At 53.1% G+C, this 69,414-nt stretch overlaps 4 protein-coding genes and 1 long non-coding RNA gene across 5 annotated transcripts; 2 read left to right on the top strand and 3 right to left on the bottom strand.

The window, feature by feature from the left end:
• The first annotated feature begins 20,823 nt into the window (after positions 1-20,823).
• ZNF837 (zinc finger protein 837) lies at positions 20,824-21,987 on the top strand. The gene is given in 3 exon segments (XM_061174029.1): positions 20,824-21,291; positions 21,293-21,829; positions 21,831-21,987. Coding segments are annotated over 3 exon segments (963 nt in total). The 5' UTR covers positions 20,824-21,022.
• A 294-nt stretch (positions 21,988-22,281) lies between these two features.
• On the top strand, positions 22,282-39,024 carry LOC133078867 (alpha-1B-glycoprotein-like). The gene is given in 9 exon segments (XM_061174027.1): positions 22,282-22,492; positions 34,883-34,963; positions 35,185-35,220; positions 35,306-35,584; positions 36,066-36,338; positions 36,615-36,658; positions 36,660-36,912; positions 37,537-37,833; positions 38,627-39,024. Coding segments are annotated over 9 exon segments (1,872 nt in total).
• LOC133078868 (alpha-1B-glycoprotein-like) lies at positions 28,278-32,241 on the bottom strand. The gene is made up of 7 exons (XM_061174028.1): positions 32,208-32,241; positions 32,084-32,119; positions 31,720-31,998; positions 30,966-31,238; positions 30,393-30,689; positions 29,472-29,768; positions 28,278-28,675 (listed from the first exon to the last, which is right to left on the bottom strand). Exons 1-7 carry the CDS (start codon positions 32,239-32,241, stop codon positions 28,278-28,280), a joined length of 1,614 nt encoding a protein of 537 aa, XP_061030011.1.
• Positions 39,025-43,371: 4,347 nt separating the features above from the next.
• Positions 43,372-55,674, bottom strand: ZSCAN22 (zinc finger and SCAN domain containing 22). Its single transcript, XM_061172751.1, has 4 exons — positions 55,578-55,674; positions 52,211-52,663; positions 47,596-48,515; positions 43,372-44,257 (listed from the first exon to the last, which is right to left on the bottom strand). The coding sequence occupies exons 2-4, from the start codon at positions 52,608-52,610 to the stop codon at positions 44,243-44,245; spliced, it is 1,335 nt and encodes a 444-aa protein (XP_061028734.1). The 5' UTR covers positions 52,611-52,663; positions 55,578-55,674; the 3' UTR covers positions 43,372-44,242.
• A 4,070-nt stretch (positions 55,675-59,744) lies between these two features.
• LOC133077955 (uncharacterized) lies at positions 59,745-67,843 on the bottom strand. Its single transcript, XR_009697825.1, has 3 exons — positions 67,785-67,843; positions 63,088-63,177; positions 59,745-60,613 (listed from the first exon to the last, which is right to left on the bottom strand). It is a non-coding gene; the product is annotated as an uncharacterized LOC133077955 (long non-coding RNA).
• Positions 67,844-69,414: the final 1,571 nt, after the last annotated feature.

Below are 69,414 nucleotides of genomic sequence, written 5' to 3'. Positions count from 1 at the left end.
AAATCCAGAAACACATTTTGAACATCCAAATATCCAGAATTAGTGGGTACAGGATCTCAAATCTTGGAGACCAGATGTATGAAATCAGAAGTCTCACAGATACAGATTCTGGTGGCTGCGATTTGGAGGTGCGAGGCACAAACTGGGAGAGAAACGGGGACCTGGACTTGAAGGGGAATACAAGGCCTTACCTGCAAGAGAAACAGAGACCTGGATTTGGGGGGGACTCAGAGGCAGGAATTGGGGGGAGAACCAGGCATCCGGATTGGGCGGAAGTAGAGGCGGGAACTTAAGTTACTGGTCACGGAGCGGGAGGACCCGGCCATGGGGATCTTGCGGGGGTCTAAGGACACGGCCTAAACCTTTGAGGGGACGCTCCGGCCTACCTCAGTCCTGCACTTGGAACCGACCGACAGCTTGGACCTAGACCGGAAGCCCCGCCCTTCCCTGGGAACGACCAATCACCGGAATCCAAGTGATAGCCTGCCTGGATGACGTAATGCGTCTCCAAGACGATGGCGAATCGCAGGAAGGCTCCAGCTTCACCCGGAAGCTGGAGTTCCCACCGCCCCCTGCGGAGGCGGAGGAATGGGGGGGTCGCCATGGTAACCCTAAGGCCCAGTCAAGCCTGGACAAGATCGCCGGTTCCCCTCTCGCCAGGTTCTCCGCCGCTGAACTACCCGGCAGAGTCTGGGGCGGACCCGGGGCAGAACCTCATTTTCTCAAGCCTCTCCGTACCGGCCTCCTCTGGTCACTTTTGAGAAAAGGGACCCTGACGCCGCGCCGGCCCGGAGAACCACGGAGATGGCAGTCTTCCGGGCGCCAAGAGCCGACCGATCAGGGCACCCCGAAGGACGAACGCCAGGACTCCTGCGCTTCCGGTCCGGGCGGGGCCGCGGCGGGGTCGGCTAGTTGGTTCCGGAGCTGAGGCGGTGCGGGCTCTACCTCGGGCTTGTGCGGAAGTCCGCGGCCTAGAGGGGCGACCGGCCTGAGCCTCCTGCCCCGTAGGAGCCTCAGGTCCGAGTAGAGGGCCGGCTAGAGCTCCTGAGGAGCCACCCATTTTCCGTGAAGGTGGGGGCGCCTGGATACCGCCCCCGGGGCCCTCCCTTCCGCCCTTCGGGGATGGAGGCGGGGTCACGATCCTCCCGCGGCTCGCGGGGCTGAGGTGAAGCGTTGGTGCAGGTCGAGCCCTGGACTGTGTCGTGGACGGTGGCTGCGAGTCCGGCTGCATGGGTTCTGCCCGGGATGCGCGGCTTTCCTATCTGGGCCTCAGTTTTCCCATCTGTAAAGTGGGGATGACACGTGCAACCACCTCATGGAGAGGTGTGAGCTCCAGTTTTTCCAGGTGGCCCCAGAACTGCATTTAAAGCCCTGAACTGGGCGCTAAAGTTTGGAGATTCCTGGAGATCTGAAGGCTAAGAATTTGGCCCACGCCTGGCTTTCTCTGTCTGAGCCCCCATTTCCCCATCTGTAAAATGGGTGGGGTACTGCCACCGCCTTTCTAGACTTGACATGAGGACTAAAGAATCAGTGTGTGTAACACTCTTAGCACAGGGCCAGGTGGTGCCTAGCGGGCACTCAGAATTGTGGCCGCTTTTAGCTTAGTAATAAATGGTTGATCCAGGGACTTCCCGGGCGGTCCAGTGGTTAGGACTGCGTGCGTTCACTGCTGAGGGGTTGGGTTCGATCCCTGGTCAGGGAACTAAGATCCCTCAAACCTCGCTGCACGGCCAAAAAATAAATAGAAATGGATTATCCATTCAGCAGACATTTATGAAACTCTGCTGTGCTACAGGCTCCTGATGCTCCAGCTTTTGGAGCTACATCCCCTGAGGATCTGGTTAGAATGGAGTTTTGCCGGAATCTCGATCTCCACACACAGCCTAATAAAGCACAGGTTTTCCCCGCTGGCCAAAAGTAGAGCGTTTCTATGAAACCTTTCCTAAGTCAAAATGGTGTACAGCGAAGAATCAATTACCTTAGGACACATCTTGCTAATAGATGCGCAAAATAAATAGAAATAAAGCACAGATGCTCAAAGACACAGTTCGAAGCTATGGCAGCTTGATGCTGAGGTGGTGAGAGTAGTTCTGGGGAAGGAGCTCCTTCGGCGATGCCTCTCCCCCTGATTGGGGTGTGTGCTTCCTCTATCACTCAGCTCACTGCGAAACAAATGCTGAACACTATTTTTGCTTTTTAACTTTTTTCTTCAAAGTGAAAATTTCTTTCACTTAGATAAAATAGGTACTAATGTAGGTCTTTCATAACAGCAAAGTGGCATAAAGCAAACTTTTGAAAAGCGGGGGATGCATATATTGGGGTGGTTTGTTACTCAACAGTAGATAACTCAGCCCAGGTGTCAGGACAAGTGGGCCGCTGAAATGTTGTAACAGCAAAAACGTGATGCCTTCCGATTACATAATACCTACTTACTGGACAAAATACAGGAAAGGTATGATCACAGGGGTATAAAGAGATGGCCCACAGTCCCAGACCCACCCAGAGGCAGCCACCGTGAGTGGAATGCCAGAAATACTTTCCCTGTGAGCTCGCTTTTGCATCCTTTGTTTCCACTTGGCAACTTCAGTGTGGAATCTTAGGTCCCTCAGGTGTCTGCAAGGAGGCTGAATGGTGAGGGAAAGACCGGAGGCCCCACCACCAGGTTATTAGTATGAAGACATGGGGCAGACAGATAGCAGACCCTGCCAAGTGAGTGGCCCCCTGACTCAGGTTGGGTGGCGCCAGGGGCAAGGCCATCTCCCGGGTTTCCAGGGAAGCGGGGGAATGGGGCTCTGACGTGGGTTGGGACATGTGAGGCTCCTTGTGTCTGGGAGTCAGGCATAGCCATGGGGTCTCAGACACTCCTCAACCCTGCAGAAAGTTAGAGGTTCGGGCTAGGACCCAAAGAGGAAAACATCCATTCTCACATGGCAACCAGAGGGAGCCTCTGAAAACCCAAGTCAGGTTTCATCCTTCCCCTGCTCAAAATCCTCCCTGTGTCACTCACGGGAAAAAACAATCCGCACAGTGGCCTGCTAGGCCCAGAGGATATGGCCCCTGTCACCCTCCACTCTCTTCTCCCCCTCAGCTCCGTCCCAGCCACACAGGCCTCCTCAGGGCCTTTGCACTTGCTGTTCCCTCACTGAACATGCTCTTCCCCAGGGAGCCTCATGGCTCACTCTGCCCCTGCCCCAAGGTCTTGTTTTTATTTTCTTTTTAAAAAAAAAATTTTTTTAAATGACTTTCACATGTCTTTTACTTATTTATTTTTATTTTTTGGCCACGCCACGTGGCATGTGGGATCTTAGTTCCCTGGCCAGGGATTGAACCCATGCCCACGGCAGTGGAAGCACGGAGTCTTAACAGCTGGACTGCCAGGGAAGTCCCCCCAGGTATTGTTTTGAATCCCACCTTCTCCATGAGGCCTTCACTGACTACTCTACTTACTGTAATTTTTTTGAGATATTAGTCATGTACCATAAAACTATTTCAAAGTGCACAATTGAGTGTTTTTAGTATCTTCACAAAGTCATGCAACCATCACCACTTTTGTAATTCCAGAACATTTTCATAACCCCAAAAAGAAACCCCATACCCATTATCAGTCACTCCCATTCCCCCCACCCTCCAGCCCCTGGCAGCCACTAGCTAACTTTCCGTATGGATCTGCCTATTCTAGACATCGTATAAAAGTGGAATCATGGAATACGTGGCCTTTCATGTCTGGCTTTTTCACTTAGCTCCAAGCCCAGCTCCACTTTGTCCAAGCGACCCTTTCCTCCAGCACGTGGCTCCTGTGCTTCATGGTTTTCTTTACACCAGGGTTTCTTCACCTCAGCACTACTGACGCCTTGTCCTGGGGGTGGGGGTGGGGCTGTGCCGAGCGTTACAGGGTCCCTGGCCTCCGCCCAGTGGATGTCACAGCACCCTCACCCCCAGTTGTGACAACCAAAACTGTCTTCAGACATTGCCAAGGGTCCTCCTGGGGGGCAAAACTCTCCCTGGTTGAGAACTGCTGATTTACATCAACTCACTTGTTTTTGCTTAGAAGGAAACCTGACGGCATCCACCAAAACATAAAAACAGCCAGAAAAAGACGGGAACTCGAAGTGTAAATTCCTGGACAGACTCCTTTGTCTGTGTCTTGATGATGCTGAAAGCAGAGGCCCCGGGCTTGAGGCCTGCCCTCGCTCTGACAAGAGAGAGAGGGGCCAGAGTGGAAATGTCAAAGACCTCCCAGTGCCTCATGGAGGTTTCCTGCTCGCTGCTGCTGCAGCAAATTACCACAAACTTAGCACACGTTTATTATCTTAAAGTTCTGGAGGTCAGAAGTCCAAAGTGAGTCTTAGGGGCTAAAATCAAGGTGTGGGCATGGCTGCGTTCCTCCTGAAGGCTCCTTGCCTTTTCCAGCTTCCAGAGGCGGCTCGAATTCCTCATTTCTGTGGCCGCACCACTCTCACCTGTTTCTGTCATCACACCTCCTCCTCCCCTGACTCTGGCTCTCCCTCTTATAAGGAGCATCGTGACCACATTTTGGGCCCACCTGGCTGATCCAGGACACTCTCCCTATCTCCTGGTCTCTCATCACATCCACAAAGTCCCTTCTGCCATACGAGGTGGCAAGTCCGCAGGCTCTGGGGATTGGGATGTGGACCTCTTTGGAGTCTGTTATTCCGTCGAGCACACATATACATTGCACTCTAATCCCTGGTCAGCAGCAGTTTCCATCGTGGGGCTGGCGCAGCCACCAAATGGCCAGCACTGGGTGAGTGCTGTCAGATGGGCAGTCCGGAAGTATGTGCAGGGCAGCTGGTGAAGGGGATGGTCTGAGGGAAGCAGAGGTCAGCCGGGGGCCAGTGGTCAGACAGGTGAGAGAGGACAGTGGAGGGGCGGGGCAGAGCCAAGCCTGGAGACGCAAAGAGTTACCCCTGACCACCTCACCCACTGAGCTGGCTGCTTAAGCTCCTGCTGAAACGCCTTTCTTTATGTTCTCCCGTTTTTACAGCTTTCAAGACTCTTGAGGAAGTTTGGCCAAGCCATCCGGGATGCCTCAGCCATGGGCGTTTGCTTTCATGGCTCCTGGCACCTTTTCCCCTCTTGGAAACTTCCAGCCTCTCTATTTCTCGGCTCTTCGGGCCAGTACACTGAGCAGGCTGATTCCCAATGAGCTGCCCTGGGATGTCAGGAGAGGCTGAGGTGGAGCCTAGGACCCCGGCAGAGGACAGTGCTGAGAGGCCCCCCGCTCAGGAGGGCAGCCTGCATGGAGGGGTGGTGGGCAGCAGGACAGCTACCCCAGGGCGCAGGCTCCCCGGGCTGTGGCCTTGGTATGAGCCCCAGTCCAGGACCTGACATTTCAAGGAACCTCGTGTGGGAGCCCCACTTCCTCTCCAGTGTCCTGTGTGACCAGGGGTCTTGCTCCTAATTCCCCCCCACCCCGCACCCCGTGAGTGTACTGAGGTGCTTTTCTGGTGCTGCTCCCAGCATAAGCCCTAGGGGAAGGGGGCTGGGGTAGGGGGAGAGCATCTTATGCAACAGGCTTCTGTAAAAGCAGACGCTGCAGCCGGCCCCCGTCCAGACAAGCCCCGCACACTGGCGCCCGCCTTCAGTCGGAGTTCCAGCCTCCAGGCCTGCCTGACAGCAATAAGGCCTTTGGTAGGCGGGCCTGTGGCAGCGCCAGATAATTCACTCGAGAGGGAGTGGCCCTTTCTGTGCACCCAGAGTGCGAGGTCCTTTCACAAGAGCTCCACGCTCTTCCAGCAGCAGTGCACCCACAGACATGAGAGGTCCCAATTTTGTAAGCCTCTTGAGCCCTGGGAGAGCCAGCAGTGAGAAGCCCCAGGGAGTGCACAAGGGCCTTCTGCCAGAGGTGGAAGCTGCCCACACGCCGGCACACCCGCGCACCCACACTTTTTCCTCTGCAGCAACCCTGGCCAAGCCTCCGTGTTCCATCAGGGTAGGCATGCAGGCGAGTGGCCCTCCGAGTGCCCTTCAGCCACCGCTCCAACCTCATTGAGCGTGGTAAGCCCCACCAACAGCTTCAACCAAGCCCTAACACTGCCCCTGGGCAGGGAGATAGACCTCACCGAGGCAGGGCGTTTGATGTGCAAACACCCATAGGATGGAGAAAGGGACATACAGTGGGAGCAGACCGTTGGGGCCATCACAGCCGGCTGCTGAGTGCCGTACGGGGGCCGCATCGGCTAACAATATCAGATGTGTCTGTATGGTTGTGGTGCAGGGGCCACGGGATAGGTGGGCACAAGATGCGGGTTGACATAGAGGGCGGGGGGGGGGGCGGGGCCTGACCAACGCATCCCGCCCAGGAGAGCAAGTCAGGCTCAGCGTCACCTTTGGGGCCCCGGGGGCCGCGGAATCTGCCCTGAAGCTTTCAAACCCAGATGCTCGAGCCCCACTCCCAGAGATTCTGATTTCAGCTCTGGCGAGCGACCCGCTCACCGGGACGTTTCAGAGCCGCCCAGGTGTTTCCCACCCGCGACCCTCCCACGCCTTTCCCTGTCCAGATCTCCCAGAAGTCTGACTGGGGGCAAGGGCTATCAACCACCGTCCTGGCCACTCACCCGCTTTTCCCCGGCCGGGTGGGCCGCACTGCCCCGTCCGGGACGCCATCTCCTTGGCGACGACGCAGGCTCACGCCTAGCTGGCCTCGGTTACCACGACAACCGGAGTCCTGGGGCTGACGGAGAGCCGGGGACCCGTGCCGGCAGCCCTCAGCGAGTAAGTGGCATCCTGCGCGTACCCACGACCCCAGCCAGCGAGGCGGGGCCTCGGGGCGCTCGGCGCGGCCGCCACCCCCGCACGCGGGGTCCCCGGCGGAGGCCTGACATGCGCACTTCCGGTCCGCATGCTCCGGGCCCGGGCTGGCCGCCGCACGTGGGTCCTTCAGGTCCGGGCGGGTCTGTCTTCTGTAGATCTGGCTCCCGCGTCCCCCATCCCGATCGTGGAGGCTGAGGCCCACGAGGGGAGGCACCACCGGGAGGACAGGCATAGAAGGGAGTTTAGCCCGCACTCAGAGGGTACTCCTTTCGCCCTACTGTGTGTCATGCTCTGCCTTCCCATTGGGTGTACGGTGTAGAATAGGACAGACGCGCTAGGATTTGCGTCCTCTGGGGCTGTCAGTGGGGGTGAGCTTGGCTTGTGATTCAGGGTGGTGGAGCCGTCCCGGCCTCGGCACGGAATCTGTGCCCTCCTCACCTCAAAGCTGCCTCTCTTGATTTCCCTGAAAAGCCTCTTATTAGCCTCAGTGGGCCATGTCCAGGTTCTGAGAACGTTCACCTTCACTAACCTCCTTTCCATGGGCTGTTGCCATGCGGTTCTGCAGGACTCGGCCTGGGTCATATTAACCTCTCAGCACCCCACCTCCCTGCCCAAAGGTGGCTGCCTCGTGTCCTATTCCCATACACCAGCAGCCCCGGGGACATTTAGAAAAGCTGGGCGAGCACTCAGAGTGGAGGTCATGGTTACCCAGGGCAGACGGGAGGTTACTGGTAGAACACCTGGAGCAGCTGCAGTTCAGGGCCAGGGACAGGCTCCTGGCAGCCCTTGCCGAGCTCAGTCACAGATCCTGGGTCCATGGCTGGAAGGTCATCCAGCTACAGGTAAGGGAGTTCGATGGTGCAGGCTAGGAGCAGGGCAGGAGAGGCAAAGAGACGCAGCCATGGTCTGCAGCTTCCCTCTGCTGAGTCCAGTGTTGGGAAGCAGTTGGGCAGAGGGGCCACGGTGGGAGCAGGGTGTCTGGGGACAGTTCTGGAGGTGCCCTGTGCACATGGCTAATGGGTGCCCTCAGCCCCTGCCTCCTGTGAGTTCAGGGTCCCTTCCTGTAAGACGGGGGCTGCTGCTTCCGGGTACCACCCAGTCTTCCTGATCCTCTGTCTAGGCACTGAGCAGTCATCTGACTCTGCATCACCAGGGATCAGGAGAGCCCCCTGTGCAACCCACCCATCCTGTCGAGGGTGCTGGGCTGGTCTCTGCATTGGTTTCCTGTAGCTACTACAAATTACAACCTACTGGGCATCTTAAAACAACAGAACTTTATTCTCTCAGTTCTATAGGCCAGAAGTCTGAAATCAAGGTGTTGGCAGGGCCATGCCCTCGGCAGGTTCTGAGGCAGAAACCATCCTGTACATCTGTCGTGGCTTCTGGTGCTTCCATGTGTTCCTTGGCTTGTGGCTGCCTCACTCCAATCTTGGTCATCTCTGTCTGCCTCCCTCTTATAAAGATTCTGTCATTGGATTTAGGGACCACCCCAGGAATTCAAGATGATCTCATCTCAAGATCCTTTTCTTTTTTTTTTTTCTGGCCGCACCTAGCGGCATGTGGAACTTCCCCAACCAAGGATCAAACAGGCACCCCCTGCAGTGGAAGCACAGAGTCTTTTTAAAAATTTTTATTTATTTATTTAATTTTTAAATTTAATTTTATTTATTTTTTTTATACAGCAGGTTCTTATTAGTTATCTATTTTATACATATTAGTGTATATATGTCAATCCCAATCTCCCAATTCATCCCACCACCACCACCACCCCGCCACTTTCCCCCTTGGTGTCCATACGTTTGTTCTCTACATCTGTGTCTCTATTTCTGCCCTGCAAACCGGTTCATCTGTACCATTTTTCTAGGTACCACATATACGCGTTAATATACGATATTTGTTTTTCTCTTTCTGACTTACTTCACTCGGTATGACAGTCTCTAGATCCATCCACGTCTCTACAAATGACCCAATTTTGTTCCTTTTTATGGCTGAGTAATATTCCATTGTATATATGTACCACATCTTCTTTATCCATTCATCTGTCAATGGGCATTTAGGTTGCTTCCATGACCTGGCCATTGTAAATAGGGAAGCACAGAGTCTTAACCACTGGACCACCAGGGAAGTCCTCAAGATTCTTAAGTACACCTGCAAATACCCCTTCCCCAAATAAGGTCACATTCACAGGTTCCAGGGATTAGGGTGTGGACATATCTTTTGGGGGTGGCGGTGCCATTCAATCCACTACAGCCTCCTTCAGTGGGACCTGCTCAGTCCTACGTGACCTCAGGTCCACTGATTCCACGGTGATTGGTTGTCCTGGGTTGGCCAGGCTGCCCTGGCGTCTTCTCTCATCCTGTGGGTCCTTGGCCTCTGGGTCCCTGGGGGTCCAGGAAGTCATACTCGGGGTGGCCTGAGGCCCTGGTCTGGCTGCCAGCTGTTGTGCAAACTGGGATGTGAGGCCAGCAGTCATGACCCCACGGGGGCAGCATTCACTGGAAGCCTTGGGGCAGGTCCCAGTGTCCTTCACACAGGTGACCTGGTGTTGTGTCAGAGGACCTGGAACCCGGCTGTGGGGCTTCCAGGATACACATTGTAGAAGTCTGGTCCCTCTCCTGAGCTGATGCACAGAAACCTGGGCGCCTGCCCTCCTGCTGCTCAGCACTCATGTGGCGTCCCCTCCTCTGTGTGAGGGGCTGGAGTTCACCCTGGGGTTATAGTTGTACAAGGAGAAGGGGTGGCAGGGTCCCTACATCAGCACTCGTGGCTGGGGAGCCCCCACTCTCTTGTGTGTGGGGACCTCAGATCCTAGCCTGGTACTGTCCCTGGACTGATCCCCGTTAGTAGAGGGTCCTGGTGGCAGCGCCAGCAGCTCTGCAGTTGGTCCCCCTGCAGGGTCAGCCTGGCTTCTCAGAGGCAGACCAAGGAAATCCGCAAAACCTGCAGCGCCCAGAGGCAGAGAGTCAGGGGTACAGGGGAAGCTGGGGTGATGGCAGCATGGGCCTGCCCTGCACAGCTCTCTGGCTGGCAGATACCTGCCAGAGGGTGAAGCCCACACCTGTGAGAGGCAGATGCTGAAAGCCGTGGGTGGTGGTAGGAGCCAGTGGGCCCCCTGGATGCGGAGACAGGGCTCCAGGGTCAGACAGACTCGGCATGAGCGCACGTGCTCCACGTCCTGCCCAAGTCTCGCTCTCGCTGAATCACAGCTTTCCATCTGTGAATTGGTGACAGCAGTGCCCTGGGGCTGGGGAAACCATAAGGCATCGCCCTGTGCCCAGCACACTACCCATTATTCCCAGCAGGTGTGTCCAGCTTCCCACAAAGCGTTTTCTTCTTGAAACGAGTGGATTAAGAGACACCCAATTGAAGAAAAGTCTGTGCCCTGTGGGAGAATGCTGTCAACCCGGCATTAAGCTTCTGATGTGAAAACTGCTTGGTGTGCAGTTAGCTTGGCCATGGGCAAGAAGTTGATGTTTTATTTTTACCTAACAATTTTGAAGACCTTGTTTTTCTAACTACAAGAGTATTGTTTAAACACACACACACACACACACACACACACACACAAACACACACCTCCTTTCCATGCAGTATTGTCCCTGTGGCCGGTGCTCAGATGACATCCCGGATGTGGCAGGGTGGGCTGGCCCAGGCGGCCTTGGGCAGACACACCGGCACGCCAAAGGCAGGAACACCTTGTGGCATGAGTGCATTCCATTTTTTTTTTTGGGGGGATACAATTCACATAACATAAATGAACCATTTTAAAGTGTACAATTCAGGTTGGTTTTTGGTATATTTTTTAGTTTATGTATTTTCTGTGTTGTGCAGTCATCATCACTAATTCCAGCACCCCAAAGTGAAACTCTATATTCATTAAGCAATTACTCCCCATTCTTCCTCCCCTCAGCCCCTGGCAACCACGAATCTACCCTTTGTCTCTGGATTTGCTTTTTCTGGATTTTTCATATAAATGGAATTATACACTATGTGGTCTTTTGGTGTCTGGCTTCTTTCACTGACCATGATATTTTCCGAGGTCCAACCGGGTGTCAGTACTTCATCCCTTTTTATTGCTGAGTAATATTCCATTGTATGGATAGACCACAATTTGTTTATCCATTCATCAGTTGATGGACATTTGGGTTGTTTCCACCTTTTGGCTGTTATGAAGAATGCTGCAGTGAACATTAGCATACCAGTTTTTGCTTGAACACCTGTCTTCATTTCTCTCGGGTAGATACATAGGAGTGGAGTTGTGGTGTCATGTTTAACCATCTGGGGCAGCTTCCAGGCTGCTGTCCACGGCGGCTGGCCGCGTCCTTTTCCATTGCCACCAGCCATGTGGGAGTGCGTTCGGCACTTGCCTTTTTCTGCCAGCTCTTCCTGCGCATCTGTCCTTGTCGGGGCAGACTCTGCCTGTGGAGAGCGCTGGATGAGTCTGAGCAGTTTACCTGGAGTGGGTGACGCACAGCAGGGCTTGCTGCCGGCAGCTCTGCCAGTCCTGGTGGACAAGTGATGCTCTTTGGGACCTGGACCCGCCAACTTGTCTACTTGATTTGCACAGCAGGCTCCACATTCTAGAGAAAGCACCTCCCTTGACCTCCCCCAGGCAGGGCCCCTCAGGAGCCACGGCCACGGAGCCCAGCTCCATCAGCCCTGAGCTGGTGTCCGCTGTAGGTTAGATTTGTCCCCACCTGCTGATGATCATGCTGGTGGGCAGGTGGGGCCCACAGCTGCCTGTTCCCCAGTGTGCCCATGTCACCCCCACCCATGTTCTCAGGAAGCTGCACAGTCAGTGTCTCAGGTGGAGAGGCAGGATTGCAGCCAGGCCACTTCCCACCTGGGAAGAATATCCTGGGACTCAAACCCACAGGTGTTTGGGAAAGAGATGTTTCTCTTTCATATCCTCCCATTTGTTCACGTGGTGATGGCTGGTGACTCTGTCAGGGTCCCGTGGGCAGTTTGGCATGGGGCGAGATGTGCCAGTGTTCATTGTCACCCAGGTGTCCTCACACTTGCTTGGAGAAGGGGCTCCGAGTACCCACCCTTTGGTCTCGAGATCCAGCTGGCTAACTTGTCAGGTGGAGAAACCAAGGTACAAAGTGGCAGTTGCCACAGTGCGGGGGAGGTGTTGGATTTCCGAGGAATTAGCCCTGATCGATGCCACCGGTGGGGGAAGGAGAGCCAGCAAGGGGGCGGTGTGGTGTCGGCTTCACCTGCCCAGGGTCAAAGGCCAGTCCCACACAGGCCCAGAAGGGATGGAAGCGTTGTGCAATTATCACATGTGTGATGAGTGAGGGCTGTTTGAGAAACCTCGGGTCCTGTCCTTCTTGTCATCCTTTTTTTTTTTTTTTAAATTTTATTTTTTATAACTTAGTTATATAGATAACTAACTTATTAGTTACCTATTTTACACATATTAGTGTATGTATGTCAATCCCAATCTCCCAGTTCATCCCCCCCAACCCCCCCTGCGACTTTCCCCCCCTTGGTGTCCATAGGTTTGCTCTCTACATCTGTGTCTCTGTTTCTGCCCTGCAAACCGGTTCATCTGTACCATTTTTCTAGGTTCCACATATATGCGTTAATATATGATATTTGCTTTTCTCTTTCTGACTTACTTCACTCTGTATGACAGTCTCTAGATCCATCCACGTCTCTACAAATGACCCAATTTTGTTCCTTTTTATGGCCGAGTAATATTCCAGTGTATATGTATATACCACATCTTCTTTATCCATTCGTCTGTCGATGGGCATTTAGGTTGCTTTCATGACCTGGCTATTGTAAATAGTGCTGCAGTGAACATTGGGGTGCATGTGTCTTTTTGAATTACGGTTTTCTCTGGGTATATGCCCAGTAGTGGGATTGCTGGATCATATGGTAATTCTATTTTTAGTTTTTTAAGGAACCTCCATACTGTTCTCCACAGTGACTGTATCAATTTATATTCCCACCAACAGTGCAAGAGAGTTTCCTTTTCTCCACACCCTCTCCAGCATTTGTTGTTTGTAGATTTTCTGATGATGCCCATTCTAACTGGTGTGAGGTGATACCTCATTGTAGCTTTGATTTGCATTTCTCTAATAATTAGTGATGTTGAGCAGCTTTTCATGTGCTTCTTGGCCATCTGTATGTCTTCCTTGGAGAAATGTCTATTTAGGTCTTCTGCCCATTTTTTTGATTGGGTTGTTTGTCTTTTTAATATTGAGCTGCATGAGCTGTTTATATATTTTGGAGATTAATCCTTTGTCCATTGATTCGTTTGCAAATATTTTCTCCCATTCTGAGGGTTGTCTTTTTGTCTCGTGTGTAGTTTCCTTTGCTGTGCAAAAGCTTTTAAGTTTCATTAGGTCCCATTTGTTTATTTTTGTTTTTATTTCCATTACTCTAGGAGGTGGATCAAAAAAGATCTTGCTGTGATTTATGTCAAAGAGTTTTCTTCCTATGTTTTCATCTAAGAGTTTTATAGTGTCCAGTCTTACATTTAGGTCTCTAATCCATTTTGAGTTTATTTTTGTGTATGGTGTTAGGGAGTGTTCTAATTTCATTCTTTTACATGTAGCTATCCAGTTTTCCCAGCACCACTTATTGAAGAGACTATCTTTTCTCCATTGTATATCCTTGACTCCTTTGTCATAGATTAGTTGATCATAAGTGTGTGGGTTTATCTCTGGGCTTTCTATCCTGTTCCATTGATCTATATTTCTGTTTTTGTGCCAGTACCATATTGTCTTGATTACTGTAGCTTTGTAGTATAGTCTGAAGTCAGGGAGTCTGATTCCTCCAGCTCCATTTTTTTCCCTCAAGACTGCTTTGGCTATTCGGGGTCTTTTGTGTGTCTCCATACAAATTTTAAGATTTTTTGTTCTAGTTCTGTAAAAAATGCCACTGGTAATTTGATAGGGATTGCATTGAATCTGTAGATTGCTTTGGGTAGTATAGTCATCTTCACAATATTGATTCTTCCAATCCAAGAACATGGTATATCTCTCCATCTGTTTGTGTCATCTTTGATTTCTCTCATCAGTGTCTTATAGTTTTCTGAGTACAGGTCTTTTACCTCCTTAGGTAGGTTTATTCCTAGGTATTTTATTCTTTTTGTTGCAGTGGTGAATGGGATTGTTTCCTTAATTTCTCTTTCTGATCTTTCGTTGTTAGTGTATAGGAATGCAAGAGATTTCTGTGCATTAATTTTGTATTCTGCAACTTTACCAAATTCATTGATTAGCTCTAGTAGTTTTCTGGTGGCATCTTTAGGACTCTCTATGTACAGTATCATGTCATCTGCAAACAGTGACAGTTTTACTTCTTCTTTTCCAATTTGTATTCCTTTTATTTCTTTTTCTTTTCTAATTGCCATGGCTAGGACTTCCAAAACTATGTTGAATAATAGTGGTGAGAGTGAACATCCTTGTCTTGTTCCTGATATTAGAGGAAATGCTTTCAGTTTTTCACCATTGAGAATGATGTTTGCTGTGGGTTTGTCGTATATGGCTTTTATTATGTTGAGGTAGGTTCCCTCTATGCCCAGTTTCTGGAGAGCTTTTTTTTTTTTTATCATAAATGGGTGTTGAATTTTGTCAAAAGCTTTTTCTGCATCTATTGAGATGATCATATGGTTTTTATTCCTTGATTTGTTAATATGGTATATCACATTGATTGATTTGCGTATATTGAAGAATCCTTGCATCCCTGGGATAAATCCCACTTGATCATGGTGTATGATCCTTTTAATGTGTTGTTGGATTCTGTTTGCTAGTATTTTGTTGAGGATTTTTGCATCTATATTCATCAGTGATATTGGTCTGTAATTTTCTTTTCTTGTAGTATCTTTGTCTGGTTTTGGTATCAGGGTGATCGTGGCCTCATAGAACGAGTTTGGGCGTGTTCCTTCCCCTGCAATTTTTTGGAAGAGTTTGAGAAGAATCGGTGTTAATTATTCTCTAAATGTTTGATAGAATTCACCTGTGAAGCCATCTGGTCCTGGACTTTTGTTTGTTGGAAGATTTTTAATCACAGTTTCAATTTCATTACTTGTGATTGGTCTGTTCATATTTTCTATTTCTTCTTGGTTCAGTCTTGGAAGGTTATACCTGTCAAAGAATTTGTCCACTTCTTCCAGGTTGTCCATTTTATTGGCATAGAGTTGCTTGTAGTAGTCTCTTATGATGCTTTGTATTTCTGTGGTGTCCGTTGTAACTTCTCCTTTTTCATTTCTAATTTTATTGATTTGAGTCCTCTCCCTCTTTTTCTTGATGAGTCTGGCTAAAGGTTTATCAATTTTGTTTATCTTCTCAAAGAACCAGCTTTTAGTTTTATTGATCTTTGCTATTGTTTTCTTTGTTTCTATTTCATTTATTTCTGCTCTGATCTTTATGATTTCTTTCCTTCTACTAACTCTGGGTTTTGCTTGTTCTTCTTTCTCTAGTTCCTTTAGGTGTAAGGTCAGATTGTTTACTTGACATTTTTCTTGTTTCTTGAGGTAGGCTTGTATTGCTATAAACTTCCCTCTTAGAAATGCTTTTGCTGCATCCCATAGGTTTTGGATCGTTGTGTTTTCATTGTCATTTGTCTCTAGGTATTTTTTGATTTCCTCTTTGATTTCTTCAGTGATCTCTTGGTTATTTAGTAATGTATTGTTTAGCCTCCACGTGTTTGTGTTTTTTACGTTTTTTTCCCTGTAATTGATTTCTAATCTCATAGCGCTCTGGTCGGAAAAGATGCTTGATATGATTTCAGTTTTCTTAAATTTAACGAGGCTTGATTTGTGACCCAAGATGTGATCTATCCTGGAGAATGTTCCGTGTGCACTTGAGAAGAAAGTGTAATCTGATGTTTTTGGATGGAATGTCCTATAAATATCAATTAAATCTATCTGGTCTTGTGTCATTTAAAGCTTGTGTTTCCTTTTTAATTTTCTGTCTGGATGATCTGTCCATTGGTGTAAGTGGGGTGTTAAAATCCCCCACTATTTTTGTGTTACTGTCGATCCTCTTTTATAGCTGTTAGCAGTTGCCTTATGTATTGAGGTGCTCCTATGTTGGGTGCATATATATTTATATATACGTTTTATTTATTTATTTATTTATTTATTTATGGCTGTGTTGTGTCTTCGTTTCTGTGCGAGGGCTTTCTCCAGTTGTGGCAAGCGGGGGCCACTCTTCATCGCGGTGCACGGGCCTCTCACTATCGCGGCCTCTCTTGTTGCGGAGCACAGGCTCCAGATGCGCAGGCTCAGTAGTTGTGGCTCACGGGCCTAGTTGCTCCGCGGCACGCGGGATCTTCCCAGACCAGGGCTCGAACCCGTGTCCCCTGCATTGGCAGGCAGATTCTCAACCACTGCGCCACCAGGGAAGCCCGGGTGCATATATATTTATAATTGTTACATCTTCTTCTTGGATTGATCCCTTGATCATTATGTAGTGTCCTTCCTTGTCTCTTGTAACTTTCTTTATTTTAAAGTCTATTTTATCTGATATGAGTATTGCTACTCCAGCTTTCTTTTGATTTCCATTTGCATGGAATATCTTTTTCTATCCCCTCACTTTCATTCTGTATGTGTCCCTAGGTCTGAAGTGGGTCTCTTGTAGACAGCATATATATGGGTCTTGTTTTTGTATCCATTCAGCAAGCCTGTGTCTTTTGGTTGGAGCATTTAATCCATTCACGTTTAAGGTAATTATCGATATGTATGTTCCTATTACTATTTTCTTAATTGTTATGGGTTTGTTTTTGTAGGTCCTTTTCTTCTCTTGTGTTTCCCACTTAGAGAAGTTCCTTTAGCGTTTGTTGTAGAGCTGGTTTGGTGGTGCTGAATTCTCTTAGCTTTTGCTTGCCTGTAAAGCTTTTGATTTCTCCGTCGAATCTGAATGAGATCCTTGCCTGGTAGAGTAATCTTGGTTGTAGGTTCTTCCCTTTCATCACTTTAAGTACATCATGCCACTCCCTTCTGGCTTGTAGAGTTTCTGCTGAGAAATCAGCTGTTAACCTTATGGGAGTTCCCTTGTATGTTATTTGTCATTTTCCCCTTGTTGCTATCAATAATTTTTCTTTGTCTTCAATTTTTGTCAGTTTGATTACTATGTGTCTCGGTGTGTTTCTCCTTGGGTTTATCCTGCCTGGGACTCTCTGTGCTTCCTGGACTTGGGTGGCTATTTCCTTTCCCATGTTAGGGAAGTTTTCGACTATAACCTCTTCAAATATTTTCTCGGGTCCTTTCTCTCTCTCTTCTCCTTCTGGTACCCCTATAATGTGAATGTTATGGCGTTTAATGTTGTCCCAGAGGTCTTTTAGGCTGTCTTCATTTCTTTTCATTCTTTTTTCTTTATTCTGTTCCATGGCAGTGAATTCCACGATTCTGTCTTCCAGGTCACTTATCCGTTCTTCTGCCTCAGTTATTCTGCTATTGATTCCTTCTAGTGTATTTTTCATTTCAGTTATTGTATTGTTCATCTCTGTTTGTTTGTTCTTTAATTCTTCTAGGTGTTTGTTCTTTAATTCTTCTAGGTCTTTGTTAAACATTTCTTGCATCTTCTCGGTCTTTGCCTCCATTCTTTTTCCGAGGTCCTGGATCATCTTCACTATCATTATTCTGAATTCTTTTTCTGGAAGGTTGCCTATCTCCACTTCATTTAGTTGCTTTTCTGGGGTTTTATCTTGTTCCTTCATCTGGTACAAAGTCCTCTGGCTTTTAATTTTGTCTATCCTTCTGTGAATGTCCTTCCTGTCATCCTTGTTTCTTTCTTTTTTAAAAAATTTACTTTTTATTTTATTTTTTTGGCTGCCTTGGGTCTTTGTTGCTGTGTGTGGGCTTTCTCTAGTTGCAGCTAGTGGGGGCTAGTCTTCGTTGTGGTGTGCGGGCTTCTTATTGTGATGGCTTCTCTTTGTTGTGGAGCACGGGCTCTAAGTGCACGGGCTTCAGTAGTTGTGGCTCACGGGCTCTAGAGCGCAGGCTCAGTAGTTGTAGCACACGGGCCCTACAGCGCAGGCTCAGTAGTTGTGGTGCACGGGCCCTAGAGTGCAGGCTCAGTAGTTGTGGCGCACAGCCTTAGTTGCTCCACGGCATGTGGGATCTTCCTGGACCAGGGATCGAACCCGTGTCCCCTGCATTGGCAGGCAGATTCTTAACCAGTGCGCCACCAGGGAAGTCCATCCTTGTTTCTTTGGAAAATGCCCCAGACCAGTTACTTGCTGAACACAGGACCAGACAAGACACCCCTACCTTGGGCCTTCAGCTTCCCGGGCTCCAGCAAGCAGCCCCTTGACGAGCAGAGCAGTGGCACCGGCTGGTGAGATGGCCCCTCGCCATCTGCAGGACGTGCCTTCCTCTGCATTTTCACCTTTAACCAATTCAGTGTGTCCAATTTCCACTCAAAAACATTTTCCCCCAGAGTGCAGACCATTGATGCATCTCTGCCGTTGTGGTTGAGATATCCAAGGCAAAATAACCCACCAGTGATGGCTGGCAGCAGAATCCTGAAAAGAACCCACATCCAGCCATTCTGATGTGTCCTTGGCTGAAAATGTGTAGCGTCCTGGTTAAATGCATCCTGATTGCTTTTAGATCCTGGGCAACTGCTTGTTATAAATTTGCAAAACTGATGGGAAAGTAACAGTGGGTCGAAGGAGAAGGTTGGAGCAAGCAATTTCCCTAAATAAGCTCAGAGCTCTGGAATGTTTGATAGAGGAATATCTGCCTTCCACGCAGCAAAAGGAGGCGAGCTTGAGCCCTGGTGCTCAGCGAGGTGGTGATTTACTGTGGTCACACATTCATAACCCAGAGGCTGCACTGGACAGATCTGTCTTTGTTCTGGAAGGAACAAGAACCTAGAGAAAATTCTAGGGCTTCCCTGGTGGCGCAGTGGTTGAGAGTCTGCCTGCCAATGCAGGGGACACGGGTTTGAGCCCTGGTCTGGGAAGATCCCACATGCCGCGGAGCGGCTGGGCCCGTGAGCCACAACTGCTGAGCCTGCGCGTCTGGAGCCTGTGCTCCACAACAGGAGAGGGCGCGATAGTGAGAGGCCCGCGCACCGCGATGAAGAGTGGCCCCCACTTGCCACAACTGGAGAAAGCCCTCGCACAGAAACGAAGATCCAACACAGCCATAAATAAATAAATTAATTTTAAAAAATTATTAAAAAAAAGAACCTAGAGAAAATTCTCATCCTTACCCATGGGCTCTTTAATAGGTCAGTTTTCTGGTCATCAGTGACTGTCACTGGCCAGGAACCTGATTGACATGCACGTCCTCTTCTTCCCCTTCTTTCCATCTTCCTCCCCACCGGGTGGGCCTTCTCCTCTGTCCTGCCCCTCCTCGCGGGGTGCAGCTGCATGTTGCAGCCACGCCCCACCGAGCGAGCCCCTCCCCAGATGGGATGGTTCTGAGTATCCGTCAAGATTCCAGGCTAAATATTTATAGTTTTGTTTCACCGAAATGGCATCTTGATGCATTTACTGTTTTTCCCCAGTAAATCATATAAAAAGCTCAGAAAAGGCCACTGTGGTAGGCAGAATAATGCTCCCCGCTTCCTCGAAAGATATGCACGTCCTAGTCCCCAGAACCTGGGAATTTACTCCATGTGGCAAAAAGGACTATGAAGTGTGATTAAGTATCTTGATACGTGAGATTCATGGTGGGCCCAAGGCGTCTTTGCACAAGAAAAGGCAGGAGGGTCAGAGTCCATATGCAGGAGATATGATGACATACACAGAGAGTGATGTTTCACTGCTGGCTTTGAAGATGGAAGACAGGGCCACAAGACAGGGAAGGAGGTGGTGTCTAGAAGCTGGATAAGGCAAGCAAACCGAGGCTTAGAGCCTCCAGAAGGAAGCAATGCTGCCGAAACCTTGATTGAGGACTTCTGACCTCCAGAACTGAGATAATACATTTGCATTGCTTTAAGCCACTAAACTTGTGGTAATTTGTTACAGCAGCAGTAGGAAACCAACAATGGCCACAGATGAATTTGGAAACAGTAATTGCAGACATCAGTCCCTTTCTGGTGTTGGCCGTCACTGGAATGAGCAGGGCCCCCGTGCTCAGCTGTTTACATTTACAGTTATCATACCCATTTTGTAGATGAGGCTGGCAGTCCTGAGAACCAAGCTTGCCTGGTAGAAGTGAGGAGGGGCACACAGGGCCTCCAGCCCTGCTGCCAGGTGAGTCGCATCTCACACCTTACAGAAGAGCTGGCTAATGGCAGGTGAACGGGGCTGGGCCAGGCCGAGGCAGGGAGCCATCAGGGCATGGCTCCGGGGGCCTGGTGGTCAGGAGTGGAGGAGGGATCCTGGGGACTGGGCAGCTGAGCAACTGGGGTGTCCCCGTTGCTTGAGGGAGGGGCCACTGAGGTCCCAAGCCAGGGGTGAAGGTACTCCAGCAGTGGCGAGGAGGAGGGAGGGTGCCGGGGAGCAGAGAGAGGCAGGGAAGCAGGTCTCTGGAGTGTCGTGGGTGCTGAGCGTAGGGACAGGAGGCTCCAGTGTTCTCATGGCCGGTGTCATTCCTCCTGCCCCTTTCCCTGGACTGCCGAGAGTGGGGGCCACTCAGTAGGCATCCATCCTGGGGTCAGCATTCCTAGGGAGCTGCAAACCTTCATTCTCTTCTGCTCTTCCAGATCCCGCAGCCTGGACACCGTGTTGCGGGCTGGCCTCGGGGCGCAGCCTTGGGCCCAGAGCTCTCGGCAGGAAGGCAGCCCCAAGGTAGATCCCCAGGGAGCCCACAGGGGCCAGGTGGAGAGGCGCAAGACAGAGCTGAGGCCCCTGGAGGAGGACCCAGCAGAAGGAGACCCCTCTCAGGGGGGAGACCTGCATGGAGGGACCGTGGCCGGCAGGACAACTCCCCTGGGTGTGAGCCCCACTGCAGGGACTGTCAGAGTGCAGGAGCTGGACGCCTGGTGCAAGAGCCACATGGCCCCACCTCCTCTCCGGACCCCGACCTGGACATCCCCAGGGGCCGCATGCCGGGCAGGGCCTCTGTCCGTGCCCAGCAGGTGCCAGGGCCTCCAGCCAGAACTCCTTCCTGGTGCAGCATCCCAGGACACCCCCTGGGGAGAAGGCCCCTGCGTGTGACCACCGTGGGGCCCAGGTGCTGCACTGGAGCTGCCCCCGCGCTGCGCTGTGCGAGGTCCACTCGGACTGCCCCCCGCGCGCACATCCCTGTCCCAGGACCCTGCCGCCGGCTTCTCTCCAGCAGAGTCCCTTCGTGGAGCTTCCTGCCGCGGGCCGGCACAGCGAGGCCTGTACCCCAATGTCCCCGCTGGCCCCTCAGGAGCTGATGCAGGCGGCAGAGGAGCCCCTTCCGTGCGCCCGGTGCAGAAAGCGCTTGGGCCCCAATGAGCAGCGGATGGACGAGGGCCCCCCAATGTGTCCTAGATGCGATCAGGCCTCGGGTCCTTTCCCCCGTGAGCCCGGCCGCCCCGTCCAGCAGCTGTACGCCTGCGTCGAGTGCGGCAAGGCCTTCACGTGCACCTCAAGACTGCTGCAGCCCGAGGGCATCCACACGGGTGAGCGGCCCTACGTGCGCTGACTGCGGCCAGGCCTTCGTGCGCTGCTCCGGCCTCCAGGGCCACCAGAAGACGCACTCCGCCGAGCACCGCAACCGCGCCGCGGCCCTGAACCCGCGGGCCTTCCGGCCGAGGTGCTCGCCGCGCGGGGAGAAGCCCCATGAGTGCACCGAGTGTACCAAGGCACTCGGCCTGCTCTCGCACCTGGCGGAGCACCGGCGGCGCGTGCACACCGCCGAGAAGCCCTACGCCTGTTCGGAGTGCGGCAAAGCCTTCAACCAGCGCTCGAACCTGAGCCGGCACTGGCGCACGCACAGCAGCGCCAGGCCCTACGCGTGCCGGCTGTGCGACAAGGCCTTCAAGGGCCGCTCCAGCCTGGTGCAGCACCGGCGCGCGCACACCGGCGAGCGGCCCTACGGCTGTCCCGAGTGCGGCAAGACCTTCCGGGGCTGCTCCGAGCTGCACCAGCACGAGCGCCTGCACTCGGGGGAGAAGCGCTGCGTCTGCGCCGACTGCGGCCGGGCCTTCGTGCGCAACTGCAGCCTCGCGCGCCCGGCGCGCGCACACCGGCGAGCGGCCCTACGCGTGCGGCCGCTGCGGCCGCGCCTTCAGCCAGCGCTCCAACCTCCACGAGCACCAGCAGCGGCCCGCGGGCGGCGCGTTAAACCTCGCCTCGCGCACACGGCGTCCACAGGTGTCCCCCACCTGAAGCTTCCTAGGGGGCTTCAGTAGCCCTCGGTCGCCTCGGGGGTGTCTGCACACCCTCTGGTGTAGCTGGGCCCCCGCCTCCTCCCTTAGATCTGGCGAGGCCTCCGCCTCTGACCTCCCTGGCCTCGGGAGTGGGACCCTGCGCACCTCGTGCACCTACCCGAGGCCGCTGGCCGGGGGCTTCTGGGGCTGGGACTCTGCCTGCCCACCGCCCGGCGCTTCAATGGTCGCCGTGGAGGGGGGGGGAGCGGGATTCGCTGGCAACCTTGGGCTGGTCTGTGATTGGCAGGTGGGGATGTCACGTTACGTCAAAGCCAGGTGGTCCTTCCCACCCCAAGCGCTCGTCTCCTCCTGTCGGGACGCCAGGCTGGACTACGTCTCCCAGAAGCCCCTGCGGCGTGGGCGCAATCAAGGAGGGAGACTTGAAGGTGTGGCTACACCTGCCCGAGGCCACCACTTAGGTGGAGTCCAGCCGAGACCTGGAGCAGCATGTTTCTTTCCTAGCTGTACGTATGGTTATGTTTGTATATGATTCTAATTTACTCCCCACCCCATCCTCCACACTCTTTCCAAAGTGAAACTCCGAGGACTCTCCACTCCAGAAGCCAACGTTTGCACACACTCATTGCAGGCCGGGCACCGTGCTGGGCACTCTGCCCTTAATCACCCCTTTTGATCCTCACCTTAACTGAGGGTGGGGGGCAGGGAAGACTCTCAACCAAATCAGGGTGCCCAGAGAGGCCATGGGCGGGGGGCCCAGCCAGAGCCTCCTGGAGGGAGGGCAGAGCTGGGCTCAGCACCAAGTCCCTCACCGTCTGGGCCTCCGTGCTTCCAAAGGGGTTCCCTGAATGTGGCCATGGACCCTGCAGCAAAACCCTGGTGAATCACCCTTCACTTTCTGTCTCCTGTCCTGAAATCCTGTCGCCTGGGAAGGGGAGGATGTGTGGGTCCCCTGGGGTAAGGAAGCTGTTGGCTCTCCATTCCCAGGCCTGGCTTGCAGGACACCATCCAGCCCTTTATTGTGTCTTGCTTAATTCAGGACTCACCTCCCGAGGGCTTGAGTTCCCCTGCTCTGCGGCAAGCCGTCCTTCTTGAGGCAAGCCCAGCCCACTGTGTCCTGCCAGGTGGTCTCCTTGAAACCCTCCCCTGTCCTGCCCCCATGAGGCAGGACCCAGTCACCCAGTACTCTTTCCAGAGGTTTCTCCCAAGTTGCAGCTATCCTGGCCACGTCACATTCCACCCTGGAATAGAGGCTAAAATTCGCAAAGCTGGTCTCTTTGCAAGTCCAGCAGAAATGAAAACACATGCCCCTGCCGTTCTATTCTCAGCATTTTAGGGGCGCATTTACACTTCCTTGTATACTTACTAAACACCAGCAAAGTCGTGCTGGACAGATACCCTGGGTAGTGCAAGAATGTGAGGAAGGCTGCAGTTGCCACGCACATGGCACACCTGAGAGCTCATTCCAGAGAGCAGTGCGGTGGGGCAAGTGGAAGAGGCCATTCAGGAGACCTGGAAGTCTCCCAACCCCTGCGGCCAATGGAGCACCTCAGGCAAAAGTGGAACTTGGGTTTTTTCTTTTTACTGTCCACACAATTCATCCTGAGGAGAAACCCAACTAAAGTGGTACCCCCAAGGACAGCTCAACCTTTTACAGACACCCAGGACATTTATTCTGAAGAGAAGTTCTGTTGTTGAGAATGCAATCCTTGGTGGACACAAGGGGGTTGATGAGGGAGGCAAACTCCCAGTGTGGTCAGTGTGTCACGAATGATGCACACCCATCAGTCGTCTTGATAGACCTAAACACGTTCAAACCAAAGAGAAACCCGGTTGATATGCAAGTGTAGTAACAGTTTCCATCAAGCCTGAACACAAGGGGAGTCTTTCTGGAGAGAGCCTAGGAATGTGACCAGGTGGGCTCATCTCCACTGCGGTGACAACGCTAATGCCCTACCGACTGAAAACACTAAAACTAACCCCCCACTCCCACCATACATTGTGGGTTGGCAAGGGCAACACTCACCCCCACTCACTCACCAGGGCCCCTGACAACGGAGCAGCCACTATGTCAAACATGGCTGGCTGCTAGTGTGGTTGGCAGGTGGTCCCTCTCTATGTGGACCTCTGTGCAAGTCTGCTTGAGTGTCCTCATGACACAGCAGTTGACTTTCCCCAGAGCGAGTGAGTTGAGTCCAGGTCACACACTGTCACTCATGCCATATAATATTCATGCCACAGACCATCCCTGATTCAATGCAGAGAAGAATATGGAAACAAGGGTGTGGAAGCCAGGAGATGAGGGTCATTAGCAGCTGTCTTGAAGGCTGGTTACTACACTGTCTGAGTGAGAGGCATGTGGAAAAGCTTCTGCTGGTGGTTCAACTTCATCAAGCACCAGACAGTCCATATGGGCAAGGAGGGCTGTGAGCCCAGTCAAAACCCCTCTCTCTCTAACTTCCTGCTAGGGAGAACCCTTGTGGATGTAGGGGGCATGAGGAGGCTCAGTGAACCCAAAACAGCATAATCTTAAAGAAATCCATGCCCAGACACATCATAAGCAAAACTGGAAACTAAAATTTAAATTTTTTGAAAGCAGCCTGAGAAAAACTATGCCTCACATAAAGATTGATACAAAAGATCATAGATTTCTTTTTTTTTTTTTTTTAATAAGAGGCTCTTTTCTGTTTTTGTTTTTTTTTTTTTTAATTAATTAATTAATTTATTTATGGCTGTGTTGGGTCTTCGTTTCTGTGCGTGGGCTTTCTCTAGTTGTGGCAAGCAGGGGCCACTCTTCATCGCGGTGCGCGGGCCTCTCACTATCGCGGCCTCTCTTGTTGCGGAGCACAGGCTCCAGACGCGCAGGCTCAGTAATTGTGGCTCACGGGCCCAGTTGCTCCGCGGCATGTGGGATCTTCCCAGACCAGGGCTCGAACCCGTGTCCCCTGCATTGGCAGGCAGATTCTCAACCACTGCGCCACCAGGGAAGCCCTCATAGATTTCTTATCAGATATCATGAAGTCCAGAAGGCAGGGAAACAACATTTTTAAAGTGCTGAAGAAAAGAACTGTCAGACCAAATTCAATATACAATGAAAATCCACTTCAAGGAAGAAAGCAAAATAGGGACTTCCCTGGTGGCGCAGTGGTTAAGACTCTGCGCTCCCAATGCAGGGGACCGGTTTTGATCCCTGGTCAGGGAACTAGATCCCACATGCATGCTGCAACTAAGAGTTCGCATGCCACCACTAAGGAGCCCACGTGCTGCAACTAAGGAGCCAGCGAGCTGCAACTAAGGAGCCTGCGTGCCGCAACTAAGACCCAATGCAACCAAATAAGTAAATAAAAAAATATTTAAAAAAAAAGAATGAAAACAAAATAAAGACATCCTCAAATGAAGCAAAACTAAGACAATTTGTTGCAAGCACGCCTGTTCTAAAAGAAATGCTAAATAGGGAGTTTAGCATTTGTCAGAAGGGAAATGAAAGCAGAAGGAAAATTTGAACCTTGGGAATGAAGGAAGAGTAACAGATTGCATATGTTTGATCCTTAATATATGTATGATTGTTGAAAGAAAAATTTATAACATTGTCTAGTAGGGTTTCCTTGACAATGAAATGTCATTTATACCACAGGGTTTTAATGTGGTATAAATGACAACTACAGCATAAAGAGAGGAGGGTATCAAAATTCATTCAGTGATATATTTGAGATTTGAACATTTTACTGTATATAAATATCTCAAAGAAAACCATTAGTGTACCAAATAAAAAAAAAATTTTAAGAGCAGAGGGTAAAGAGACCTATATAGTGCTAAAGTTTCTACATCCACTTTAAGTGGTAAAATATTAATTCTAAGTACACTGTGAAGAGTTATGAATACTGTAATCCCTGGAGAAACCCCTTAAAAAGACTATAAAAAGAGATGATCAAAGGCTCAGTAGATGAATAAAAATGGAACCGAGAAAGAAATAACCCAAAAGAAGGCAGGAAAGGGGAAACAGACGGATAACAGAAGGAACAAACAGAAAAGAAAAAGGTGGATCAAAACCCAAGCATATCCATTGTTACATGTAAATGGTCTAAATATACCAATTAAAAGAATGTGCCAGAATGAATATTTTAAAAAGAATATAAGAAACATACCTTAAATATAATATAGGTAAGCTTAAAGTAAAAGAGTGGGGAAAGGTATATAATATGAAAACTCCATCAAAGAATGCTGCAGTGACTATATTAATATCGAACCAATTAGACTTCAGAACAAGGAAAATTACCAGGAATAAAGAGAGAAATTACACAGTGATAAAGGGCCAATTCACGAAGAAGACATAATTCCAAATATGTATGAATCTAACAGCAAAGCCTTAAAATACAGGAAACAAAAACTGATAGAGCTGAAAGAAAATAGTAGACAAATTCACAATTATACTTGGAGACTTCAACACCCCTCTCTCTATAATCAACAAAACAAGAAGACAGAAAATCAGTAAGGTTACAAAAGAACTGAACAACATCATCAACCAACTGGATGTAATGGATGAACTGGCCAATAGTCGATTTTTTTTTATCCACAAAGAAGTAATTTCCCATGATTTAAAGTAACACAGGGCGTCCCAGGTGGCGCAGTGGTTAGGAATCCGCCTGCCAATGCAGGTGACACGGGTTTGAGCCCTGGTCTGGGAAGATCCCATATGCCGCGGAGCAACTAAGCCCTTGAGCCACAACTACTGAGCCCACGTGCCACAAATACTGAAGCCCACGCACCTAGAGCCTGTGCTCCGCAACAAGCGAAGCCACTGCAATGAGAAGCCCGTGCACCGCAACAGAGAGTAGCCCCCACTCGCCGGAACTAGAGAAAGCCGACATGTAGCAACGAAGACCCAACACAGCCAAAAATTAAAAAATAAGTAAAATAAATTTATTTTTAAAAAGTAACACTGTTACTAATGTTTAACCCCAGAAGCCAATGACCTAAGTTTCCACCTGAAGAAAAGGAAAAAGAAGAAATTAATTCAGAAGTAAGTAGAAGGAAGGGACTAGTAATGATACAAGAAGAGATTCACAAAGTAGAAAAGAGACAGTACAAAAATGAGCAAAGCCAAAATGTAGTAAGTTCTTTGAAAAGATTAATGCAGTTGATGAGCCCCTAGCTAAACTGACAGAGAGAGAGGGAGAAGGGACACCACATCAGTCATGAAAGAGGTGACATCACTACAGACCCTGCAGGCACTAAAAGAATGCAGGAGTGTTATGAGCAACTCCATGCCAGTAAATCAGACCTCTCAGAAGAAATAGGCAAACACAGTTTATCAAGTATTAGTTGATAATGCTAGCCTAATACACAACTGCTGTATGCCAGCACCTCGAGGGCCAAGCTCCAGGCAGGGGTTGGGCAACAGTCCAGGAGGGCGTCGGGTGGGGTAAACGGGGCTCAGAATCGAGGGACAGTGGGGAAGGACAGGACTTCCACTCCTCCCACAGCTCCAAGCTCGGTTGTGGGAGACCCGGCCTCTGGTTGGAGACACAGTCTGGCACCACCACATGGTGGCCACTCAGACTGGGAAGACAGAACTACACAATGCAGCCTCTGAACTGCCTCCCAGTTCAGTCAAGGTATGTCTGGAGCCTCAAGCTGCCCACCCACACCTGCTGGGGACTGGGCAGAGGTGACTGGGGAGTAGCTTAATGGAAGAAGGCAGAAGAAGGCAGTCTTGAAAAGTGGGGGCCCGGAAGCCACTCCTCGGCACCCCTACCCTCAGGATCCAACCCGGAGCCCATCCACCTTCAAGACCCAGGATCCCAGCCCACTTCCCTCGGCTCTGGGACTCCAGCCCCCCTGCACTGGGGCTGCCATTGGCCAAAGACACATTTTTAAAGTCTGTCTTCACATTTATTGATTCCTGGCATGGTTGAGGGAGAGCCGTCCCTGCCCTCTCTCCCCAGGGCAAGTCCAGCTTCCAGCTGCAGGAAGAGGGATCAGAGCCAGACTGGAGAAAGGACTTCCCAAGGATACCATCAGCAGCCTGGGTCTGCAGCTGGATCAGCTTCCTAGACAAATTTGACAGAAGAGAAATGCTAGGGGAAGGAGGCTCCCTGGTGAGTCAGGGCAGACCTCACTGAGACCCCCCCAGGAAGGAAGTGGCTTGGTCAGCTGCCAGCTAAGACCCCCCCACACACACACACACCTGGGCCTCCCTCCAGGTGCTCCAGCTGGCCACGCCACTCTCTGCCTTAGGGCCTTTGCCTATGTGGTTCCCTGCCTGCAATTCCCCCCACGCACCCCAGCAGACTAGGCCAGTGTTAGTGCTGGGAGGAGGTGCGAGAAAGGGCACTCCTGTAGGAGGGTACAATCCGGGCAAAGGCCGGGAGCCTCGACGCGCCCACGGAACCGAGCTCCACCTGCCACTTGGAGCTCCACCGGGTCGCTGAGCTGGGACAGCAGGGAGTGGGCCCAGTTGGAGCGGTAGCTGCAGCTGTAGTTGCCGGCGTGTTGGGGCCCCACGTAGGTCAGCGCGAGGTCCGCGGAGGGGTGGGTGGCCCAGACCACCGCCGAGGGCTCCTCTTCGCCGGACCGTAGCAGCAGGAAGGAGACGTCGGGCACGTGGCCCTCGCAGCGTAGGACAGCGTCGCGGCCCGGAGTCACGGCCCCCGTCCACAGGGGCCGGAGCCGCGGCCTGGGCAGGGGTCCTGGGCGAGAAGCGGGTCGGTCAAGTGAAGCCTCTAGCCCCAGGCAGCAGCGGCCCAGCCCCGCTCCGCTGCCAGCCCCCTTCTCCAGCCCAGGTTGCTGGCCTCACACCGTGGTCACTGCGCTGTAACCGTAGTGTCTCCCCTTACACGCCCCCGCCCCGCAGACCCGGGCCTTCTCTGAGACATCCTGGGGTCCCCAGCGAACGGCACTCAGGGCTTCAGGACAGGTGAGGAGAAGGAAGACAGGATCCAGGGGAACGGGTTCCCGCAGAGGGCACAGCGCAGTCAGTGGTCTGGCGGTGGACCCTGTGCCGGGGGCTCTGCCTGACCTCCGACCCCAGGAGGTCCGGATGAGGAAGGCAGAGGAATACACAGACCCCAGGGCCGGCGGGGGCTCGGGGAGAATTACAGCTCAACCCTCCGCCGTGGGCACCTGGGCGCAGGCAGTGGTGGGGTCATAATCAGACCACAGCCGACAGGCGTGTCGCACAGGGAACCTAAGGCGTGAGCCAGTGCAAAGCCGTCAGCACTCTGAACCCTAAGTTCTGGGGCCTCTCTCCACGACCCCCACCAGAGCGCTACACGTAGCCCCGGTGCTCACGTCGGTGGGAAACAGGCCGAAAGGCTGGGTGTCCCAGGGCCCTGGCGGCCGACCTCGCGCTCCCCTAAGGAGCCGCCGACTCTGCGGGCAGGGCCGAGGCCCAGAGCGCTTCCCTTCGGCGTCCTGGGACAGGCGGGCACCCTCGTTTTGCGCACGGGCAGAAGGAGGCTCCGGGCCGCTGTGCCCGCCGCTCACCGTCCACGCGCAGCTCCACGGGCGCGCTGGGCGCGGAGCCCGCCAAGGGCGGCGCCGTGTCCGTGTAGACGCAGCTGTAGTTGGCCGAGTCGACCGCCGAGACGTCGCGCAGCTCAAAGTGGGCCTCCGTCCCCGCGGGGCTCAAGAGACCGTGCACCCGGCGCTGGCCCGCGCCCTCGCGCACCAGGGCGAAGCGCACGCCGGCGCGGGGGGCCCGGCACCGCAGCTGCACCAGCGTCCCCGGCTCGGGACTCAGAGTCGCGGGCTCGGCCGACAGCTCCGGCGCCGGGAGCGTCCCTGCGGGGAGGACGCGGCAAGGCTGACGCCCAACGCCGCATCTTTCCGCCGGAAAGAGTGCGCCCCGCTGCCTCTGCTCCCTCCCGGGAAGCCCGCCCGCACCGCCCTGCGTAAAACCGCGCCATCCGCCCGACGTCCCGGCCCCCGTCCTCCCTGGACGCTCACGCACGCTCCTACACTGTTCCTAACTAATTTGTGTGCCCACCAAAATAGAGGGGTGTGGGGTCGTGTTTTGTTGGGGGAGCATCCGCGCCCGCCTCGCCCGCCGGCGTCCACTCCTGGGGTTTACGCCCCTGGTCCGAGTCCTTGGCGGGTCCTGCAGCCCCAAACTGGCCACCCTCAACAGACAGGCCTCAGCGCCCACCCAGACCCCGGAGGCTGGGGGCCCCCGTGCATGTAGCGCCTGCATGGCCAGACTTGCGCGTGGACCCAATTATTCTTCGCGGGGCCACGAGGCTGGGCTCATTTTTCTATCCTCAGCTGGGGAAACTGAGGCCGGGCAGATGAGTCGGGATTGAGCCGTGCAGTTACCGGGACGCTTCCCTGGGTCTCTCCTCCCGCTGCCCCGAGGGCAGAGCGCCCCCGCCCTCCCTCCCTCCCCGCTGCCACATCCCCCAGGCTCACCGTCGCTCAGCACCAGCTCGGCGGGCGCGCTGTCCAAGGACCAGGGCGCTAGCTCGTCTCGCAGCCGGTAGCGGCACGTGTAGACACCGCCGTCTCCCGGGGCCAGCGTGTTCAGCTGGAAGAAGATGCGGTCTGGGCTGGTACTGCCCATGGGTACCTGCAGCACCTCCTCGCCCCGCCGCAGCTGGAAGTTCACCCCGCTCAGGGGCGCCACGCAGGCGAGAGTCGCGCGCGAGCCGGGGCGCAGGAGCCCGGCGAACCCGCTATTCAGAGTCAGCGTGGGTGGCGGCGGCGTGGCTGCAAGGCAGGGACAGTCACTGGGGCGGCCAGAGTCCCAGCCACCCCCGCTGTGGGAGCGTTCCTTGGAGCCCAGCCTCCAGACCTCGGCCCCGGGAACAGCCTTCCTTGTGGCAAATTCCCACGCCACTATCAAGGCGGGGCAACTGCGTGGCCACTGTTTCCCAGACCCAGTCCTGGGCAGGGGTATTCAGGGCCGGGGGTCAGGGTAAAAGCTACTCTGTCTCCAGGAGCCTCCGCCCCCAGGAAGCCCTCTGGGATGGTCCACACACTCACCCAGCTCCTCTATGGTCACAGTGGCACTGGGCTCCGAGGGGGCGCCTGATGCGTGGGTCCGGTAGCTGCAGCTGTAGTTGCCAGCCCGGTGGACTGGGAAGGTGGCCTGCGTGTCCTTTGGGGCCTCAGCCACCTCCAGAAACTGGTCGTCGCCTTCCCGCCTCAGCAGGAAGGTCACACCGCGAAGTCCCCCGAGGCACAGCAGCGTCGTGTTCAGGCCCGGTGTGATCCAGGGCACGGGCTTGGTTGAGAGCAAGGGTGGGGGCAGGGGCTCTGCGGCGGGGGCGGGGGGTGGGGCGCAGGGGTCATGGGTGGTTCTGCCTGAGTTGGAAGATACAGGGCCCCAGCCGGACCTGGACCTCCACACTCATGGGAATGTGAGGGAGCCAGGAGATGCAAGGCATTGGCGGGGGTGGAGGGGTGGAGGGGTGGCGGGGTGGCGGGACAGGCCGAGACGGGGATAGGGGACTACAAGGGGAAGTCGCGTTCAGGGCCCAACTGTGGCCAGGCCTGCCCTAACCGCTTCCTGGGGATTCAGTCATTTATTCCTCACAGCCTTCTAGGGTTGGTACGAACATCACCCTCATTTTACCAATGGGGAAACTGAGGCTCAGAGATGTCACCTGACTTGCCCAAGGCCACCAGCCACTCGGGGAGGGGGCCGGAAGAGGGCAGGGAGAGTGAGGAGTGGAGGAAGGGAGGCCTCTCCAGCGGCCTCTCTTCCGGCCTCGAGGCCCGTGAGCCCTCCACTCACCTGCTCCAGTCACCTCCACGAGGTTGCTCAGGCTGGTCCTCCCACTGTCCATGCTGTAGCGGCAGCGGTAGAGGCCCCGGGTGTCACCGGTCACTGCTCCCAGCGGGAACCTGTACTCGGTGGCAGGTGAACCCAGGTGCACCAGTTCCTGGGCCTCCCCATCCTTGAGGAGCTGGAACTCCAGGGTCCACAGGGGGCTCTGGCATGTCAGCGTCACGTTGGCCCAGGGTTCCAGCAGCGATTCGGCCTCTGCCCACAGGGTTGGCCTTGTGTCGAAGACTGCGTGGGGATGGGTGTCAGATCTGGGTGCCCAGGCAGGGGCTCACCCTGCAGCGCCCACCATGCCCAGGCCCGGCCCACTCACATACGGCCTCCTCGGTCACTGGGTTCAGGGCGAGACCTGCGGAGACCCACCACCTGTGAGGCCCCATGGCTGTTCCTTCCCGCCCCTCATCCCGGCCCCGGGCACCCCAGGCCGGACGCCTCACCCCAGAGCAGCAGGAGGGCCACCCGTGCGGACATGGTCAGCCTCACTGCAGCCCCAGGAGTGTCTGCCGGGTGATAAGGCCCAGCCAGGGCGGCCGGGAGGGTGGGGCGGGGGGGAGGGCGCGGGGCACTGACCTCGCAGCTCATTCGTATTTCCAGGAAAGCAGGGCTCCAGGGGGTCGGGACAAAGGGCAGATGTGGCCTCAGGAGTCTCAGCTATAGCAACAATCAATAACTATGCAGAATGAATAAACTAAATTAATAATAAAGAGTAAAGATAACAAAATAAATGATATAACAGTAAACAATAACAAGTGAAGAAAATTAATAAATAATAAAATGATGTAAATAGAAAAATAAGTACAATTTTTAAAATAAAATAAATACTAAACCAAGTAATGTAATAAATAATAACAAATACATGTAAGTGATAGTATGGAATCATAGTTCGCAAATAAAATTACCAATAAGCAATAAAATGATTAAAGTGAAAATAATAAATTATTTAATGATGAGAGAGAGGATAAAACACTAAATATTAAAAATAGATAATGCAATAAATGACAACAAATTAATAATAAAAGTAAAATAATAAATGTCAGAAACAGATAGTATAATAAATAAAAGATACATTATAGTGGGAATTTCCTGGGTGTCCAGTGGTTAGGGCTCCGCGCTTCCACTGCAGGGGTCCGGTTTTGATCCCTGGTTGGGGAACTAAGATCCCGCAAGCTGAGTGGCGCGGCCAAAAAAAAACCATGAAAGTGTAAATGAACATTTATATTGATGATCTGTTTATAAATAATAATCCATGAGAATAAAATAATAAATGATAAATAAAATAAAAATAAGTAATAAAATTACGAGGCACCTCCTGCTGTGTGTTCACGGTGTTGTGCACCTTCCCTGCTCCCCCACTCCCACCATCCTGGTTTCCTCACTGCTCAACCTGCCTCACAGCCTTTACGCTGTCTGTCCCCTCTGCTTGATGCTCCTCCCCCAGTGACCCGCAGGGCTCAACCTCCCCAAGAAGCCTTCCCTGACCCTCCAGAGCCACGTGGCCCCTCTGCCCCGGTCTCCACCATGTCCTCGGGATGTGTGTTCTTCCCAGCACCTCTGTCTCCCTGACCAGCCTGGGCTCCACACGGGCAGGGCCTGGGTGGACATTTTCACACTGTCTTCTCTGTGTCTGGCACACAGGGGGTGCTCAGTACAAGCTTGTGGGATGCATGGGGGAGGAGGAAGGCGGGTCAGCTGGCAGATGAGAGCTGGGAGGTTTTCACAAGCCCGCGACGAGCTGGAGAGCTGCGGCCTGGACACCCGGACTGAGGACCAGACCTCCAGGGGTGGGATGACTGGACCCCCTCAGAGGTCCAGAGTGAGAACACACCTCCCACTCTCTCCCACTGGGCTGTGTCTTAGGGGGAGGGGGAGGCCCACTGGGGACAGGTGAGGCCTGGCCTCTCCGCAGTGAGCAACAGCCACAAGAATGACCAAGGGCAGCTCAGAAAACTGTCCACAACCTGAGCACAGGGGCAGGACCAGGGTGGAAGCACAGGTCTGAACTGAATGGCCTGGGTGCAAATGTGTCTCCAAATCCATGGTGGGTCACACATTGCGGAATTAACCAGCGATGGAGGAGGAATCACAGCTCCAGGCAAGAGCCAGGATGCGCCTGCAGGAGGCCCGCCTGATGCCAAGTGTAGAAAATCCAGACACAGGCGAATCCCACCTTGGCCGGCACACGTCCGACATTGCACGTCGGGTGGGCCCACGTGGGGTTTGGGGTTGGCCTGGGCCCTGCCCGCTGCCTTCACCTGCCCCAAGGTGAGTGGGGGTCCCAGTACTGCTCAGCTGTTGGGGGAGGAGATGAGAGGCCTTGCAGAGGGGAACGTGCCAGGAGGACAGGCCCCCACCTGCCTCATTTCCTTCACGCCTAACGCAGAACTGATAGTAACACCACCTACTGCCCAAGTCCACGCACAGAATGCTGTGGACCACAACAGCAGGTGCCTCGTAATTTTATTACTTATTTTTATTTTATGATTTATTATTTTATTATCAATTATTTATTACTTATAAACAATCAATTTAAATATTCGTTTATTACTTTAATGTATTTCTTATTTATTATACTACCTATTTCTAACATTATTTTATTACTTTTATTAATTTGTTGTCATTTATTGCATTATCTATTTTTAATACTTAGTGTTTTATCCTTTCTCTCATCATTAATTAATTCTTTTCACTTTAATCATCTTATTACTTATTGGTAATTTTATTTGCTAACTATGATTCCATTCTATTATTTAAATGTATTTGTTATTATTTATTACATTACTTGGTTTAGTATTTATTTTATTTTAATGTATTTCTTTTCTCTCTCTTTTTTTTTTTTTCTTTTGCCACACTGCCTGGCATGTAGGATCTTAGTTCCCTGAACAGGGATCGAACCCTTGCCCCCTGCAGTGGAGTCCTAACCACTGGACCAGCAGGGAATTCACAATTTTATTTTTATTTTACAAATGTTCTTATTATTTTTCCATTTACTATTTATTATTAATTGTCTTCATTTGTTATTCTTTGCTGTTATTACATCATTTATTTTGTTATCTTTACTCTTTATTATTAATTTAGTTTATTCATTCTGCATAGTTATTGATTGTTGCTATAGCTGAGACTCCTGAGGCCACATCTGCCCTTTGTCCCGACCCCCTGGAGCCCTGCTTTCCTGGAAATACGAATGAGCTGCGAGGTCAGTGCCCCGCGCCCTCCCCCCCGCCCCACCCTCCCGGCCGCCCTGGCTGGGCCTTATCACCCGGCAGACACTCCTGGGGCTGCAGTGAGGCTGACCATGTCCGCACGGGTGGCCCTCCTGCTGCTCTGGGGTGAGGCGTCCGGCCTGGGGTGCCCGGGGCCGGGATGAGGGGCGGGAAGGAACAGCCATGGGGCCTCACAGGTGGTGGGTCTCCGCAGGTCTCGCCCTGAACCCAGTGACCGAGGAGGCCGTATGTGAGTGGGCCGGGCCTGGGCATGGTGGGCGCTGCGGGGTGAGCCCCTGCCTGGGCACCCAGATCTGACACCCATCCCCACGCAGTCTTCGACACAAGGCCAACCCTGTGGGCAGAGGCCGAATCGCTGCTGGAACCCTGGGCCAACGTGACGCTGACATGCCAGAGCCCCCTGTGGACCCTGGAGTTCCAGCTCCTCAAGGATGGGGAGGCCCAGGAACTGGTGCACCTGGGTTCACCTGCCACCGAGTACAGGTTCCCGCTGGGAGCAGTGACCGGTGACACCCGGGGCCTCTACCGCTGCCGCTACAGCATGGACAGTGGGAGGACCAGCCTGAGCAACCTCGTGGAGGTGACTGGAGCAGGTGAGTGGAGGGCTCACGGGCCTCGAGGCCGGAAGAGAGGCCGCTGGAGAGGCCTCCCTTCCTCCACTCCTCACTCTCCCTGCCCTCTTCCGGCCCCCTCCCCGAGTGGCTGGTGGCCTTGGGCAAGTCAGGTGACATCTCTGAGCCTCAGTTTCCCCATTGGTAAAATGAGGGTGATGTTCGTACCAACCCTAGAAGGCTGTGAGGAATAAATGACTGAATCCCCAGGAAGCGGTTAGGGCAGGCCTGGCCACAGTTGGGCCCTGAACGCGACTTCCCCTTGTAGTCCCCTATCCCCGTCTCGGCCTGTCCCGCCACCCCGCCACCCCTCCACCCCTCCACCCCCGCCAATGCCTTGCATCTCCTGGCTCCCTCACATTCCCATGAGTGTGGAGGTCCAGGTCCGGCTGGGGCCCTGTATCTTCCAACTCAGGCAGAACCACCCATGACCCCTGCGCCCCACCCCCCGCCCCCGCCGCAGAGCCCCTGCCCCCACCCTTGCTCTCAACCAAGCCCGTGCCCTGGATCACACCGGGCCTGAACACGACGCTGCTGTGCCTCGGGGGACTTCGCGGTGTGACCTTCCTGCTGAGGCGGGAAGGCGACGACCAGTTTCTGGAGGTGGCTGAGGCCCCAAAGGACACGCAGGCCACCTTCCCAGTCCACCGGGCTGGCAACTACAGCTGCAGCTACCGGACCCACGCATCAGGCGCCCCCTCGGAGCCCAGTGCCACTGTGACCATAGAGGAGCTGGGTGAGTGTGTGGACCATCCCAGAGGGCTTCCTGGGGGCGGAGGCTCCTGGAGACAGAGTAGCTTTTACCCTGACCCCCGGCCCTGAATACCCCTGCCCAGGACTGGGTCTGGGAAACAGTGGCCACGCAGTTGCCCCGCCTTGATAGTGGCGTGGGAATTTGCCACAAGGAAGGCTGTTCCCGGGGCCGAGGTCTGGAGGCTGGGCTCCAAGGAACGCTCCCACAGCGGGGGTGGCTGGGACTCTGGCCGCCCCAGTGACTGTCCCTGCCTTGCAGCCACGCCGCCGCCACCCACGCTGACTCTGAATAGCGGGTTCGCCCGGGCTCCTGCGCCCCGGCTCGCGCGCGACTCTCGCCTGCGTGGCGCCCCTGAGCGGGGTGAACTTCCAGCTGCGGCGGGGCGAGGAGGTGCTGCAGGTACCCATGGGCAGTACCAGCCCAGACCGCATCTTCTTCCAGCTGAACACGCTGGCCCCGGGAGACGGCGGTGTCTACACGTGCCGCTACCGGCTGCGAGACGAGCTAGCGCCCTGGTCCTTGGACAGCGCGCCCGCCGAGCTGGTGCTGAGCGACGGTGAGCCTGGGGGATGTGGCAGCGGGGAGGGAGGGAGGGCGGGGGCGCTCTGCCCTCGGGGCAGCGGGAGGAGAGACCCAGGGAAGCGTCCCGGTAACTGCACGGCTCAATCCCGACTCATCTGCCCGGCCTCAGTTTCCCCAGCTGAGGATAGAAAAATGAGCCCAGCCTCGTGGCCCCGCGAAGAATAATTGGGTCCACGCGCAAGTCTGGCCATGCAGGCGCTACATGCACGGGGGCCCCCAGCCTCCGGGGTCTGGGTGGGCGCTGAGGCCTGTCTGTTGAGGGTGGCCAGTTTGGGGCTGCAGGACCCGCCAAGGACTCGGACCAGGGGCGTAAACCCCAGGAGTGGACGCCGGCGGGCGAGGCGGGCGCGGATGCTCCCCCAACAAAACACGACCCCACACCCCTCTATTTTGGTGGGCACACAAATTAGTTAGGAACAGTGTAGGAGCGTGCGTGAGCGTCCAGGGAGGACGGGGGCCGGGACGTCGGGCGGATGGCGCGGTTTTACGCAGGGCGGTGCGGGCGGGCTTCCCGGGAGGGAGCAGAGGCAGCGGGGCGCACTCTTTCCGGCGGAAAGATGCGGCGTTGGGCGTCAGCCTTGCCGCGTCCTCCCCGCAGGGACGCTCCCGGCGCCGGAGCTGTCGGCCGAGCCCGCGACTCTGAGTCCCGAGCCGGGGACGCTGGTGCAGCTGCGGTGCCGGGCCCCCCGCGCCGGCGTGCGCTTCGCCCTGGTGCGCGAGGGCGCGGGCCAGCGCCGGGTGCACGGTCTCTTGAGCCCCGCGGGGACGGAGGCCCACTTTGAGCTGCGCGACGTCTCGGCGGTCGACTCGGCCAACTACAGCTGCGTCTACACGGACACTGCGCCGCCCTTGGCGGGCTCCGCGCCCAGCGCGCCCGTGGAGCTGCGCGTGGACGGTGAGCGGCGGGCACAGCGGCCCGGAGCCTCCTTCTGCCCGTGCGCAAAACGAGGGTGCCCGCCTGTCCCAGGACGCCGAAGGGAAGCGCTCTGGGCCTCGGCCCTGCCCGCAGAGTCGGCTCCTTAGGGGAGCGCGAGGTCGGCCGCCAGGGCCCTGGGACACCCAGCCCTTCGGCCTGTTTCCCACCGACGTGAGCACCGGGGCTACGTGTAGCGCTCTGGTGGGGGTCGTGGAGAGAGGCCCCAGAACTTAGGGTTCAGAGTGCTAACGGCTTTGCACTGGCTCACGCCTTAGGTTCCCTGTGCGACACGCCTGTCGGCTGTGGTCTGATTATGACCCCACCACTGCCTGCGCCCAGGTGCCCACGGCGGAGGGTTGAGCTGTAATTCTCCCCGAGCCCCCGCCGGCCCTGGGGTCTGTGTATTCCTCTGCCTTCCTCATCCGGACCTCCTGGGGTCGGAGGTCAGGCAGAGCCCCCGGCACAGGGTCCACCGCCAGACCACTGACTGCGCTGTGCCCTCTGCGGGAACCCGTTCCCCTGGATCCTGTCTTCCTTCTCCTCACCTGTCCTGAAGCCCTGAGTGCCGTTCGCTGGGGACCCCAGGAAGTCTCAGAGAAGGCCCGGGTCTGCGGGGCGGGGGCGTGTAAGGGGAGACACTACGGTTACAGCGCAGTGACCACGGTGTGAGGCCAGCAACCTGGGCTGGAGAAGGGGGCTGGCAGCGGAGCGGGGCTGGGCCGCTGCTGCCTGGGGCTAGAGGCTTCACTTGACCGACCCGCTTCTCGCCCAGGACCCCTGCCCAGGCCGCGGCTCCGGCCCCTGTGGACGGGGGCCGTGACTCCGGGCCGCGACGCTGTCCTACGCTGCGAGGGCCACGTGCCCGACGTCTCCTTCCTGCTGCTACGGTCCGGCGAAGAGGAGCCCTCGGCGGTGGTCTGGGCCACCCACCCCTCCGCGGACCTCGTGCTGACCTACGTGGGGCCCCAACACGCCGGCAACTACAGCTGCAGCTACCGCTCCAACTGGGCCCACTCCCTGCTGTCCCAGCTCAGCGACCCGGTGGAGCTCCAAGTGGCAGGTGGAGCTCGGTTCCGTGGGCGCGTCGAGGCTCCCGGCCTTTGCCCGGATTGTACCCTCCTACAGGAGTGCCCTTTCTCGCACCTCCTCCCAGCACTAACACTGGCCTAGTCTGCTGGGGTGCGTGGGGGGAATTGCAGGCAGGGAACCACATAGGCAAAGGCCCTAAGGCAGAGAGTGGCGTGGCCAGCTGGAGCACCTGGAGGGAGGCCCAGGTGTGTGTGTGGCGGGGGCGGGGGGGTCTTAGCTGGCAGCTGACCAAGCCACTTCCTTCCTGGGGGGTCTCAGTGAGGTCTGCCCTGACTCACCAGGGAGCCTCCTTCCCCTAGCATTTCTCTTCTGTCAAATTTGTCTAGGAAGCTGATCCAGCTGCAGACCCAGGCTGCTGATGGTATCCTTGGGAAGTCCTTTCTCCAGTCTGGCTCTGATCCCTCTTCCTGCAGCTGGAAGCTGGACTTGCCCTGGGGAGAGAGGGCAGGGACGGCTCTCCCTCAACCATGCCAGGAATCAATAAATGTGAAGACAGACTTTAAAAATGTGTCTTTGGCCAATGGCAGCCCCGGTGCAGGGGGGCTGGAGTCCCAGAGCTGAGGGAAGTGGGCTGGGATCCTGGGTCTTGAAGGTGGATGGGCTCCGGGTTGGATCCTGAGGGTAGGGGTGCCGAGGAGTGGCTTCCGGGCCCCCACTTTTCAAGACTGCCTTCTTCTGCCTTCTTCCATTAAGCTACTCCCCAGTCACCTCTGCCCAGTCCCCAGCAGGTGTGGGTGGGCAGCTTGAGGCTCCAGACATACCTTGACTGAACTGGGAGGCAGTTCAGAGGCTGCATTGTGTAGTTCTGTCTTCCCAGTCTGAGTGGCCACCATGTGGTGGTGCCAGACTGTGTCTCCAACCAGAGGCCAGGTCTCCCACAACCGAGCTTGGAGCTGTGGGAGGAGTGGAAGTCCTGTCCTTCCCCACTGTCCCTCGATTCTGAGCCCCGTTTACCCCACCCGACGCCCTCCTGGACTGTTGCCCAACCCCTGCCTGGAGCTTGGCCCTCGAGGTGCTGGCATACAGCAGTTGGTGTATTAGGCTAGCATTATCAACTAATACTTGATAAACTGTGTGTTTGCCTATTTCTTCTGAGAGGTCTGATTTACTGCCATGGAGTTGCTCATAACACTCCTGCATTCTTTTAGTGCCTGCAGGGTCTGTAGTGATGTCACCTCGTTCATGACTGATGTGGTGTCCCTTCTCCCTCTCTGTCAGTTTAGCTAGGGGCTCATCAACTGCATTAATCTTTTCAAAGAACTTACTACATTTTGGCTTTGCTCATTTTTGTACTGTCTCTTTTCTACTTTGTGAATCTCTTCTTGTATCATTACTAGTCCCTTCCTTCTACTTACTTCTGAATTAATTTCTTCTTTTTCCTTTTCTTCAGGTGGAAACTTAGGTCATTGGCTTCTGGGGTTAAACATTAGTAACAGCCTAATATTAGGCTTAAAAATAGGTTTGTGTTACTTTAAATCATGGGAAATTACTTCTTTGTGGATAAAAAAAAGATCGACTATTGGCAGTTCATCCATTACATCCAGTTGGTTGATATGTTGTTCAGTTCTTTTGTATCCTTATTGATTTTCTGTCTTCTTGTTCTGCTGATTCTAGAGAGAGGGGTGTTGAAGTCTCCAAGTATAATTGTGAATTTGTCTGTTATTTTCTTTCCGCTCTACCAGTTTTTCTTTCCTGTATTTTAAGGCTTTGTTGTTAGATGCATACATATTTGGAATTGTTTTGTGTTCTTGGTGAATTGGCCCTTTATTACTATGTAATTTCTCTCTTTATTCCTGGTAATTTTCCTTTTTCTGAAGTCTACTTGGTTTGATATTAATATAGTCACTGCAGCATTCTTTGATGGAGTTTTCACATTATATACCTTTCCCCACTCTTTTACTTTCAGCTTACCTATATCATTATATTTAAAGTAGGTTTTTTATTTTCTTTTTAAAAAAATTCATTTTAATTGGTATGTTTAGACCATTTACATGTAACAATGGATATGCTTGGGTTTTGGTCCACCTTTTTCTTTTCTGTTTGTTCCTTCTGTTTTCCGTCTGTTTCCCCTTTCCTGCCCTCTTTTGGGTTATTCTTTCTCAGGTTCCATTTTAATTCATCTACTGAGTTTTTGATCATCTCTTTGTATAGTCTTTTTTAGGGATTTCTCTAAGGATTACAGTATGCATACTTAACTCTTCATAGTCAACTTAGAATTAATATTTTACCACTTAAAGTGGGATTTAGAAACTTTATATAGGTCTCTTTATCCTCCCCTTTTTAAATTTTTTTAAAAATCTTGTACCCTAATGGTTTTCTTTGAGATATAATTTATAGACAGTAAAATGTACAAATCTCAAATATATCACTGAATGAATTTTGATACCTTCCTCTCTTTATGCTGCAGTTGTCATATATACCACGTTAACATACACTGAAAACCCTACCAGAAAATGTCATAAGTTTTACTTTCGACCATCATACATATCTTAAAGATCAAATGTATGCAATCTAAAGTCCCTTTAGCATTTCTTTTAGAACAGGCCTGCTTGCAACAGATTGTCTTAGTTTTGCTTCACTTGAGGATGTCTTTATTTTGCTTTCTTTCTTTTTTTTTTTTAATTCATTTTATTTATTTATTTTTGGCTGTGTTGGGTCTTCGTTGCTGCGCACAGGCTTTCTCTAGGTGCGGCGAGCGGGGGCTACTCTTCATTGCGGTGCGCGGGTTTCTCCTTGTGGTGGCTTCTCTCGTTGTGGAACACGGACTCTAGGCACAAAGGCTTCAGTAGTTGTGGCACGTGGCCTTAGTAGTTCTGGCTCGCGGGCTTAGTTGCTCCGTGGCATGTGGGATCTTCCCGGACCAGGGCTGCAACCCATGTCCCCTGAATTGGCAGGCGGATTCTTAACCACTGCGCCACCAGGGAAGCCCCTGCTTTCATTCTTGAAGTGCATTTTCACTGCATATAGAATTCGGACTGACAGTTCTTTTTCTCAGCACTTTAAAAATGTTGTTTCCCTGCCTTCTGGCCTTTATGATTTCTGATAAGAAGTCTATGATCTTACGGGACTTCGCTGGTTGTCCAGTGGTTAAGATTCTGCACTCCCAGTGCAGGTGGCCTGGGTTCAATCCGTGGTCAGGGAACTAGATCCAGCATGCCACAACTAAAGATCCCATACGAGGCAACGAAGAGCCTGTGAAACTAAGATGTGGCACAGCTAAATAAATAAAAAAGAAATCTATGATCTTTTGTATTAATCTTTATGTGAGGCATAGTTTCTCTCAGGTGGCTTTCAAAAAGTTTAAATGTTTTTAGTTTTCAGCTTTGATTAGGATGTGTCTGGGCATGGATTTCTTTGAGATTCTGCTGTTTTGGGTTCACTGAGCTTTCCGAACCTGTACGTTTATACCTTTTGCCAAATTGGGAAAGTTTCCAGCCATTATTTCTTCAAATATTCTTTCCACCATCATCACAAAGAATGTGATTTCATTTCTGACTATACTTATGGTTTCATGAGTCTCTCATTGTGATTCTGTCCTATAACAAGGCTGTTATAACCTTCCTGGTTTCAAACTATTATGTCATCCTAATGCATTGTTTTTTTAATAAAAATACAGTGATCCTTTGATCTTAATAATGTTTTTCTGCATTAACAGCTATTTTGTCTGAAATTAATACAGCTCCATCAGCTGGCTTCAGCTTCATGCATCCCTTGTATATCCTTTTGTGTTCCTTTACCCTCAACTTTCCCATGTCCTTGTTTTAGGTGTGTGTCTTCTAAAGAACATATGCCTGGGGAATTCCATGGCGGTCCAGTGGTTAGGACTCCACGCTTCCACTGCAGGGGACATGGGTTCGATCCCTGATTGGGGAACTAAATCCTGAAAGCCCCGTGGTGCGGCCAAAAACATAAAAATACAAAAATAGAAAACATATGCCTGGATTTGAAAGAAATCCAGTCTGTTAGCATTTGTCTTATTTGGTGTGTGGAGTATAGTCATGCTTATTGAAATCACTGACATATTTGGATGTGCTCTCAAATCCCAGGGCTTCCATCCCTCCATCCTACATTCTCTGAGCCCTCTCTGCCTCTATAAAATGGGGATGCTGGGCTTCCCTGGTGGCGCAGTGGTTAAGGATCCGCCTGCCAATGCAGGGGACACGTGTTCCAGCCCTGGTCCGGGAAGATCCCACATGCCGTGGAGCAACTAAGCCCGTGCGCCACAACTACTGAGCCTGCGCTCTAGAGCCCGCAAGTCACAACTACTGAGCCCGTGTGCCACAACTACTGAGCCCGCGTGTCTAGAGCCCGTGCTCCGCAACAAGAGAAGCCACCGCCCTAAGAAGCCCGTGCACCGCAAGGAAGAGTAGCTCCCGCTTGCCGCAACTAGAGAAAGCCCACGCGCAGCAACGAAGACCCAATGCAACCAAAAATAAATAAAAATAAATAAATAAATTTTTTAAAAAATGGGGATGCTTGTCCTGCCCTCAGAGTGTTGTGTGAGGATTAAATGAGATGCTGTATATAAATTATTTGGCAGACTGACCAACACAAGCAGGCCATTAATAAAGATTCCTTTCTTCCCCTGACCTCCTTCCCCTTTAGACAAACATGGGCAGACACACTTCTCATGGCAGAGTGGGTGTCAGAGATGCTCCGAGCGCCGAGGGGAAGGAGATTTGGTTCTTCAGTGACAGAGACTGGGAGGGTGGGGGCAGAGAGGTGGAGTCAAATGCCACCGGTCAGAGCAAGCGGCCAGGCCCTGGATCAGGCGCTGCACAAAGCACGTCTTGTCATTCCCTCGTTCCAGGCTGAGTAGGTCACTGAGGTTCAGGGAGGTCACTCATCCGACGCCCCCAAAGCAGCCTGACTTCAGGGCCACTCCCTGCGGCCTGTTGGAGGCCTGGGGGCACTGGGAACATACATCTCTTGCCTGTGAGTTTCCCCCCACATCTGTCAACTTTCTCAGTCTCTCGGCCTCGGCCGCACTCTGTGTGGAAGTCGACCTGTGTCTAGGTGTACCTGGGACTCTCTCAGAGATGCTGACACAAGATCTCCGTCTCCCTGGGTCTCAGCCTTCCTGTTCTGAACCACCCATGTCGGTCGGTCTTTGTTTACTCGTGACACAGAAGGAACGAATCCAATACGGAGGGAGAAACACAGGGAGAGATGCTGACGATGACCAGTACACAACAGTATGGGGGGTGGTGTCAGATGGTTCACACGCGATGGGGTCATCAGAGAAACAGGAAAGAAGGCCGACGCCCTGGCAGTTAGGAACAGAGGCTGCGACATCCAGTTACAGACATGGACCCTGCAAGAGGGACAGGGATAGAGCATTGTGAGAGAAGGCAGAGAGCACAGTGACAGGATGCTGGCTGCCAGAGCCCACGGCACCAGGGGGGCTCTGGGGCCACGGAAAGGGTGCACTCAATACAGGAACATTTTATTGAGGCTGCTGCGTGCCAGGCTGGTCTGAGTGCTGGGGCCCTGGAGAAATTGGATTGTTTTGCCCTGTAGGGCCCACAGCTGGCGCGGGAGAGAGAGCCACGTAAACATCTATAAGGACGACGTAGGGTGGAGCGTGGTGACCGCCTCCGGGAAGGCATCGGTCATGCATTCAGCAGACATGGGTCAGGGCCTGTTGCCCTGTGTGCTGTGGATACTGAGAATAAGACATGGCCCGTGCTCTTGGAAGCTCACAGTGTCCTTGGGAAACATCGTCTCCAAGCTCCGTAAGGAGTACATATAATATGATAGGAGGTTTAAGAGGAGTAAGGGGGAGGCACTCTGGAAGCAGAGGGGGCAAGTTGAAGTCTGTTTGAGGTGGCTGGGGAGGGATATTGGAAACATCTTAGAGGGAAGAAGAGAGGCAGATTCCAGGCACAGGCACAAAGGCACGTTCGCGGGAAAAAGGGTGGCTTCTTCAGGAACCGCACGTTGTTCCGTGTGGCTGGTGTGTGGGAGGTGTGGCCACGGGAGACAAAGGCTGGGGGCCAGTCACGGATGACCGTGAACAGCAGGTGACGGATGTGAGATTTATCGCACAGGGCAGTACTTTGAAACCATCTTCACTCCACTGCACACACAGAAAAACGACAGTATTCCTATACACATAGGAAGGTAACTGGAGAGACGGCTTGGCACCCAAAGCAACTTATATCTTGGCAAACTTGTAACCCATTCAGGAAGCTTTGCTGTAGAAGGTGACGCAGTGGAGAGCCTCCCACATGGAGAGATACAATCAGATTCGGGCTGTGGAAAGAGCCTGCTGGAGGCTGGTGTGGAAAAGAAAACAATGGTGTGTGTGGTGTGCGTATGTGTGTGGTCTGGGATGTGTGTGGTATGTGGTATGTGTGTGGTGTGTGTATGTACGTGGTGTGTGTGTGGGTGTATGTGTGTGGTGTGTGGTATGTGTGTGGTATGTGTATTATGTGTGTGGTGTGTGTATGTACATGGTGTGTGTGGGGGGGTGTATGTGTGTGGTGTGTGGTATGTGTGTGGTGTGTGTATGTACGTGGTGTGTGTGTGGGTGTATGTGTGTGGTGTGTGGTATGCGTGTGGTGTGTGTATTATGTGTGTGGTGTGTGTATGTACATGGTGTGTGCATGTGTGTGGTGTGTGTATGTACGTGGTGTGTGTGTGTGGGTGTATGTGTGTGGTGTGTGGTATGTGTGTGGTGTATGTGTGTGGTCTGTGATGTGTGTGGTGTGTGTATGTGTGTGGTATGTGTGTGGGGGTGTATGTGTAGTGTATTATGTGTGTGGTGTGTGTATTATGTGTGGTGTGTGTATGTGTGTGGTGTGTGTATGTACGTGGTGTATGTGTGTGGGTACATGTGTGTGGTGTGTGTATGTACGTGGTGTGTGCATGTGTGTGGTATATGTGTGATGTGTGTATTATGTGTGGTGTGTGGTATGTGTGTGGTGTGTGTATTATGTGTGGTGTGTGTATTATGTGTGTGGTGTGTGTATTATGTGTGTGGTGTATTGTGTGGTGTGTGTATGTGTGTGGTGTATGTACGTGGTGTGTGCATGTGTGTGGTGTGCGTATTATGTGTGGTGTGTGTATTATGTGTGGTGTGTGTATTATGTGTGTGGGGTGTGTGTGTGTGTGGTGTGTGTATGTGTGTGATGTGTGTATTATGTGTGGTGTGTGGTATGTGTGTGGTGTGTGTATTATGTGTGGTGTGTGTATTATGTGTGGTGTGTGTATTATGTGTGTGGTGTGTGTATTGTGTGGTGTGTGTATGTGTGTGGTGTATGTACATGGTGTGTGCATGTGTGTGGTGTGTGGTATATGTGTGGTGTGTGTATGTGTGTGGTGTGTGTATGTGTGTGATGTGTGTATTATGTGTGGTGTGTGGTATGTGTGTGGTGTGTGTATTATGTGTGGTGTGTGTATTATGTGTGTGGTGTGTGTATTATGTGTGGTGTGTGTATTATGTGTGGTGTGTGTATTATGTGTGTGGTGTGTGTATTGTGTGGTGTGTGTATGTGTGTGGTGTATGTACATGGTGTGTGCATGTGTGTGGTGTGTGGTATATGTGTGGTGTGTGTATGTGTGTGGTGTGTGTATGTGTGTGATGTGTGTATTATGTGTGGTGTGTGTATTATGTGTGGTATGTGGTATGTGTGGTGTGTGTATTATGTGTGTGGTGTGTGTATTATGTGTGTGGTGCGTGTAGACGTGTGGTCTGTGATGTGTGTGGTGTGTGCATGTGTGTGTGATGAAAGCAGGGATGGGTCAGGAAGGAGACCCCTGCTGGAATCCAGGTGACAGGTGATGTGGGCTCGCATAAGGTAACAGTGGTGGAGAAGATGGAGCAGAGGTGGTTGTAAGCAAAACCAACAGGGCTGATGACTGGTGGGATGTGGAAGGAGAGGGGAGGGAGAAACGGATGCCGGGCAAGCGGCCAGCCGTACCCTCAGGACATGGAAAATGCGATAGAGGCTGAGGGTCTGGAAAAGGCAGCCTCACGAGCTGGCCTTGGAGTCAGACGTGAACAGGTGGAGGGAAACAGCATGTGCGAAGGCACAGAGGTGGGCGCGGGCAGGTGTCCCTCCTGGGCTACGCGGGAGAGGAACAGGCAAGAAGAGACGCCATGTGGGAATGTGAAGCTGGAGCCTCCCCGCCCCAAGCATCCAGGGACCACTGAGTCCTGAGAGCAACTTGACCCTGACTGCCTTGGCCCCGAGGACCAATCCACATCCTCAGCTCAGCTGTCCTCTCTCTGAGATGGGCTTGAGTGGGGTATGGAGGGCAGCAGGAGCCTTCTGGAAGCTTCGCCAGCTGACCTGAATAGCTTTATGTTCATCAGGGGCCTCCATCTGGGTCCCAGAATGAAGAGTTGCTCCTGGACAGCCCCAAAGTTTGCCCTTTAGCACCTGGTCATTTGGGGGGGATTCATCAGTCACCCACCCCGTCCCTCCCAGCTCTTTCAGAACTCAGGTTTCTCTTCGATGCTGAGCCGCTGTGGGGAGGCTTCCTCGGCCACTGCAGGCCGGTGATGTGGATCCGCAGGTGAACCCTGAGGGCTGAGGTGCGGCCGAAGGCCTTCCCACAGTCGCTGCACTTGTAGGGCTTCTCCCCCGTGTGGACCCTCTGGTGCTCGATGAGGGACGAGCTCTGTGCAAAGGCCTTTGGACAAACCTGACACTGATAGGGCTTCTCTCCGGAGTGGATCCTCAGGTGCCGGATCAGAGCCGAGCAGTCGCTGAAGGCTCGGCCGCAGGCGTCGCACCTGTAGGGCTTCTCCCCTGTGTGGATGCGCAGGTGCTGGGTCAGGTGGGTGCTCTGGCTGAAGGCCTTGCCGCACTCCTCGCAGGCGTAGGGCCGCTCGCCCGTGTGCACACGCCGGTGCTGGGTGAGGTGGGTGCTGCGGCTGAAGGTCTTGCCGCACTCCTCGCACGCATAGGGCTTCTCCCCGGTGTGGATCCTCCGGTGCTGGGTCAGGTGGGTGAGCCGGCTGAAGGCCTTCCCGCACTCCTTGCATTCGTGGGGCTTGGCCCCCGTGTGGACCACCTGGTGCTGGGCCAGGTGTGCCCTCCGGCTGAAGGCTTTCCCACACTCACTGCAGGTGTGGGGCATCTTCCGAGCACGGCTCTTCTGGTGGGCCTCCAGGGCCAAGGGGCTCCGGAACGTCTTCCAATACTCACCACACTTGGAGGGCTTCCTCCCCAAGTATGTGCCTGGAGGCTCTGTGCCATAACCATCCAGTGGATCCACTTTCTCTCTGGAAGGAGTCTTCTCTTGGGAGGTGAAGTCTGGCCACACGTTGGGACTGTCCCCCAAAGCACCAGCTTCACAGCCGGGCTGGTCTGTGAGGGCGCCCTTGTGAGGCCCTGAAGTTTTCCTGAAATCCATCTCTTGGGTGACAGACTTTGTCCACATCTTCCCTGAGAGTCCGGCCTGCCTCTCTGAGCTGCCCTCAGGTTCGCAGGCATCACCAAAGGCGGGTCCTGGGGAAAGCCCTCCTACCAGGGTTTCAGTGTCCCTGTCCGACGGCTCTGACTCGTCCGAATTGCTCTGCTTACAGCTCGCCTCTGAAAGCTCAGATCCCAGCACCCAGCCTGCAACAATCCGAACCACAGTGTCACCATTTTTTCCATACCAGGCCTCCCCTCTCTGCCGGGCCCTGGCCTCACTCTGAAAGGGGAGATGTGGGCCACTCCTGATATTTGGCCCCATTTCCAAAGGAAAGTTTCTCATTTGGTGTCTTGGATGACAAAAGGGCACAGTGCTGTCCTCCCACACCATCAAAACCGGCGTTACACACACAGATGGCCAATAGGCACATGAAAAGATGCTCGTCATCTCTAATTATTAGAGAAATGTAAATCCAAATTACAATGAGGTATCACTTCACACCAGTCAGAATGGCCATCATCAAAAAGTCTACAAGTAAGAAATGCTGGAGAGGGTGTGGAGAAAAGGGAACCCTCCTATACTGTTGGTAGGAATGTAAATTGGTGCAGCCGCTATGGAAAACAGTGTGGAGGTTCTTCAAAAAACTAAAAATAGTGTTGCCATATGATCCTGTAATCCCACTCCTGGGCATATATCCAGACAAAACTATAATTCAAAAAGATACATGCACCCTTATGTTCATAGCAGCACTATTCATAATAGACAAGACATGGAAGCAACCTAAATGTCCATCAACAGATGAATGGATAAAGAAGATGTGGTACATATATACAATGGAATATTACTCAGACATAAAAAAGAACGAAATAATGCCATTTGCAGCAACATGGATGCACCTAGAGATTATCATACTAAGTGAAGTAAGTCAGAAAGAGAACAACAAATACCATATGATATCACTGGGAGTTTGGCATTAGCAGATGCAAACTATTATATATAGAATGGATAAACAACAAGGTCCTACTGCATAACACAGGGAACTATATTCAATATCCTGGGATAAACCATAATGGAAAAGAATTTTAAAAAGAATGTATGGGACTTCCCTGGTGGCGCAGTGGTTAAGAATCCGCCTGCCAATGCAGGGGACACGGGTTTGCTCCCTCGTCCAGGAAGATCCCACATGCCACGGAGCAACTAAGCCCGTGCGCCACAACTACTGAGCCTGCGCTTTAGAGCCCGCAAGCCACAACTACTGAGCCCACGTGCCACAACTACTGAGCCTGCGCTCTAGAGCCTGTGCTCCGCAACAAGAGAAGCCACCGCAAGGAGAAGCCCACGCACCGCAACGAAGAGTAGCCCCTGCTCTCCACAACTAGAGAAAGCCCGCACATAGCAACAAAGACCCAATGCAGCCAAAAATAAATAAATAAACAAATAAATAAATTTATATATATAAAAATAAGAATGTATACATGTGTATAACTGAATCGCTTTGCTGTACAGCAGAAATTAACACAACATTGTAAATCAACTATACTTCAATTAAAAAAAAAAAACAAAACCCTGCATCACACGTTTCCATCCACCCCTCAAACCACCCACCGCAAACTCTCCATTCTTTAAGGCTCCTGATTTTGTCACAAGTGTCAGGAGGAAAACCCTGAGGTTGAATGGATCTGAAAGAGAGAGTGAGGGAGAGAGTGAGAGAGCAAGCACGCCAGGCGCCTATGTACCTGCTCCCTTGGGCAGGCTTGAGCTCTGTCCCTGCCACCTGGATCTGGATGCACGTGCAGATGCTCAGTAAATACCGGCTGAATGAGGGAATCAATCCAGGATGCAGTAGACTTTACCCTGAACCCCAAGTAGACACCTGCTGCTGTGGGTGGGTGGGTGATGCCTCTACCTGGCCTCCCTGAGCCCCCGGAAAGCCTGAGGACTGCTCTTTATAACGTGCTGTGAAGGCAGAGCATGGCTGAGTGGCAGCTGGAGATTGGCTTGTGTACGAGGTAGAAGCATTCCTGAACGGACCTGCCCTTGACGGGTACACAGGGCACCTTAGGACGCCTGACTGGACATCGTTTACTGGACAGATTCCAGGAAGTGGGGGGGGGGGTGGGGTGGCCGGAATAACTGCTGGTTAAGTCCACAATGGGGCCCCAGCTCTGCCACTCGCCAGCTCCAAGGGTTGGGTAGTCTTGCCCTCGTTTGGGCCGCAGTTTCCTCATCTGCAAGAGGGGGATGCTATTCTGCTTGCCTCCCAGGGCTGCTGGCCACTGTTAGGCTCTTGTTCTGTGCTCGGCTCCAAGTGCAATGGGTAACTCCCATTGCCTCGTTTCAGCTTCATTCTGCTCTCAGAAAGGGGCACTTTGACAACTGTGTTTCAGGCAAGGAAACTTGAGGCCCAGCTGAGGGGAGGTCTTGAGTAATTGGTACAAGACCACATGATTAATTCAGAGAGGTTGAGTAACTTGTACAAGATCACACAGTTAGCTAGTGGCCAAGTCGGGATTTCAGCTCTAGACTCTCCTCCTCCTCTAGACCCACAGGTGTTCCCTAAGTCCCTCAACCTCCCTAGCCACATGCTGGGTCCCGACCACCCTTTTTTCCTCTATTCCAGAAACACTGCGCCACCTGCTCTTCCCAGAATGCACCAGTGCATACCATACCCCAGGGGCCTTTGCCTCTCACCATTCCCTCTGCCTGGAGTGTGGCTCTTTCTTGCTGTTTCAGTGCCGTTTTGCATTTTCCCTGAAGACTCCCTTGACCCTACAGAAGGATGGGGCCGCGCCCTCCCTCCTCCCCCGTCCTTGTGACGTCCATGTCTCAGCACAGCTGATGGGGCCAAGGGAGCGCATCTGACAAGCTCTTCCAGAAGGGTTCATTTCTCAGGGAGCAGAACAAATTTTCCTAACAGCTCCAGTTACCACGTGTCTGATTCGTGCAGGCCGTTTCACAGGCCGCACAGACTGCCTTGTTCACACCTCTCGATGACACTGAGGTAAGTATTAGGACTACAATCCCCATTTTACTGACAGGGAAACTGAGGCACAAAAGAAACACACAGCCAGGAGGCGGCAGAGCAGTGGCTGGACGTACCAAGCCTCGATGATTCTTCTGAGCCCAAACTCCATGGTCTCCCTGCCCACGACCTCCGCCCTGGTTGCTGGCACACCCACCCCACCAGACGCTCCCATCAGGTGGGGCTGGGTCCTCCTGGTGTCCCATCGGATCTCCCTGGGCTGCGACATCTGAGTGGGTCTCTAAGCAATGGTGCCCACTCTGGCCTGGGGCAGGTCTGTCTCACCCAGATGCTGGAGGTCAGCATAGGGAGGGCTCCAAGGGGGTGCATCGGGACACAGGGCGTTTCTGCCCCCTCCCCAGCCCCAGGCATCCAGCAGCCTGGTTTTCCTTTGGGGAACTTCCCGTGCTCACATCAGTCGCTGGGGCTTTGGTCAGTCAAAGACAAGCACAAGACCCCGACCAGCTCAGTGAAGCTCAGCTCAGTGAAGCTCAGCTCGGGGATCTTTCGCTGTTCTCCCCATGAGGTTTCTACATTGATAAGACACAAGCATGAGATTGCTGGGCCAACTGTGTCTCCCTTGCGGACAGAAGCTACTTAAAGATGAACCTAACGTAGGAAAACACAACCGAGAAAGAAAGGAGAACGAGAGAATCCTGATGCCGTCACCTGAGCTCCTGATACACAGCCATGAAACCTCCCTCCTTGGCTTCCGTCGGTTTGAGCTGGGCTTTTGGTCACTGGCAGTCAAAACAGACCCGCTTACCGCAGTGTGTGAGGGTTTGCATGAGTGCCCCCAAGTGCAAACCTGCACCCCCAACATTCCGTCCAGGCTTTGCCCCGTGTGCCGCGGGCACCTGCCTGTCACCCCCTCACCTCTCTCATCCAGTGCCTGAGTCAGGTCCTCCACGAGCGCCACAGCCTCCTCGCCACTCTCGGGGCACCGAGCCCGCACCCAGGCCTGGATCTCGGGGGGCAGCGCGCCCAGGAACTGCTCCAGCACCGGCAGCTCCAGCATCTGCTCCTTGGAGCGCGCCTCGGGCCGCAGCCACTGGCGGCAGAGCTCCCGGAGCCGGGCCAGGGCCTCACGTGGGTTGGATGCCTCCTCAAAGCAGAAGTGTCGGAAGCGCAGACGGGCAGCCTCAGGGTGGGAGGTGTGGCCAAAGTTAGACTCCTGGACCTGAGAGAAGCTGGCCTCCTCATCCTCGACCTTCACTCGCAGAAAGTCATCCTGTTCCCAGGGCACCGGGCTCACGAGGCTCTTGGGGATGGCCATCGGGCAGCAGACCTCCAGTGAGATATGGGATGGCTGGAGCCTTGGAGCTGGGTCTGCAGGAAGACCAGAACTTGGTCATCCGGTGAACTTGGGGCCCTGCCTTGTGGCTGCCGAGTAGGGCAGATGCGGGCTTGGGGCCTGTGAGATGTGACTCACTCTCACAGAGTCACAGATGATCAAAATAATCAGGGCGGCGCCCATTTGGTGCTGAGCACCTTTCTAGATGCTTGCATATAGTAACTCATTTAAAACTCACAATAAACTCAGGAGGTGGGAGCTTTCTTTCATTATGTGGTATAAAAACAGACAGGAGAAAAAGATTTGCCCAAAGTTTCCCAGATAGTGAAAGGAAGGGCGGTTGCTGAGCTACAAACCCCAGTAGCCTGACCCCATGGCCAGTCTGCTTCAGGCCTACGCTCCTCCCACACAGAGTGGGTCTATATTATATCTCACACACACCCCACTCCCCTGGGAGCCACAGGGGCATTCCCTTACTTTGTTTGCTAATTATTTTGTAGTTTCTGAGATGAATATTTAGACAACTGACATTCAGCCTTTCTTCTTTTCTAATACATGTATTTCAGGCTATAAATTTCCCTATAAACATAGATTTAGCTGTATACCCACAAGTTTGGTTTTGCATCTTCATTATCATTTAGTTAAAAATATTTTCTAATTTCTCTTTTGGTTTCTTCCTGAACCATGGGCTACTTAGAACTCTGCTGCTTCATTTCCAAACAATTCAGAGTTTTCTGATAGTCTTTTTATTACTGATTTCCAGATTAACTCTGTTGTGCTCAGAAAATGTGCTTTGGTCAATTTTAATCCTTTGATATTTGCTGGTTTGAGACTTGGTTTGTGACCCAGTGTATGGTTTTGTGGTCAGTGTTCCACATACACTCAAAAATAATGCAAAGCCATCTTAGGGAAGTGACAAAAGAGGAAATAGATAAACTAGACTTCATCAAAATTAAAAACCTTTGTGATCTGCAGGACACCATCAAGAAGGTGAAAAGAGGAATTCCCTGGCAGTCCAGTGATTAGGAGTTGGAACTAAGATCGTGCAAGCTGTGTGACAAGGCAAAAAAAAAAAAAAAAAGGTGAAAAGGCAACCCACAGAATGGGAGAAAATATTTGCAAATCATATATCCGATAAGGGACCTATATCTAGAACAACTCCATAATAAAAAGACAAATAATCCCAAATTAAAGAATGGGCAAAGGATTTGACTAGATATTTCTCCAAAGAAGATATACAAATGGCCAACAAGCACATGAAAAGATGATCGACATCATCAGCTACCAGAGAATTACAAATCAAAAGCACAAGGAGATATCACTTTACACCTGTTAGGATGTAATACTCAAAATAACAGATAACAACTGTTGGCACTGGAGCCATGACCTTGGACACAGGGAGAAGTGAACACGAGTAAAACAAGACCTCAATCCTGAAACCTTTCAGTGGCAGCTGGTGACTTCTGGCAAAGCTGTGCTCTAGCCCCTAAGTCCACTGTAAAGCTTACTTGGGCCTCTTGCAACCTCGCCTTTGCCATTATCCCAATTCCTGAATTCCTTTGTCCCTGTTACTCTCTCGTCCTAAAATCCCTCTCTGCACCTGAGCAATTTCTCCTAGTCCTCCAGGCCCCGCTTTAGCTGTCATCTTCTCCAAGAGCCGTCCCAGCACCTGGGAGCAGGCTACGTATCCTTCTGAGTGCCCCGGGTCACTCTCCCCCAGCTCTGTGCTCTAACCTTGTTTCCCCAGAGAGCCTGGGCATGCTGGAGCCGCAGCGCCTATAGCAAGTGCACAGGGAACAGGTGCTGAGAAAACGGAGGCACCAGGAGAGGCGGAGTCTGAGGCAGGGAATCACTGTTCAGAGGAGGGGGAACAGGGGTGGCAGGACTGACAATAAGTACGGCGACAGTTTCCAAGCTCCCTTTCGTACCCCTGAAACTGCTGTTCTGGAAAATCCCTGAGGACAGTCTCTGAGACACGGGGACGTGAACCGTGCTCAGCTCACCCCCAACGTGCTGACCTCACATCAGGTCGAGGTCCCCTGTCCACAGCTGCTGAACCAGCTTAGGAGAGCAGTTCTTCCATTTCTTGCTCCTTACCGTGCCCGACCTGACAGCAGGCCTGGCACACAGCAGACATGCAGCAGAGGCCCAGTCTGACGACTCCACAGGCCCCGCCAGGCTGAAGTCCACAGAAGGTGCGAGTGGACGTCAACCCAGCTGGGTGACTGCAGGTCACATAATTTCAGCCGCAGACAAATTCTCTGTCACATACTTGGTAAACTCCCTGCAAATCATCCAAATATAGTCCCCCTGACAAATCCCAGACAATCACATAGTTACATGCATACACCCTACCTCGGGCACAGTCTGTCAGTCACATCCCAGAATATACCCCCGCGCCCAACCTTTCTCAGCGTCACTCGTAGTCAGTCCAATAAACACAGGCACTCACAGCATCGCCAGTCATTCATAATCATCAGTCACTGTCTCAGCCACTCACATACACAGACTCTCGGTTACGCCTGAAATCACAGTCAGTCACAGACACACCCTCTCACGCACAACAACGCACAACCCTCCGACAAAATCTCAGACTTCTTCGTCAGTCGCACACTTGATCGGGTCAGTCAGACATCCTATCAGCCGACCACACGCTCCCAGCTTGTCAGCCAGAAACACACCAAAACGAGTCAGACACAGAAACACAACCAGACACACACACAACTGGTCAGTCAGCCGGTCCCGCACTGGAACAGAGTTCCACACTCGGTCTGTCCGTCTGTCGGTCCACGCGCGGCTCGGGGTCAGCCCCTCGCTCCCCATCCGCGCGCGTCGGTCCCACACATCTCGCTTAGACCGCCGCAGGCGTTCGCCGCTTCGGGGTTTCCCATAGTTTCTCTCCGGCAATCCGGGGGGGGACCCCACCGGGGGGACCCCACCCCGACTCACCTCACCCGCTGGCGCGCGGGCGGACGCTACCAGGAGGCGACGCGGCGGCGCTGGAGTGAGGAGTCCGCGCGCCAGCCGCTACCACAGCTCCCAGAACGCGCTGCGTCTCAGGCGCCCCGGCTCGTGCGACTGCCCGCCCGCCTGGACTACAATTCCCAGAAGGCGCCGCGTCGCCCACCGCAGCAGCCCGGGGGCACGCCGGGAGTTATAGTCCGGCCGGGTGCGTGGGCCGTGGGGACAGCGGCTGTGACTTTGTGGGGCAGTGGTGGCGGTGTGTGGATGATCCGGCCGGAGGGTGTGCGGGAGGCGGAACCGTGCATGGTGCGTGGGGGATGAGAGGTGTGAGGGGTGTGTGAGGAGGTGAGGGGGTTGTGAGGAGGTGAGAGGTGTGTGAGGAGGTGAGGGGGGTGTGAGAAGGTGAGAGCTGTGAGGGGTGTGTGAGGAGGTGAGGGGGGTGTGAGGAGGTGAGGGGGGTGTGAGGAGGTGAGGGGGTTGTGTGAGGAGGTGAGGGGTGTGTGAGGAGGTGAGGGTGTGTGAGGAGGTGAGGGGGTGTGAGGGGTGTGTGAGGAGGTGAGAGGTGTGTGAGGAGGTGAGAGCTGTGAGGGGGGTGTGAGGAGGTGTGAGGAGGTGAGGGGGTGTGTGAGGAGGTGAGGGGCGTGTGAGGAGGTGAGGGGCGTGTGAGGAGGTGAGGGGCGTGTGAGGAGGTGAGAGGTGTGTGAGAAGGTGAGAGGTGTGTGAGGAGGTGAGAGGTGTGTGAGGAGGTGAGGGGGTTGTGTGAGGTGAGGGGGGTGTGTGAGGAGGTGAGAGCTGTGAGGGGTGTGTGAGGAAGTGAGGGGGGTGTGTGAGGAGGTGAGGGGGGTATGAGGAGATGAGAGGTGAAGGGGTGTGTGAGGAGGTGAGGGGTGTGTGTGAGGAGGTGAGGGGTGTGTGAGGAGGTGAGAGGTGTGAGGGGTGTGTGAGGAGGTGAGGGGGGTGTGTGAGGAGGTGTGTGGGGTGTGTGAGGAGGTGTGTGGGGTGTGTGAGGAGGTGAGGGGCATGTGAGAGGTGTGTGAGGAGGTGAGGGGGGTGTGAAGTGAGAGGTGTGAGGGGTGTGTGAGGAAGTGAGGTGCTGAGGGGGTGTGAGGGGTGTGGATGCTGGGGGAAGGTGTGTATCATGTATGTAATGTGTGTGGCCCACTGCAACCATGTGGTCACAGTGCCTCTTTACCTGGTCCTCTTTCCATTTTCTTTCCCCTTTAAAAATTTTTACCATTTTTTTGGAGCTGTAATTCACATACCTTCAGTTCACCCTTCTAAAGTGTACAATTCAGTGGTTTTTAGTATCTTTACAAGGCTGTGCAACCATCACCACTATCTAGTTCCAGAACACTTTTATCGCCCCCAAAAGAAACCCCATGCCCATTAGCAGTCACTCCCTATTCCCCCTGCCCCCAGCCCCTGACACCACCAATCTGCCTCCTGCCTCTGGGGATTTGTCCGTTCTGGATATTTTATGTAAATGGTCCCTTTGCATTTCCTGACCACTGCTAGGCACACCATGGGCACCCTAATCCAAGGAATCCTTCCCTTTCCCCAACAAAGACCCATCTCACCCATCAAGTGCTGGGCTTTGGCCTGTGGGTGGCACTGGTGGCCTTCATTTCTTTGGGTCTTCTTGGCCTTCTTTGTGGTCTTCTGCCTTCTGCTGTCCCACTTCTGTTGTCAAAGGCACAGCCCCATGATGCCCACCCCCAATAATCATAACAATAAACCACATCTGCACTGAGCCCCGTTTGCACACCAGGCAATTACTGAGCCTAGTCAGTTCATCCAGATTGTCAACTCTGCCCATGACCTTCTCCCTTTTTGCACCACCAAAGGCTTTCTCTCTGGCAGCTCTCGCTTCCCACCCTCCAGCCCTGCCCTCTCCACCAAGCCCAGCTTCACGTCACTGATGTCTTGTGGCACTTGCCTTGATACCTCCCCGCCTCCAAGCCTAACTTGCCTCCCACCGGTGAAGGGAACCCCAGATTTTCCTGGTTCCTATTTTATCACTTCTATGAACCGTCATGTCCTTCTTCCTATTATACACGTGGGTGCAGTTGGCTCTGCTAACTGGTCTGGTTTGTGTCTAAAGAGGCTGTATTAGTTTCCTATCACTACTGTAACAAATTACCACAAATGCAGTGGCTCATAACAACAAAAATCTATATTATCTTAGGTTTCTGGAGGTCAGAAGCCCAAAATGGGTCTCACTGGGCTAAAATCACCATGTTGGCATTTGTGTTCCTTCTGGAGGCTCTAAGGGAGAAATCCATTTCCTTGCCTCTTCCACCTTCTAGAGGCTGCCCTCATTCCTTGTTCTGTGCACCTGCCTCGCCGTCATTCCATCCCCTTCTCTGACTGACCCTCCTGCATCTCTTTTTCACTTAGGAGGACCCTTGTGATTACACTGGACTCACCTGGTAATCCAGGATACTTTCCCCATCTGCAAATTCCCTTTTGCCATGTAAGGTAACATACTCACAGGTTCTGAGGATTAGGATGTGGACAACTTGGGGGGCAGGGGAGGCATTATTTTGCCTATTACAGATCCTAATTTCATTGGTCTGGGTTTGGCCTGGGCATCCAGACTTTTTTTTTTTTGGCCACACCATGTGCCATGCAGGGTCTTAGTTCCCCGATCAGGGATCGAACCCGTGCCCCCTGCAGTGGAAGCGTGGAGTCTTAACCACTGGACTGCCAGGGAAGCCCCCATCCAGACTTTTAAAAGTTTCCAGATGATTCTAATGTGCAGGCAAGGCTGAGAGCCACTGGATAAGAAACAGCATGACGCAGTAGGAAGCAAAGGCTATGGAGAGGGACCCAGCTGATTTCAATTCCCAGTTCTGCCTCTTAACTCTTTTATGGGCAAATGACTTCATTTATCTGGCCTTCTACTTCCTTCTCTGTAACACGGAGATAATAAACCCTCCCCTCTTCCCAGATGATCATGATGCCCTCTGCTTCTCCATGTCCATGGTGGGAGGCAAAGTTGTACCTGCTCAGACACAGCCACACACTTAGGCTCACACAGACATACAGACCCACATAAAGACACACAGACACACAAAAACACAACTTGCATCCAGGATATATAAAGAACTCTTACAACTCAAATAACCCAACAACAAAGCCCCTAAATAACCCAATTGAAAAATGGGCAGGGAATTCCCTGGTGGGCCAGTGGTTAGGACTGCTGGGGGCCCAGGTTCCATCGCTGGTGGGGAAACTAAGATTCTGCAAGCCACACAGTGTGGCTACATAAATAAATAAAATAATAATGGGCCAAGACAGTAACATTTACCCAAGGAAAACATGCAAATGGCCAATAAGCACATGAATGGATGCTCAATGTCCTTTGTCATCAGGGAAATGCAAATCGAAGCCACACTGTGATGCCACTTCACACCCGAGAGGATGGCTATGATCAGAAAGACAGGTAACAAGTGTGGGTGAGGATGTGGAGAAAGAGGAACCCTCATACATTGCTGGTGGAAACGTAAAATGATGCAGCCTCTGTGGAAAACAGTTTAGTGGAGAAATGAAAACATAGGTCCACACAAAATCTTGTACAGAAATGTTCGCAGTAACATTGTTCAAAGAGGTAAGGGAGGAGCCAGGATATAGAGAAGGTCTTTTTGCTGGAAAAACAAACAAACAAACAACAAAGCATGTAGTCGAACATCAAAAGATTACTGCTAATCGCAAAGAACAGACACCTCAAATTAATAACGCTAGTGCTTCTCTATGTGTGGGAAGATGCAAGAGTCTGGGTTCATTGAAATTATTCCTTAGATATGCATCTTAAGTATCCAGGGCCAGTATCCAAAGCACAGAATGGATAACATTCTGTGTTATCCACAGAATGCTTCCTGTTTTTCTCCATCCTGAATTCCCCTAAGGGCTCACCGTCTGGAGGCATACACTGGCTGATGGCTTGATCTTTGTCTACTGGAATGGCAGGCAACATTCCCTGTCCACAAACCTCAGGGTGGTCTGGGGGACCCCCCCAGTAGTTGTTTTGTATTCAGTGTCTCACTGGCTCACTCATGCATTCCCCGTACGTGCCAGGAGATAGGGACACAGAGACGTGGACATGTGCTAATGGGGCTCCTGGTCCAGGGGGGGCTCTGAACAAAGACACAGGCAAAACCAACACAAGGGATGTGCTGCCAGGGTGGGGGGGCCCGAGGAGGCCACGGGCCTCTGACTTGCTCAGGGAGTCACCCTGGAGCTGATGCTGAGGACAGGAAACCAGAACAAGCTGGGCTGTCCAAGGAACCGGAAGGAGGTAGGTTTGGTCACTGCAAGCTGCCTGGGGGATGACGAGAAATGAGCCTGGAAAGGTGGGCCACGGTGGGGAAGTGCAGGGGCTTCGAGGCTGGGCTTGAGGTTGGTTCTTACCTTGGTGGCCACAAGGAAGCCCTGAGCAAAGTTGTACAGGAAGTGAAAGGCCCCCGCCTGTGACGGGAACAAGCTCGTGGCTCCCAGCAGGCATTTCACCAACGACGACTGGATTGAGCAAGGGCTGCCCAGTTCCCACGCTGCCTTTGCCTCGAGTGGGTCAAACGGTTCGACTGCTTCTTCAGATGGGACCCAATCCTCCTGTTGTCTCCCAATTCTCAAGGGGGCTTTATATTCCAGCACCGCCTCCTCACAGGGAACACGTCTGGGTGTCCGCTGAAAGGGACGGATGGACTTCCACCACGCTGTCCTTATCTGCTACATCTAATATTTCCATCCTGAACAGTGAATGGCTTCCAGCTGGCCTTGGGCAAGTAGTTTAACCTCTCAGAATCTCAGCTCTAAGTGGGGATAGAAGTGCCTGCATCCCAGGGCCGCTGACAGGATGAGATGGGACAACACTTGCAAAGTGCTCACACAGTGTGGACGCCTTACACCGGCATCACCGTCGCAGCTGATTTCAACAAAGTCTTCATGCTGAAGCTGAGGAGCGACACACGGTTTTTAAAGAGCTGGACTTGGTGACACGACGTTTCAGCACACAGAGCTCCCTTTTTTTGGGGGTGGGGTGGGAAACAAAAAACCATATGGCCCGAGTTAATGCAAGGCACAAAGGACTAAAAAAAAAATACCTTTTTTTAAATAGTTTTTTTGTTGGTTTGTTTGTTTTTTAATTACACTTTTCCCTTGGCGAAAACTTTGAAATGAGCTCTGTTCCAGGCCTGCTGAGAGGAAGACCATTCACACCTGTGGATCTTTCCTGCCAGAGAGTGGGCACCCGTGGGAACCTGCACATGGGGGAGGATTGGGGGTGGCCGTGACTCCCCCTGAAGTTCACGGAGAAGCATCTCCAGAAGACAGGTCCCAGGCCCATGCCCAGCTTTCTCACCCGACCAGGTGACCCTGCGTGGAGAAATGCATGACGTGCAACAGCGGCTGCTCTGTACCAGCCCCAAGTTCCTGACGCTCCCAGGGCCCTTGCAGGCTGGGGGGACAACACAGCCAGGACAGACAGAAGATCGCCGCCGCATCTGGCACGTCCGCAGTTCACTGACGCATGAGAACCAAACGATCACGGAGGGTTTTCTGACACCCGCTGCGTTCGCGTGGTCTCCCCCCGACCCCCCCGAAGGGACCTGCTCTGGCGGAAGGCCCCGCCGCACTCCCCGCAAGCGTAGGGCCGCTCGTCCATGTGCGCCCTCAGGTGCTTGGCTAGGGTCCAGCTTTGCGTGCACTCGGTGCGGGCAAAGGGCCGCTCACCCCTGTGGATGCGCCGGTGCTGGGCCCGGGACGAGCTCTCGCTGGAGGCGCGCCCGCACTCCCGGCACGGGAACAGCTTCTCACGCGCGTGGGTCCTCTGGACCTTCCCACGCTCCTCGCACGCGTGGGGCTTCCGTCTGCCGGGACTCGGCGGACAGCCCACGAGGCACGCGTTCTCGCCAAACGCACCTCCCCACCCACCGCGCGCCGGCGCGTCCTCCCCAGCGTCGACTCCTCGAGGGAGACTGTGGTCTGGAAAAGAGCCGAAGGCTTCCACGCACACGCCCTCTCCCGGATCCAGGGCTGAAATGCACGCGAGGCCCTCTTGGCGAACATGGTTCGCGGGAGCTTGCGCCCGTGCCGGCGTGTCCTGATGCTCGGTGAGGAAGGGGAGCCAGGGGAAACCTCCTGCGAGGCTCCGCTCGGGGCTCTGCTCCCGCCGGCTGCGCGTCCCCGCTGCCGCCTGGCCTCTGTGCTCTGTGACTTCACTCACGATGGTGTGCCCCGGCAGCCCCCGCGTCACCTGCCCTGGAGCCAGAGCATCACCTGCCCTGGAGCCTGCCCTTTGTTGGGAGCTCGGGACCCAGGCCCTGATTCTGAAACGTAAGCAAGAAACGTGCTCAAGCCGCGACCTGAACGTGCACTGCCAATCTGCGCGGGGACAGAGCCCCAGCGGCCTGACTCGTACAACAGAACGAGCTGCTGGCCCGGACCTGCGGCCTCGAGCAGAGGCTCCTGCATCTGAGGAAGGGCACCCACCGCAGAGCACGTACCAAAATTCCAGACTCCCAGAAGGAACGCAGGTGCCCAGTATAAACCATGTTGTTGGTACCCACGGTTCAGGCGCAGTGAGCCGCTGTTACCATTTAGGGAGCGGTGAGAACCCCACGCTCCCGAAATCCAAGTTCCCAGACACCAGCCAAAGGCCAGCCTTGCATCAGGCCCTTCCAAGGACGGCAGCCTCAGACCTGCTGTGTTAACCTTTTTCTGCACAGCGAGGAAGGAAAACGGTAGAAGGGAACAGAGAAAGGCACGGGCCAAGGCCACCGAGAGCCATCCCCTCGGTCAGATGCCATGAGGGGCACAGCCACGCCCTCACCGTACCAGGGCCTGGCCAGCAGAGTGGAGAACAGGCACTCAAACAAAAACTTGTATGTATGTGAATGTTCCCAACAGCCAAAACGTGGAAACAGCCCAACTCTCTGTCAACTGAAGACTGTATGAATAAAATGCGGTCTATCCATGCAATGGAATATTATTCAGCCACAAAAAATAAAGGACTGATAATGTGCTACGATGTTGATGAACTTTGAAAGCATCATGCTAAGTGAAAGAAGCCAGATACAAAAAATCCACAGAGGCACAAAGCAGATTAGTGGTTGTCAGGGGCTGGGGGGACTGACTGCTTAATGAGTAAGGGGTTTGGCTCTTTTCTGTTGGATGTACACCCCACCTCCTTGCCCCAGGAGGAGAAATAAACTCATCTGAAGCATGGTGACTATAATTATAATACTGCATTGTATACTTGAAATGTCCTAAGACAGTTTATCTTAAATGTTCTCACCACCGTGAAAAAACGGTAACTCTGAATCAATAGCTTGATTGTGGTAATCATTTCACAACGTATACGTATGTCAAAATACAACCTTGTACACCTTAAATATATGTAACCTTTATTTGTCAATTACACCTCAATAAAGCTGGGAGGAAAAAAATGAAATTTAATTAAAAAAATGATTAGATAGAGAGACCTTCCTTCACTTACCTGGACCTCTCGGGACGTCTCTCTCCACAGTCCAGGGGTCTTCCCACTGCTCCAGCTTGGCGATCACGTCTGGTGTGGAATCAGGAAGTCCTGTCCATGGTGAGAAAGGAGGAGGGGTTGCTACAAGTCAGTCAGGCCCCAAGGCTGAACAGCAGTGCAGTGTGTGCCCCGAGGCGTGGGAAAGGCCTCTCCCTGGTGATTCAGGGAGAGGCATCCAGTCCGCACAAAGGGGACCCAGCTGGGGACACAGAGCAAGGACACATCTGGGTGTGAGTGACCGGGCACGAGGCAGGGGATGAACACACACACACACACACACACATACAGAGCATCCTCTGTGTTGGGCCCAGCAACCCCCATTCCTCCCTTGTGAAGTCCATGGCCACGTCCTTGAATGTCACTGGCTTCTGAAACATCCCACACGCATTGGCTCAGCCAGGGGCTATGTCTGACAGGGGTCAGCCCCATGGGAAACAGCAGGATGTGAACACCTGGGAGGGAGTGGGGGGACTCATGCTGAGTGGCCCGAGCCAAGAGTTGGTGCTGTTATCACCTTGATACTGAGTGCTGTGATCCCACTTGAATATTTGTGTCTCTCCCAAAGTCCTACGTTAAAGCCTTAACCCCCAACGTGAAGGTATTTGGAGGTGGGGCCGCTGGGGGTGATTAGTTTTAGATGTGGTCATGAGCCTGGGTGTTGGCTGGTAAACAGTGTGGCCACAGAGGACCCCATGTCCCAGATCTTCCCAGGGTCAGGGTTTCTTCCAAGGTGCCCTCGATTAGTGACAGAGTCACTGAGCCCCACCCTGGGGTGAAGAGAGAAGGAGGAAGAGGAGGGAGAGGAGGAGGCTGGCCCTGCCCCAGGACCCACGCTCCCTGGGGGCTGCAGCTCCAGTTCAGCTCGGAGGTGAAGTGGCGCAGAAGCAGGAACGGAAACGGGTGTGCCTGCTGAGAACGTTGGCATTTTGGAGACTCACGTGGACGGCATCTGCCAGGAATGTGGTGTCCTGGGCCTCAGGCTTATGGTCCTCGATCCTCCCCTGAGAGGGAGGAGCTGGGGGAGGGCAGGGCAGGGGCTTGAGGGAGGCCAGATCTGCCCTCAGACCCCAGGGACCGCAGCCTCAAAGTCCCCTCACCCAGAAGCCCTGCCAGCCAGTGGCCCCTTTCCCAGGGACCCTGGCCCTCCCAGTCCAGACCCTCCCACAGGCGTTTGCTCCTGTGCTGCCTGCCCTCGGCCTGCTCCCTCCTGTTTGCCCTCCAGGGCTCAGGGAACCACAGCCCCCAACGTTTGCTATGTGCCAGGCGCGCTGTGGGAACCTTCCATCAGCTTGCTTGATCGTCACTCTGCCCCTACGAGTGAGGCAACACTACCTGACCCATTTGACAGGAAGGAAACTGAGGCAACAAGAGGGGAAGATGCCTGAGTTCACATGGACAGACGGGGTGATCTGTGCCCCTGGAATTAGTCTGGGGATGTGGCACACCACCTCGGCTCTGGTGCAGGGGTCTGCACAGCCACCATGGATCCAGGGTGACCCGGGGAAGATGCACGCTTGGACCAGGAAGTCCTGGACCTCTGGGCCTGTTTCCTCTCAGGTACAGCAGGGACAGTCTCCGGGAGGATGGACAGCATTACGCTGTGACAAGTCTTTGTGAAATGAAACACAACACGGGAACAGCTCACAGGGCCTTTGCTGCCCAAGGCCACACCGCCTTTACACCCTGCATCCCCGCCTGGCTCCTAGGATGGGCAAGGGGTCATGGGGCTCAAGGCTCCATAGAAAGCAGCCCTCTGATTTGATGCTTGGGGGCTGGGCCTCAGACCTGTCCCTGAGCCTAGGCTGAGTCCCTGAGCTGCAGCCCCATGCCACCCCCAGCCTGTGAGCTTCTCAAAGGCTCTCTGTGCCACACTGGCCCAGTTCCCTAATGTGGGGACAATCAGGTACTGTCACTACCCTCTGTTATACAGGTGGGGGAAAACGGGGGCACAGAGGGGTTAAATCTAAGGTTGTGAAGCAAATAATGGGTAGGTGGGGATTTGAAACAAGGCAGTCAGACTTGAGTCTGTGCCTTCAAAACGGTAATTTTTTAAAAGAGAGATATCAGGGCTCAGCTCAATGAGTTCTGAGCAATGCACACACCTGTGTAACCACCGTCCAGATCAAGCTCTAGAACTTTCTGTGAGGATGGAATTTGGCAGCCATCAGCCCCATGTGGCTCCTGAGCAGTAGGAATGCAGGTGGTGTGACTGAGAAACTAGATTTGTGATTCTTAAGTTTATTTATTTAATGCAGATTTCAATACATACAACGTGGCTCAAAGATACCAGTTGGAAAGTTCAGCCCTGGGGCGTTTCAGCACCACGGACAGACCCCTCCTGGCTCCCTTCCAGGCAATGCCCTCCCCAGCCGGGAGGTGGTTACTGCTGGGATTTCTGACAGCGCGTGAGTTGTGCCTATCCTTGAACTTCGTACACAGTGAATGATGTGCTGTGTAACAGTCTGAAGTCTCAGCTCCAAGCTCTCTCAGGCTCATGGGTGGCAGCGGCAGAAGGCACATTTCAGGATCCCTTGTTACCGGGACGGTTGGGGACGAAGTGGAGCTACCAGGTGGGCGAGTACTCAAGAGGGCTGAAAATCATAGTCTGAGCTGTCTTGAATTCAGGTCCTGACAGAGACTCCCAGGAGGGAACGGCTGACTGAGGCCTTCTGCCCCTCCCCACAGGGGTGAGAGTGGTGAGCAGATTCCTGGGGCCCAGTGTGCCCTTCCTTCCTCCTGGTGTCATTGCTAAGCTGGGGACAGCGAGAGAGGTGGGTAAGTGGAGTCTGTCAGATCTAGGATCAAACCCACCTTCACCACTCCCTGATGGGTGACCTTGGGCTGCTCAGTTCCCCTGGGGCCTCAGTTTTCTATCTGTAAAATGGGGTAATAGTACCTTTTGTGGGAGGCTGTTTGTTCATTCATTCATTTAACAAGTACTCCATGGACTGGGCACCACATCATGAAATTTACAGTCTGTGATGAATGGGAACAAGTGTAAAGTGTTCAAGTGGTAAGAGATAAAAGCGTAATGTGGGTTTGGGTGGCCAGGGAAGGCCTCTGAATGGCTAAGCTTATACCCTATCGAGTGGCCGGTGGGGTGGAGGAGAAGAATGATGGGCAAAGGGAGAGCCATAGGGGAGGCCTGGAAAACAGGTAGAAGTCAGGTCATGCAGGGCCTGGAAGGCATGGAAAGAAGTGTGAATTTGTTTCAAATCAGGGGTCAGCAAACACGGCCCCATTGCCTGTTTTTGTATGCTCTGTGAGCTAAGAATAGTTTTTACATTTTTAAGGGGCTGGGGGGGGAAGGTGAAAAGAAGACAAACGTTACATGAAAGTCAGATTTCAGTGTCCATCAACAAAGTCGTGGATTTCGTCACGAAAAAAGAAAACAGTGTGGATGTGTGTTTTCTCTCTTGTTAGATAAGAACCTATATGACATCCGTGATTTTGCCTCTTGGACTGCAAAGCTCAAAATACTTGCTATCTGGTGCTTTCCAGGGAGAGTTTGCTGACCCTGCTCTGATGGCTTGGGCAGTGACAGAGGGTTTAAGGGGAGGGGTGGCCTCACCATTCAGGGTTAAAGACCCCTCCAGTCTTATGTGGAGAGAGATGGAAGGGGCAAAGGGTGACAGAGACCTGTGAGGGGGTGGTGGTCTGGACTAGGCGGAGGAAGGCAAGGAGCAGGACATATTTCGAGGGAGATCTGGTTTCTGAAAAATGTCCAGCCCTGTGACCACCACCCTGCCGTCTGCCTCACCTGGTGCCTCGGGCTCCATCACCTGCCACTCTGCTCCGTCTCTGGGCTGCTTGGCCTCAGCAGATACAGGACAGTGGTCTTGGTCTCAGGCTGAGGAGCCAGGTTGTAGGTGACACTGGCAGGGATGGATTCCTGCCCCCAGAGTCTACTTCTCACACAGCAGCGGGGCTCCAAGCTTCTGGCTTGAACCTTGGGGCCCAGGGCTGGGATTCTGGTAAATGAAGTACTGCTGGCTGGGCACAGGCAGCAGGGAGTGGGTGTGGCCACAGCCATACACATGGGCTCCTCTGGGACAGACCAACTGCCTCAGTCCCCCGAATTGAGAACATATGTCCACACACAAACCTGTGTGTGAATGTTCACAGCAGAGACGCTTGAGTAAACAAACTGGTCTATTTTTCCATACGATGGAATATTATGCAACTACAAAAATGAAGTAAGTACTGATACACAGCACAACATGAATGGACTTGGAAAACATTACTTTCAGTGAGAAAAGCACACACACAAAAGCACATATTGTAGGACCCCATTTACATGAAATGTCCAGAACAGAGACAGAAGGTAGATTAATGGTTGCCAGGGGCTGGGGAGGAGGTGAACGGGGGAGTGGTGGCTACGGGTTCAGGGCATATAGGCACACACCTGAGGTCACACCTGCATACATAGGCGGTGTCACACATGCGGGGTCGCGCTCGGATGCACACCTGAGGTCTCAACTGCCAGCACAGGTCGCTCCCCCACCCCCACCCCCTGGCACGCGCATCACCGCCTCTTCTCTCCCCTCCCCCACAGCCCGGCCGCCCCGGTCCACGCCCCTTGGGCCCCACCGCCTGCACACACGGGCCTCCGCCTTCCTCACACTCGCACCGCCAACCGGCTGGGACCGCGGACTCACCACAGAGTGGGAGGGCGCCCCCACTCTCGCGCATGCCGCCCTGTGCAGGCTCACTAAGGCCGCTTCCGCCCAGCGCCGGCGGTTGGGGACTTCATCTCCCAGCGGCCCCGCGCGCTCCGTGCCTGGAAACAGCCGGCATAGGGTGAAGGGCCTTCTGGGAAATGAAGTCCAAGTGCACCGCCAAAGAAAGAGCGTGGGACGTGTCAGTCCGTCTTCCGCGGGGCGGGGCGGGGCGGGGCGGGGCGGGGCGGGGCGGGGCGGGGCGGGGCGGGGCGGGGCGGGGCGGGGCGGGGGAGGTTGGAGGACTGGACATACAGTGACAGGCAGTTTCCTGTGTCCTTTTAGATATCCAACGTATGTACTTTTTTTCCTCTTCCTCCTCACATACATGTATAAGTATTAATGGAAGAAATTTTCATGTATTGAGGTACGGGGAAGTCATTCTGGCTTGTACACGATTTAACTTTACTTTTATGCTAACTAAAACTTAAGCCTGTTTGCAGCCTATCACACACATATTGTACATCTGCTTTAATCATTAAAGAAAAGGGTGCACTGACCAGAAGTAAAGCATGTCCATGTTAAAAATAAAGATTAAATGACTTCCTTCCTGGGACAGCAGTGCCGGTCCTCCTTCAATGATAAGGCTCCCTTCCCAGGTGCCAAGGCCATACTGACTCACTGTTTTTTGTTTGTTTAAATTTATCTGTTTTATTTATTTATTTTTGGCTGCGTTGGGTCTTCGTTGCTCCGCCCGGGCTTTCTCTAGTTGCGGCGAGCGGGAGCTACTCTTCGTTGCAGTGCACAGCCTTCTCATTGCAGTGACTTCTCTTGTTGTGGAGCATGGGCTCTAGGCGCGCGGGCTTCAGTAGTTGTGGCTCATGGGTTTAGTTGCTCCACAGCATGTGCGATCTTCCCGGACCAGGGCTCGAACCCGTGTCCCCTGCAATGGCAGGCGGATTCTTAACCACTGCGCCACCAGGGAAGCCCCCTGACTCACTGTTGATCTGATTGGTTTTGTTTTTGTTTTTTGAAACCTTGAAGGAAGGTATCCTTGACTTGTCTGATGCTCTTTGTTCTGAGAAGATACAAAACTGCACTGAAAACCATGCTTCAGTGGAGCAGTTCCTCAGAGTTATCTGAGATGCTGTCTTCCAGGCTATAGTCCTCAGTTTGGCTCAAATAAAACTTTCTTCTATTCCTACTATAGATTGGTTTATTGATGGGAAATGTATGTGCTACAACTAGCTTGCAGGAAACTTTATGGAGTCTAGGCTGTTTTACACTCAATTGGTCCTGTTAGCTCAACACACACGTGTGCATATATACAGAACAGGTGTGGCCAAGACACACAGTCATGGGGACATTTAACTGGGGGGAGACAGAGACAGTGAACAATGAAACAAAGGAACAAACTTAGTTTAATTTGAAAGAATTAAGGTTTTGTTTACATTTATTTTTTGAACTGGTAATACTTTTACATGTTTCAAAATTCCAAAAATATCAAAAGATATAGAGTGAAAATTATTCCTCATCCTTTTCCCCTCACTTCTCCTCCCCAAGAGCAAGTAGTATAGTAGTATGTTCACTCTGTACCCTTCAGATATAGTGTGTGTGTGTGTGTGTGTGT

Source organism: Eubalaena glacialis, chromosome 18, assembly GCF_028564815.1.
Source record: "Eubalaena glacialis isolate mEubGla1 chromosome 18, mEubGla1.1.hap2.+ XY, whole genome shotgun sequence".
Lineage (NCBI taxonomy): Eukaryota > Metazoa > Chordata > Mammalia > Artiodactyla > Balaenidae > Eubalaena > Eubalaena glacialis.
Note: the sequence above shows the minus strand (reverse complement) of the source record. Positions and strands in the feature narration are given on the sequence as shown.

Bases quoted from the DNA above. Each gene is read 5' to 3' on its own strand.
- LOC133078868 (XM_061174028.1), bottom strand. From the start codon at position 32,241: ATGTCCGCACGGGTGGCCCTCCTGCTGCTCTGGG. The intron at 29,769-30,392 runs GTGAGCCTGGGG...TCCTCCCCGCAG, and splicing joins CGAGCTGGTGCTGAGCGACG to GGACGCTCCCGGCGCCGGAG. The intron at 28,676-29,471 runs GTGAGCGGCGGG...CTTCTCGCCCAG, and splicing joins CGTGGAGCTGCGCGTGGACG to GACCCCTGCCCAGGCCGCGG.
- ZSCAN22 (XM_061172751.1), bottom strand. From the start codon at position 52,610: ATGGCCATCCCCAAGAGCCTCGTGAGCCCGGTGCCCTGGGAACAGGAT. The intron at 48,516-52,210 runs GTGAGGGGGTGA...GGATTGTTGCAG, and splicing joins TCAGGCACTGGATGAGAGAG to GCTGGGTGCTGGGATCTGAG.